The sequence below is a fragment of the Alosa pseudoharengus genome, unplaced genomic scaffold (assembly GCF_046254945.1).
Source record: "Alosa pseudoharengus isolate Yale_2024_CS ecotype anadromous, Long Island Sound unplaced genomic scaffold, YU_APseudo_1.1 YU_APseudo_1.1_scf_1, whole genome shotgun sequence".
NCBI classification, from domain to species: domain Eukaryota; kingdom Metazoa; phylum Chordata; class Actinopteri; order Clupeiformes; family Clupeidae; genus Alosa; species Alosa pseudoharengus.
This window is the reverse complement of record NW_027468564.1, coordinates 57,132,463-57,203,836: the sequence shown is the minus strand read 5'-3', so window position 1 is coordinate 57,203,836 and position 71,374 is coordinate 57,132,463. Positions and strand designations below refer to the sequence as shown.

Here is a 71,374-nt window from a genome sequence, read left to right as displayed (position 1 = left end):
TCAGTGGTCTGAACCAATTTCTTAAGTTCATCACTCTTGGCAAAAGTATCAACAATTTCCATCTGGGTAGGATCCGTTTGCAGATCTCATTTACTCTCTTTTTTAGCAAAACTCTTAACACAATCTCACTCATTAAAACACACTTTGCACTGTGAGGGACTATTGACGCGTAACAGTTGCCACAGGTAGCAGAAGTTAAACACAATCAGCACATAAATCATTGTGTATAACTCAAAACTGTTCACACTTGCAAATGATGGCATGACACCAATATAAGCCTGTTCAGAGTGTAGTTTTTTTCCCCCTCCTGAGGATTATGTTTATGTTTCCTGTTTTGTAAATAAATGTAACTATTTTGGATAAAAGCTTTGGTTGTGTGATGAAGTGCAGGAGACAGGAGAGGAGAATCTCCCCTTTTTTGCTTCCATTGCCTAACTAACCCCTTGGTTCTACCGGGTGACGTAAGAATAGGCAGCACAGGGAGAGTTGGGTGATGATGGATGGAAACAAATCTGAGAGGAGGAGGAGTGTGTGTAAGAGAAGGAAGAGCAGGAGAACAAGGAAGAGCAATAGCAAGAATTTCACATGAAATGTGAGCAATTGTGATCATGTTCTTGTTGTGGAATGACAGTCATGCATGCAGTGTTTTACAGTATGCAATGTCTAAATCGTTTTGAATATTCTTCCAATATATGCTTCCAAGAAATGCTTTAATCTCAAATTAAATACATACCTTGAGCACCATGTTTTCCAGTGTTTGATGTAGTAATGATTGATCTGAAATGTTTTTAATTTAGACTGTTGATAAAACACAATGTGAGCAGTTGCTTTCAAGAAAAGAGTTTCAGCCATTGCGAAAAACTGTTAAACTAGGTGGATTTCCTATATTCTCATCCATCTGATTGTGAATGCTGCCAGACTCCCTCAGGTCAGTACAGGAGCTGGACACAGAGACGAGCGCATGCACATCCTCTCTCTCGGAGTATCTGCATCCCCCCACCGGCTCCTGTCATTATTAGGGGCTGTCCCGTCTTGTCCCGTCCTGACTGAGCTTATACTCACCACGCGCAGCGAAAAGATGGATTGCGGCAGCCCGGTGAGGGGAAATTGACTAATGTCTGCAAAAGTGCTTGACTGAAATGTATCTGCTTTATTTTTTTCTAAATCGCCATTAGAATTCCTAACAACATTAAATAATAAAAAAAAAAAGAAAATCGGTGCTGCCTAATGATAATAAAAGGCTCCTGGGCATGATATTAAAAATCTGATCCGTTCCTGTTTGGGTGCTCCGCTCCCATCACCATACCGCGCTGACTGACCAGTGGGCTATTTTTGAACCAGGTTAATTTGATGACCAGCACAGGTCCGACATTAAGTGGTCCAGGTCATTTAAAAATGCGACCCACCTCAGGCCCTTTGCATTGACCTGAGGTGAGGCAGCAGGATGGCTAAGGCGCTCCAGCAGCCTGGGCCTTCATTGAGTGTTGCTGTGAGAGTGGCTTCAGTGAGCGCCGCTCTCCAGTGTCTGTTGAACATGATGGATGTCTTCATTTGCCCATGTCTGACTCACATCACAATTATTTATTAATAAACCAGGGTTATGGTCCCTTATAGTTATTAATAAACCAGGGTTGTGGTCTATACTGAACAAGACCAGATTGCAAACCATGGCCCCAGCTTGCGTCACGTTCATGACAAGGTCCATAGTTTCTTTGGACAATGTAGAACTGCCAATAGAGGTAAGTAATGAGCCTTTTGCACGATCAAAAGAAGGTTTAAAACATTATGTTGGGTCAGTAAGGTCCTGAAGCAAACCAGAGGTAGCCATTTTTTTGCATTAAACAGATGATTGTGAGTCAGCTGAGAAGTTTACATATATCCATATTCCAGGAAGGGCCTGGTGGGATCCAGATGGGAGGGAGACACTGAAACCAAGGACAGGCAGGAGCCTTGTGTGTAAGAGTGGTTTCCTCTAATCACTCAACAGCAGAGATGGGCTATGATATCTCTTTGAGGAAGCTAGAGGGGGGGAGAAAGCATGATGACAAAAATAACTCTTGTGTTTAGTGACTGTAAACTGTGTCACACACACACAAATATATGCACCTTTTGATACTTCAGCTGCGTGAGATACAAGGCAGACCATTTGGCCAGCTCCAAACAGAGAGCTAAAAATATAACCAACTGTGACATTATCACTCAGGGCCAAGGCATTTATGGATTTTTATTGGGATTGTTTATGTTGTTTACACTTTGCAAACATTCTGCCGAGCCTCTACCTCCCACTCACTCCGCCTCTCTCTCTTTCTCTCTCTCTCTCTTTCCTCCTTCTCTCCTATCGCTTTTTTTGTAAGGAAAGGGACCTACTGGAGTTCTGGCGCTCACATCACCTCTGACTCATGCGCAGATACTTGCACTCGTTCCCCCCACACATTCCTGTCAACTTATTAACTCCGCTTTTCCGACTTTCTTTCTAATGTCCGTCAGAAACAGAGCGTTTGTGGCCATTTTAAGATAGACTGTTAACCCAACAACGTATAATCTCATAAAGATTGTTCACTCCTGAAATACTGAAGCAGCCAAATGTAAATGTAAATCAGGTTTCTAGGCCAAGTATACTACAAATTGTAGGCTATGTGTTTAATTTAGGAAATAGGGCCTAATGATTTCCGACGATTTAAATAGACCCCGGTCAGCATTAGTGTTCTGACCGAAGATAGGGTCATGTCTCACCTGTCTCCTCTCCATTGTCCCTCTCAGCATTATGCTCGCGCTGAGGCAAGTGAGGACAGACCTGCCGAGGCTGAGTCTGACGCCACGAGCCTCTGTTATCTGCCCACAGCACTCATCGCCTGAGCTGCACTAGTGCGGCCAGCTCTATTTACTGCGGGAGAGTGTGGATGGCCGCCAGTGGCTCTCAGCAGACGATTAGGACAGGTTTATTTGTTGCCGCCTTCTTGAGAGGACATATAAAGAAACATTTTGCCAAGATGATCTCCTCATGCGTACAGGACCAGAGGGAGAGGGGAATGAAGGAATAGCAGGTGAACTGGTCAAAAAGCGAACTCTCTGTTCTGTTGTGTATCTGCCCTTTGGAACCCCATCGTCCCTCTCCTGCCTCACTAGACTCATATAGATAGATATCGTCTGTTGGATGTCCAGTCCTTCGTCTTCCCTCTCCTGTCTCACTAGACTCATATTCACGTCTGCTGGACGTCCAGTCCTCCAGCAGCATTCATAGGGCAATATGATTTGGGTCTCTTCCACAACTTGAGCCATTGCCAGGGAAAAGAACGAGCAAGGAATCTAGCCACTATGGGCTAATAACATGGAACACTGACAATGATCTATTAGGTTACAATTTCCAGATGTCTGGTAGATTAATTATTAATATATGGAGTGGTCTATCCATTTGTTCCACATGTACTACTCTGGAAGTCTGATTCATTTACAGATGGACTTATGGTAACTGCAGTCCTGATCTGAACATGAGATGTGCTGTTTTTTAAATGAAATCCACTTTGTGAAATTACTTCTTTTTATAAAGACATCTGCAGTCAACTATTATTATATTATTTGAACTACACTACTACTACTATTGTGGTGCATGCATATAGGCTACCGGTACTCTACTTTTAAACAAAGCAGATTAAATTAGACAAAATATCTCAATGTGATCATTTTACACCCTTGACTTTTTTCTCAGAGACAGGTGGGTGGGTGATTTTGGGCTCCACGCAAAGATATTTCACTTTCTTGGACTTGGGGAGCAGTGCCTCAGAGTGAGTTCAAAGCCACACCAGAAGAGAGCTCACTTCAAAGGGGCCGGACACCGCTGGCTTTGGCACCTCCGTCTGCCAAGACATTATCCTGCATCTGCTCAAGCTCCCCAGCTGTGTGATCCATACTGTAGCTAGCTGAGCGCCGCACCATCAGACCCACGCCGGCAGACTTCCATTAAAGCAGATCTTTGACTCAGGGGTCAGACGGACAATGTTTCCAGAACTTTCTCCGCCCATACAGCCAATAAAGCTTGCACCTATAACACCTTCCTTTCCCTCTAGCCTCTCACTCAAAACACCCACAACAAGGGGAGACCAGAGTTGTACTAATGGAAAAATCAGATCTGTGGCTGTCAAACTCTCGCTCTCTCTTTAGTCCCTGGCTCTGAATGAGATAGTGTTTTCATTCAATTAAGAGTGACTGACTAAGCAGCTCTGTGGATTACATTAAAAGCACCGTTGGCTGGGGTTGGGGACTCAAGTGAAATCTAATTTTCACTCGCAGTAATTTGACTTCATTCAGATCCCACAGTCTTGAAACTGATAACCATCAAAGCCTTGTTTCTTTTGATAAACCATAAGGGCCTATTCAGAGATTTTTTTTGCAGGCTCAGATAAAACAAATGACTAGGTTGCACTTTAGGCTTCACTCTAGCATATTTAACCCTTTTTATGCTTTCTATTCAAAAGGTTTCCTGAAACAATTTCGGTATTGCGCAAATCCAGAAATATGTTTTTTTTTTTTCGTTTGTCTGTTGCACGCACAGAACTGAGTGTTGAAATGGTTTCCATTACACTCTTTCACAGGAATGGCTGACGGTAAACAAATCCAATCCCTTGAGTGTTGGCGTGGAGACACAGTGCGAATGAGTACAGGATACAGCTGGAGAGGCCTGTCCCACCCGTCCGCCATAGATGTCACCGAGCGGGAGAAGATCAGTGTGTTGCAGGGACCGCCTCCCAGACGACGCCAGTGGGAGCTATAAGGATGAAGCTTCTTCTTATGATGTGAAATTCACACAGATGTTCCACTCCTTGTCTAGCCTGGGGTAACCCAGACCAATCTGTGAGCACATCTTCCTATTCAAGCCCAATTCAGACCAATCCTGACTGAGCACATCCTCCTATTCAGGCCCAATTCAGACCAATCCTGAGCACATCCTCCTATTCAGGCCCAATTCAGACCAATCCTGAGCACATCTTCCTATTCAAGCCCAATTCAGACCAATCTGTAAGCACATCTTCCTACTCAAGCCCATTTCCGAATCACCAAAAATAACAACAAACCAATGACGATGGATTATCCGGCATGGGGCGGGCTTTGATGACAGAGGAGTACAGTTAGCAATGCTGTTGAATATCAATGATGGCGTCAGTGTGTGATGTGTACTTGTGTGTACTTTGAACATCTGCATTTAAAATCTTTGTTTACAGAAAATATGTGTTTGCTGTCCTTTCAAAAGGATTTGAAAAAGAGTTAAATGTACCCAATTAAGTTTAATTTCACTACTGGTTATGGTCCTTGGAAATCGGAATTGAACAACGTCAGCTGAGATGAAAATTGGTCTGGTGTGCACCAGGCTCCTCCTCCTCCATACAATATCCATTTTTGGTTTGTCAATTCTAGACTTTGTGTCCTTCCCACACGCTGACTGTGTTTTGATCGCACACACACTCACTGAGGGCTACACTATTTTGCGGTCCTCTCCTTTGTTGATGTCAAAATATCACCCCTGTTTGACCTTATGGTCATTATGCAATACCTGCCCTCTGATCCAAAGGTCACCGAATACATAAAGAACGCTATGTCCAGTGCTGTCCTCCTGGTATAAGCTATCCAATTCTCCAACACCCTCTTCAGCTATTGAGGTGTTCAAGTGGCATTGAACGTCACCATTACGTAAGGCACCACTGGTCCATGGTGGAAAGTGCACTGTTTTATTCAGCACCTATTGTTTATACCTACCTCACTATCACTAACAATCGTATCTTCTGTTTATTCCACATAGATTTGCTCAGTACTTAATGAATGTGGCAGGCACGGCCACCTACCTCGAATCGTAAGCCATTTGTTATGCCAAGACTCCAGGAGAGGGAAGAATTTGTTGTGAGTCAGGGGAACGAAACAGATGTCTGATAGGGATTCGGTGCCATGTTTAGGCCTAACTTACTGATGCCCGTCCCGAACCACAGGGCACCTTCTGGGCAGTAAAAGTGCTTCTCTGGCTCAGTGACTGGTTTGACGTTGGTGCTAAAAGGTGTGGAGATGAAGTCTAGTGGGGTCTTGCTAGTGTTAAGAGGGCATAGTTAGGAAGGGTATGCCAGTCCTGATCTCTTCTGGTTCCATCAGAAATGTTCTCCAACTAGCCACTAAGCCACAACATCCCTGCTCAGATTCATCCCATTAAGAGCAAATAGGAAAGGCTTTACTTTAGCCCTTGATATGTATCAAAGAAATATGATTTTCTTTTTTATACCATCACTCAACCAGCATTTTTCAGCATAACCACTAATGATAGGTGATTTGTGTGTGTCATAAAATCACCAGGATCTAACCTTTGCCAGATATGCCACTGGCCCCAGTGGGCTTCCAAAACACTAAATACATAATGAAGATCTCTCGGAGGTACGGCCGAGGTCAGCTAACCACTGACTGAATAATGACCAATGAGTTATTGCATTTAGAGATTGAACATAACTGAAGTCTGAATGCTAATGACAAATACAGGATCATTGCTCCTGCCTTGAGAATAGGTTGCTATCACCCTTAAATGGGATTCACAGACCGGACCTTTCACAATCAAGTGTGTCATGCTAACTTCACACTATCAGAAAGATAAAAAAAGGGTAACACTTTACTTGGCAGTATGACATAAGAGTGACATGACACTGTCATGACACATGAACCCTAACCCTAATCCTAACCCTAATCCTAACCTTTAACCCTAACCCTAACCCTAACCCTAACCCTAACCCTAACTTGTTATGACAAAAACCGAATGACACTTGATTACAGACGCATTATGTCATAAACATTTATGACTTGTTTATGACACGTTCATGACAGTGTCATGTCACTCTTATGTCGACACTGTCAAGTAAAGTGTAATTAAAAAACATGTCCCTTCTGTTTTTTTATTGCCATAGAATCACCTATAGAGTCCAATGCATGGTCAGTCATCTAAAGCCAGGAATATGATGTGATTGAACACTGGACATTCACACTTTTGGAGGTCAACGACACCTCTTACTTCTTTCACTCCTGCAGTTGGATTTGTGGGGTCAGTGTTATTTATGGTTAGAAACTAAAACCAGGTGAATAAGGGAATATTCAGACACTCTAGTGTTTTTCTGTCTGTTTTGCAACAAAAAGCTTTAGAATTGAAAGTGCTGCACTCATTCCCAGTCTTTGCACAACGGTGCACAGTTAGAAATGATGTACTGGAATGGGCCGAGTTCTGTAGCTTTAACATGATGGAATGTATTCATTGGCAAGCCCTTATAGTTGTTCCAGAGTCCCCAGTTCCTCACCTGCGCTTGCTGCTCCGCTGCCTCAGTCTTGCTCTACTCTCTGCTCTGCATGCTGTGTGAGACTCCTGAGTGTGCAGCGTGTGCAGCTCCACTGTTTACGCCAGCTGGGGATTTTCCTCTTCTTCCAGCTCTTCATCACATACTTCTACTCCAGCCCTGCATTAATGAGACTCAGGTGGTCACTGAATGACTGTTAACTAGCTAGCACACACAGTAGGAATGAGGGGGGTTGGAGAGACACACCACAACAGCTAAGAGTATTGTGTTATTTAAGTAGTCACTGATGGTAAACTAAGAGTATTGTGTTATTCAAGTCACTATGGTTGATGATGGTAAACTAAGAGTATTGCGTTATGCATGTAGTCACTATGGTTGATAATGGTAAACTAAGAGTGTTGTGTTATGCAAGTAGTCACTATAGTTGATAATGGTAAACTAAGAGTGTTGTGTTATGCAAGTCACTATGGTTGATGATGGTAAACTAAGAATGTTATAGTAGTAGTTGTCACTATAGTTGATGATGCAAAACTAAGAGTGTTTTGTGTTATGCAAGTCACCATGGTTGATCTATTCTGTCTGTATACTATGCTGTTTGAATCATGTGGTTTATTTTTAGTTTGTTTGGGTACACTAGACCATGGTTCATACATTCTTAGGTAATGAAGCTTGGTATGTCACAGCTTTGAAACAGGTCTGTTGACGCAGGTCTTCCTCAGGTAAACTTGTCAGGTGATAGCAATCAGTGGGCTCTTCACTTGACATCTGGCCTTCTTTGGAAGTAAACACATACAAGTGGCATTTTTAAGCGGAACACAATATTGTCAGTCTGATTGCTAGAATTCTGTGACTCAGAATTTTAGAGACTTTTACTCATGTATTACAAGAGCCTTTGCGCTGCCAGGGTAAGATGACTGTTGAAGAAGGTGAAAGAACATCTTTGCAGGAGCTCACCCGGTGCTGATACCAACCCTGTACTCTGTGCAGAATCTCCATACAGTGAAGCGCCGCAGGCTTTATAAGGTATAGATAATGGCCGCGGCTTCATTTTTGGCTTCGTTCATGTCACTTTCCCCTCGTCCATGCAGTTGTGGCTAATTTTGGGAGTGATTCAGCATTCATGTACGCAAGGCTGGCTCTGTGTTGCAGAACGGGGGGTGATTTGTTTGACTGCCCTGAGGAGCAGACCTCATGGAGATTTGCTCACTTTTGGCTGAGAGGAGCCTGAGCCTGGCAGAGGCCCATTGCTGGTATGAAACCAAAAGTCACGTCCGTTTTGTTGCTTAGCATCCTGTGTCAGCTCTGTTTAATTATTAGTTTCGACAAATATATTATGCTGAAATGCCAGTAATGGCATCATGTGATTCCAACCTATATAATGGTCTGATATCAAATCATTTTGCATTTGATCTGTTCTGATTTGGTTGTTGATTTATTTATATATTCATAATTTTACCCTCAATGACACACAACTGTGAACAAACAAATTTAGTAAAGGACATTTAAATATGGCTTATTTTTCTTGCATTATAAACTCTATAAAATCACAGGTAGAAGATAAGATAAGATAAATCCTGGCTTAAAGCCATACAGATATGCAAAATGCTGGCCTGCATTGATATTGCAATCAGGTCATTTTGTTGGTGGGCACTAGCCTGGCGGGCCATCCTATATCATTGAAATGTATAGTCTGGAATCGAACCATTCACCTCGCTTAATCCAAGGGGTTTGTATGGCTTGTATGGATTTGTAGGCTAGGTGGGCACTACTGTGAACTATGAATGGTCAAACCCTTGCAGTTTCACAGGGCACAGTTGTAATGCAAACATCACCATATTGCTGCACATACAGCAGGGTGTGCTGAAATATATAGTGCTCCGTTTGTCCTCAGGCCTTGCTATGGGAATGGAAATCATTACATCACGGTCTGAGCAATGAGGCGTCGTTGTCTAGGTTACGGAGCAGAGAGGAAACAAGGCTGAAGGAGACCTGCATGCGTGAGCAGCATAGAAATTGAGTGCAAAAAACTCACCATCAGCACATCTGGGATTGGTCCCGTTTATTGCATCCCTGCCATTCATTGTTAATGGCTTGTGTGGCGCACACGGCTGGTAGCCCTGCTGTCATTTCTCCTGAGTGAGAGTCAGCTCACGGAGAAGAGGTGCCTACGGACTTTATCAAGCTTTGACAGTGTGTGTGTGTGTGTGTGTGTGCGTGTGTGTGTGTGTGTGTGTGTGTGTGTGTAAGAGAGACTGTGTGTGTGTGTTTGTGTGTGAGAGAGAGACTGTGTGTGTGTGTGTGTATGTATGTGTGTGTGTGTGTGTGCACTACTGCACATTAATTAAACCGCTGCTGACTTCACCAGAAGCCTCCATTCACAAATCTGACTCCCAGCAGTAGGCCTGCCTTCCTGGCTGCCGCGGACGCTTTGCTAGCCCACTGGGAGGAGGTTCATTTGTCACTCTAAAGTGTGCCAGTGCTGCTCTCGCACATGTCAGCAGCACTGCTCCTGGGTGGACGACTGGACGTCCACCGACTCCCTCCATAGGCAGAGCCATGCATTGAGCTCAGGTCTGTCAGACCAAATCTAAACCTTATTATTGTTATCTGTGCTGAGTTTGTATTTTATTAATGTTCTATAAATGCCTCTTTTATAGCTTGTTTCTCTCTCTTTTGCTCTCTCTTGTTTCTTTCTCTCTCTCTCTCACTCATTTATTCTCTCTCTCTATTTCAGTTAAACTGGAAACTGGCCTAAATCCTGACCAAGCACACATTATTCTTTCTCCCCAGCCTCCTTGTTGGCAGACAATTTGTATCCACACATATGAATAACTTGTAAGAGCAGGTCATCTGTGAAGTATTTGGAAACAGCCAATCAAACCTTGGACTGCCGAGAATGACTGGAAAATAACAGTGTTGGCATGGCTGTTCACGCCATCTTGCAAGGACAGTAAACAAAATCAAAGTCAACCAGAGTTCTCATTATGAGAGCAGGAGGGATGGTTTGTTTGTCTGGGCACTAGTGACTAGGGCTGCTGGTTTGGACAAGTCAATATTGAATCAACGTGAAGTGTGCCTACCAGACCTCGGCTGCATAGCTGCATTGTTTATGTTCATAAAAAAGTAGTCTTTTATTCTGATTCTGAATGGTAGTAAACTCTGAATGGTTAATGTTAAGAGACGGACCATGACCACCTCTTTGAAGGCTTAAATCTGACCAAGTCCTAATTTATGGCCCTTTAGGAAAAAGATACATTTTAAAATGAATTAAAATTGGACGATAATGTCTGGCACACTTTTTTAGTCAATGTTTTGTCCCAGAATTGGTAGCTTAAGGCCGCAACAAACGCCCCCTAATTTTCCTCTGGTCCAATGCCCCAGACATTGCTCTGTGCTTTAACAGGGGACAGATGGGCGAAAGAAAGCTACGGAGGCAATTTAATGTCAGCAGAATGCCTACTGACTGGATGTGTTTCTTGTTAACCTCCTTCGGTCAGTGCTGAATTGGGTCAGCGGGGGGCTCCTGCAGACTGCTGCTGATGACCTGTGATTTTGTTTACATTCCATTTCCTGTATCTGCTCCTGAGGTGAGACTGGCCTTATCAGAGGTGACGGGAGGGACAGAGCGGGCCAGGAAGTGACATCAGGCTATTTTCACCTCAGCACTGTTCTCCTTCATCTGTTTTACTTTGATATGTGTGTGAAAGAGAAAGGGTATGTGTGTGCTGTGTGTGTATGCCCAGTGGGGGGACTGACTTGAAGTAGGAGGGGCAGTGTAGGCATTCTCTGTCAGGGTAGGCAGGACAGGACCCAAGCGCAAGACTCTTTCAGACAGAAGTATGGACAAAGACAATTTATTGACTCTATAAACTATAAACTTACAAGACTTGTGATGAGACAAGAGAGACGAACCGACAAGAGACAAAGGAAGGAAAGGGAAAGGGGTGGAGACAGTCACATGACGGCAGACAGGTAAACACAGAGCACATGGAGAACAGCAAAAAGCAAACAAACAAACACAGGACAACATAAACACAGGACAACAAACAAAGTGGCTACTAGGGTGGCACACAGGAGGTCCAGGCCAGCTCTTATGATTCTTCCAGGCAGGAGCCTGACATTCTCAGTAAATGTAATAACATTTGACTATGTAGGGTGGGCAACAATAATGGATAGTCTCCAAACCTGCCCTAGCCTATAATATCAACTTCATCAGCAGCAAGATTGTGCTCATGCACATAATTTCATGCAATCAAACTGGTTTGCTAGCAATAGTATATGTGAAAAAAAAAGTTTTGATTGTTTTTATCAACTGGGTATATTTTGTCTTCTTTCGAATGCTGTTGAGGACCACGAGCCTTCAGTGATGACATAGCCTTTATGTGGCAAGAAAAAAACACATTGCAAAACATGTTTTACTTTTGTAAAAAAATAGCATTTATAATATGCTCATTATTCAAGCATTTGGAGACAAAAAAGGACCCCATGGTCAACCTACAGCAAAGATAATCTTGAAGCCACATTTCTTACATAACATAAGATAGGGCCAACCTAAAGAGTTACAATAATCAATATTATTTTCAAAGCAATGGCACAACCAATGACTTCAATCCTTGGCTATAAAAAAAATATATTTTGTCAACAAAACATTTGGGCAAACAGAACTTCCCCAGCAAAGTAAAGTACTTACCATGTCTATTGCTAGCATACTTACAGACAGTTACATCGATTCAGACAAATCCAGAGAAGGTTTTGGCAACAGATATCTTTGATATACAGATACCTTTTAAAAATAAGCTATAAACTATTTCGTTACTATGATATGTCTGACAGCCAAGTTAGATTTCCCATTAATTCACACTACGGAGGAGTTGGTGAAGAGTTTGGAGAGCAGAGGTCAGATTGATGCTTCACAGAGAATAAACCAAGACATGGTAATGCAATGCAAGACATGGTAAGATATTCCTCCATGCCCTCATTTTCTCACACATCTCATACTGTATTACCTGTTGGGGGCAGGCCAGTCCAACAACAATTAGGCCATTAGAATCTTTGTACAAACAGGCTCTGAAAGTATTTGACAAAAAGCCATTAAGGTATCATCATTGTGAAATACTACTCAAACACAATCTACTTACCTTTGAACATTTTAGAGTATTTTCAAATCTGTGCATAGCTTACAAAATTTTAAAAGGCTTGGCCCCTACCTGTCTGCGCCAATTTGTCTCCTACCATGCCGCTGACTCTGTAAGGTCAACTAGAATAGCTTCCATACACAATTGCACTGTACCCTTTCGTTCATCAGCCTTTGGACAGGCAGCTTTCTCTCTCAATGCCATTACCCAATGGAATACCATCCCAGACACTATAAAATGCTGTGGCTTGTTTAGTAGCTTTAAAACTAATCTAAAAAAAATACTTAAAAATCTCTCAACAGTGCACACACAATGTTAGTTAATCACTCCTCATACTTTTAGCTTCACTCTTCTCTCCAATGGGGTTGACAGGGTGTGTGTGTGTGTGTGTGTGTGTGTGTGTGTGTGTGTGTTTGTGTGCGTGTGTGTGTGAATGGGGGCTGTTAAATTGTGTGCGGCGCAAGCCGCTACACCCCTGATCATATATATACTGTACTGTATACATGTATACTGTGTACCTGTGGAACAAATGTAACTTATTGATATTTGCTACATGTTTTTTTTTTTACTTATTGAGCGATGTTTTGTTTTTAAAATGTTGTATTTGTATTTGTGCTTCCTGTGGGACTACAGATGTAAATTAGCCCAAGGCTAACTCTGGTGCAATGCATCAAATGTTTACATTTATGTTTTAATTGCACACTGTCCTTTACAAATAAATTGAAAAAAAAAAAATGGGATCAAATCTGTTCTCTCCACTCTGTTCCCAGTCTGTTTCAGGGGAGCAGGAAGTGATCGGAAGGGAGTTGGAAGGAGTAAGCGTGGATGCCCCCCTCATATCCAACACTCCTGCTTAGTTGTGCATGTGTGTGCATAATGTGGTAGGCACAAGCAGCTGGTATATATACAGTTAAGAACAAAATTATTCATACCACTGGCAAATATTGATTTAATTTTGATTTTCTCTTGACCAATATGTTTGTTCTGACTGAAAATGACACTGCCACATGCCAATAGGTTGTAAGACAATGTGGTAGAAACATGGAATAAAAAAATAAGCGTTTTTATCTTTTTTAACATTTTTATGAAAAATGGCGTGTCCACAATTCATACCCTTTTATAATAATCACTGGAAACATCTTTATTTGCAATCAAAGCTCTCAAAATGGTTCTTGTAATACGTACCAAGCCGCTCCATGTCCCCACAATAATTGTAGACCGCACCTTTTTAGCTGCAATCCTGAGTTTTGAGGCAGGAACGATTATTTGCCATCACTCTGGCCTTGTACTCACTTTTTTTGACGGATTGAGGTCTGGACTGGCTGGGCCACTCTAAAATATGACATTGTTCTCTGTTAACCATTTCTTGACTTGTTTGGCTGTATTTTTTGGATCATTGTATGGTTTAATGGTCCAATGATGCCTATTGGGGCAGAATTTGGTGAACTTCTAAAAGTAAACGGTACACTAAAACAAGGGGCAAATTTGAGAATTTTGGAGGAGAAGATCAGGCTGTCTGCCAAGAGACCTGCCCCCATAGGCTGCATTGGACCATTAAACCACACAATGATGCAAAACATATAGCTAAACAAGGCAAGAAATGGTTAACCGAGAACAATACCAACATTTTAGAGTGGCAGAACAAAATATTCATAAAGAGAAAATCAACATTGAATCAATATTTGCCAGGGGTATGAATAATTTTGTTCTTAACTGTGAATTCTTTTATCCCCAAAACTGATGACTGACATGATCCACGATGCAAAGGGAAAGTGATCAACACCTTTCCCAGCATTTACAATAATACATTATACAGCATGTGAGATCATTGAAGTATTGACTTCAAACCTGTTTTATCTGTCACTATACAATCCCACATGATATCTGAATTTACTTTTAATAATAACAAGAGAAATATAATGATGGAAATAAAATATTATGATTCGTTATTTCTAAATGACAACTTCGTCTTCACCTACCTACATCACACCTACAGTTTGACCAAGTATCTCATTTCAGACTCAATTCTGCAAAACTCAGATATGAGGACGTAGTGTTCATTTGTATCTTCCATGAGGGATGGCCAGATTCAGCTCTATTATGTTTCCACCAAGTGGTATGGCACTATATGTCTGGCATTAGTCCCAAACGTGACACTATAAAACTGTTTCTGTCATGGAATGCAAGCTTGCAAGCTATATCTTTCATGGTTTGGTGCTTCAAGCCTCTAAATCACTGGCCCCTGTTTCTCTGGCCGTCCAAACCACAGAACCACATTGGCTTTCAATCTGGACGAATAAGTTGTGGATGGAAGAGGGTTTTCAAAGCCCTGACATTTTTATGCGCCTGTGGTGAACCAGCCTTGGTTTCCGGGAGATGTATGGAGTGGAATTTTGGGGTGCTGGATGACTTGGGGTTTCTGTGCCCCTTCTTCCAGACTTGAGCCCATTTGGAATCAGAGGCCCACTTTGTGGTCAGACGCGAAAAAAGGTTAAACTCTGTGAATGTTCTAGGAGACCTCCAGGGTGAACATTTGACAGGTTGGGCTGATTTTTCAAAGAGGTCTGTAAATTATACTACAGGGTCGGCCGACAGCAAACGCTTTGAAGCCATTAGTGTTTGTGTAATAGACACCCTGTCCAATTAATCCTGATGGGGGAAATTATACGCTGATTGAACATGGACGATTTGAAGGCCTGAGCCTGATTGCTGTGAAATATGTATATTTAATCAAACATATACTGGAATTTAGTGTGTAGATTATCTACAGACTCTCCTTGAAGGATCATCTAAATTAAAGAAAAAAAATACTTCTACAGACTCAAACACTCATATTTGTTCAAAATCATGGCTGTCATACAGTGACAAATTAAATATAGTTTGTATATATTTTTCTCAACATTCCGAGAGGAACTTGTAAATATGGATTACTGGATTGTATTAAAAATACTTTTTTGTGACTTTTCCCTGTATTTATCAAGGGTATGGGAACTTGCTGGTGATCTGCTAACCAGAGTTACACAGTAAATCAACTATGTGCTGTGTTTATGTGTTAGATGTAGGATTTTTGCCAAAAAAGGCAGTAAAAAGGAAAACCGGCGTGTCAGGCATGTGTAGACAAACACTTGTGCTAAGAACACAAATCAGATCCATCAGATGTTCTAATGATGTTTACGACAGCCCCAGAAAGCACCAGAGCAACTCATGGCTTTCCTCAAAACACTGCAGCGCTGCCAGAAACTCTCATTGTTACACGCCATGGAGCTCTTGCTCATAAAAAGAAATGAAATGCTTTTTAAGAACCTCCACCCATCCCCCTCATAACCCACCAACGCACACATACACTCCTTTTGCTCTCGTATCACCTATTGTGTATATGAGACCAGTAAGACACAGAGATTGAGTGTATTTTCGTTGTCATTTAAATCAAAATATAAAACTACATCTTCACTTCAAGGATACTTTCTGGTGTGCATGAGAAGCTCCCTAATGTGAAAGTTTGTGTCATTGAATGGTCATTATTTATCTGTAACTTTAATATATTCAAGTACGTGCAACTGCACCCCTGACCTAAAGGCGAACCAGGCCGAGATATCCTTCTACTCAGAAATCAGTTTCTCCTCAGAATTCAGGCACATCTGGATCCGTACCTGTCTGTAAAAATGTTTGAAAGATTTATTATGTACTAACAATTTGAGGCAGATGTTAATACATTTTTGTTAGATATCATTCACAGTGCAATGCATGTGAGATTTTTCACCTTTTCAACAAATAATATCACTTGTATGAACTAGATATTACTTATACTTATTACTAGTACTTATACTGAACTCTTTCAGTACTTAAACTGAACTTATTGTAATGGTAGTTGATCTGGATGGAAAGGCTGGCTCTCCAAAGTGAAGACACAACCATGACAATTTTCTTGTATAACTGTTTTTCAGTTATTTCATTGATCATCACTAAAATACTACATTTGTCTAATTATTTATGCAGAGCAGTTTGTATCAAATGCATTTGACCACGGCATTGCACTGATAAAAAGTAAGGTAAAGAAGGTTTGTATCCCAAGGTCATCTTTGCTGGTCAGTTTCTACCACTAAGTGCGGTCCTTTCACCCCTCTCTATCCATGTTGACGTCTGGTGAGACGTAAGAGAGGCCAGCATAAACATGCAGTTTTGCATTCCCCAGGTTGGATTAGAACTATGTGAACATGGGTCGATTTAAAAATGCCTGGCCGGCAGTGAGCTATGTTCCTTGTCTGTGGTAAATCATAAGCTACTGTCTCTGGGTGGACAAGTTTAGGGCCAGGTCTCAGAATTCCAAAGAAAACAAGATTCACTCCAACTGTGAGTCATGTGTTTACAACTCTTATGCATATCTAATGCCGACATTCCAGCCTTCATTCAGACAAATGGCGTGTGTTTTTTCACTTGAAAATGTATTTTTCTGCTGTTATAGCAATCTGCCAATACAGAATTATTGTTTTGAAATTGGCGATTGAAGAAGCGTTTCCATATGGTTTGAAACTGAAATCTCAATTTGAGAAGGTGCAATATGTTGATGCCATGAGTTAATTACAAGTGATCACATATTATTTAATGGCTTTGCCATAGCCCAGTCACATATGTCCACTTCATTATTTGATGCAAGAGAGTTAGTGGAGTATGAATGAGTGAGTGGGTGAGAGGCGATTAAGGGAACAGACCATAAAGTAGGGTGAGACTAGGCTTTGGCTTGGACACTTTGCACGCAAATGATATTCTATAGCCAACTCGGTCTGGACCCTCCAGCCTTTCCATGGAGGTGCACGTCCAACTTTATCAGCAGAAGGATCAGAGTGGTAAACAGCGTGCTCTTTTCATGAGGGGTCTTAATTGTCCAGGTAGAGGCGCTTCAAAGCCCTGCAGGTTGACTTGAAGGATGGGGAAGCAGTCAGTGGTTTCTGCGATTGTTTTGTGGTTGCTGGGAGCAAAAGGAAGAATTTGGGGAACAGACTTGGTCTTGGAGGGTTGCGAGGTGACAGGGGCCAAATGGCAAAGGGAGAATGGGAGGATGGTTCCTCTTCAGAGCAACGGAGCGGGCGTCATCCCCTGGGGCCAAGGAGTGCTTGACTTCTGTTCTCCGCAGACGAACACCGCAACCGCTCGAAAAAAAGAATTGAAAGTGAGAGGGGAAAAAAAAGAATGTTCTGGTCTCTGTTCTGGTTTTCAGATCCAAGGTCAATACATTCAGCTGTGGGCTTCAGCTTCAGAAGGCTTTGTGTGAATCTAATGGGGAGGGCTAGAGCTCCTCCAACACTTCTTGGGTTTTTTCAAGTGGGTGCGGTTGTTAGGTGACTCTCCGCTATGTTATCAGGCACTGGACCCAAACACGGGCCCATGAAATGGAATCTGTGAGCTTTTAATTCAAACATGTTTGCTTCCTGTGTCTGGGACTGTGTTTTGGCTGTCAGATTTCATTAGGCGCCCAATAAATAGCCCATTGATACGCAAGGTTAAAATAGTTTGGTCTGCTTACCTTCCTCCGCCGCTTCAGATGTTCTTCCTCTGAAATGTTCACGGTGTACTGATGTGTTTTCATGGGCAGATTTATATGTGGCCTCTCATCCCACAAACTCCAACTGAAACATACCTGTACTGAGCTTGCACATAGGCACGTTGCCACTTGGTGTGTTTCCCTGCAGATAGGTTACCTTAAAGATACAATTTACAAATGGAACTACATGGCATGACTTTTATGACATGATGACAAACTAGTGCTACCAGTGCTGTGATTTTGTGAACCATTGGTCATGTTCAGAAAACCTGTTGAAATGGAAAAAGTAGTAAATGTGCATTTGATTGGCATACTCGCAGCTGACATACAGGTGTCAAAGAATTATGCAGCATTAAAACAATATCCCACACTATTCTTTGTGCAGTGCTCCACGCTTCTGTGTTTTGGTGTTCGGTTGAAATTCTGTGCCAGTGGGAATGTTGACTATTCAGCTTTTGTGACAGTGTTGGCCCTCTACCAATAGTGCCCCTATGTCTTTGCCTCTACTGAATGGCGAAGACCTAGCCACTCTAAAATGTTTCTCTTAGTCCACTTCCAGACCACAAGTCTCAGTTCGCTCGGGAGTTTGCCAAGGGGTGGTGGAGTTAAACAAACACATGCACCTGTCTTCAATACAGAAACACCAGCATTGGCTTAATGCTGATTACAGCAGCCCCTCACCTCCACAGTGGCACTGTCAGTCAAAGAGACGGGGGAATGTGTTTTTCAGCCAGAAAGAAAGGGTCATAGAATTGTAGTTACATACCACTTAAATTATAAGCAGTTCAGTGACATGCCGTTAAAATCCCAAGCAAGAGAAAGTTATCTTGAAGCATTTTTCTCAATCAGTGTTTTTTCGGCATCAGGATCTAGAGCAGGGCTATTCAATTAGTTTGTAATGGGGGCCAGTTCATGAAAAGCATCACAACTGAGGGGCCGGAGAAATGCGGCTTGAAATATGAGTAATCACATTAACAGCTGTATATACAATGAATTACAACAGCAGCAATATGGGTGTTCAAATGTTGTATTTTGTACATGCATAACAACATCATTGGCTGGTTGATGGTGGCTAATATGGAATGAAATCTGTGATAGCAGATAACACAAATGGAATCTGTGCTTTGCACAGTAGGCTACTGCTAGGTCCAAGATTTCCAGTGAGTACAAACAGGATTCAAACACTGTTCAGGTGAATTAAATGTGTAATCAGTCGCATATGTAGCTCTTCTGACTTATTCATGGATTTCATCATCCCTTTCCACAGGTGTATCAAAGCACCATGCAGCCTGCATTGATAATCAAGGTGCTTGATTTTATACACCTGTGGAAAGGGACCTGATGAAACCCATGAATAGGCCTACTTGTTACATTTGACGTTCCCACCATTTTTGAGATGACCGTGACCCCTAGATTTTTTTTAGCAGTGGGGGCAGGCCAGTCATAATAGCCTAATAATAATAACACGGGGGTCCGGGGGTGTGTCCCCCGGGATTTTTTTTATTTTCTGGTTGCTAATCACGCTATTTTAACATGTTTTGAGAGGGACAGGCCCATCTTTTTTCTGACGCACCTCACGTTACCCCATGCATTAAACCAAATGTCACTGCTTGAATAAATGAAACATAGCCTACTGAACATGGGCATCGTCACGATGACAATGAAAACGTTTAGCCTACTTGGTTTCTGACAGAAATTACGTTTTGTGCCAACATATTGTAGAAACACAACCACGGCCTTTATTTGGTGAACGGAGGTGCAAATCATCTCCTTTACTTTCTTTATTATAAAGTATACGATTCACTTTAACGTTTTGCCGTCGCCATTTACAAATATGCAATTTACCTTCGTTAGGCTATCATAGCCTACTTTTTGCTTCCAATCGCAATTGAGTGCGCATTTAATGGAACATGCCACATGATTTCCAAGAGGCTTTTAGACAGGCTCATTTCAGACTTCGCTAGTCTATAATTGCATTTGTTTATGTTAAGACGTGAAGAAATGAAGGACATCGGCAATAGCCAGGCTACTATATAGAAATACTTTGAAATTCCCTTTGAGTCGGATCTGCTCCACCTTTCCACCAAGTTTTGCAGAAATTGTGCCCGTGTTTTTTTGCGATATTGTTGACAGAAACTATTTGTGTGGTGCAACCTGTTAAATATTAGTAGATAAACTCCAACGTGCCAATTTAGGTTGAAACTAAACTATGGCACTTACGTTCAGCTTATAAATGTACAAATGTAATGACTTGTAATGTAGCCTAACTTGTGCAATGGGCTGAGGTGCAGTGGCTGCAGGACTAAAGCGAGTGAGAGATGCAAGAGTGGACAACAGCTCATGCGCTTGCTAGAGATTACATTTTTTTTAAAGGGCCAGTAGGCCTACAAATGACCTCGCGGGCCGCCAATTGAAGAGCCCTGATCTAGAGCAAGAAAGCAGAGAGCACATATCTGTACTGTTACAAAAAAGTGCAGGGGATTGGCAGATGAAGGACTCTTTGGGGTACAGGCAGTAGGAGCAAAAATGGTGCTGTACTGGTGTTAGTGTCACATGGCCCTCGCTACTGTCCAGCGGCACTCGCCTACTGTCCTGTGACACTGTCTCATGAAGAGTAGGCAAGTGGCACAGGACAGTAGGCATAGTGGCACAGGACAGTAGGTGGGTGACATGGGACAGTAGGCGAGTGACACGCACCATCAACAGTGCAGTTTTTGCTCCCATTGCTACTGCTTTGGGGCCGAGAGAACATCACTTATCTTTTATGATAGATGGAATCTAAGATATTCTTTTACACTGCAAATTGAGGGCGCAATTGTTACAGCTTATATCAAGTTTTGTTCATGTTTACTAAATATAAGTGTATATCACACCTGTGCAGTTCGGTAGCCTATAGAACAATTCCAATGAAACTAAAGAGAACAAAACGCTTTGATGCTTAAATCAAAAACATACATGTCAGGAAGACTCATTAATTTGTTTGAGTTCATTTACTGTTAAAACTTCCTCATCCTCTTCCAGCATTCAAAATGACTAGCCAATGGCTCATCAACATCTAGACTGTATTCATATACAACATGCAAATACACTGTCTACCCTGAGGACATTTCAAGTACTTTACATCAATGATGAACTGAAATCAACATTATTGTGTACAAACTGGTCAGGAGGTGCAGGTGAATCATTTGAAATATGGACTATCAATAAGTTAGATTCTGACTCAGAGAGCCGCCTAGAGGTTGTATTAAGTCACGCGTATATAAAACCCCAGAACACTTCATAAGGTAGTTTTAAGAAAGCGGCATGGAGCACATCTCCATGTGTCAATGCGGCAACACGATGACACACTAGTTAGCCCGTTAAGAAGAAGTTGGATTAAGTAACAAGAATTCTGAAATATTCGAAAATACCTGGTTTAAAGAACCGTTCAGTTGCGCAATTGCAGTGTCGAAGTTGTTTTTTAATTAGTGTTTCTCGACGTGCGCGTTCTCCTCTGGATTATTTTAAGTATTGGGAGCTGATCTACATTTGGAATCAACGACACTGAAGAAACGTTTGACTCTTCTATGTGGATTGTTTTCCTTTGGGATCCAAATAAATGATGGTGAGTTGAGCAACTCAATACCTGTAAATTAAGATTAGACTCGCCATTAGATGTCTTCACACAGACACAGACTTTTTTAGTCTGTATGGAGGTGTCCACGGAAATGCAGCGTTGTGAAACATTTCTGCAATGTTAAACGTTGCCTATTATTGGTATAGCTTGGTTAAGTTTAAATACACATTTCAAACTTAGTGGTAGGCCTACACATTTTAATTAACCACATTAAGAGAGAACATTCACCACTCTTCTCATATGTAATTATAAATTACTTTATTTTACTATATTTAACTGTAGCTGAGCCTCACCAGCATTTTTCTATTCTTACCAATTTTTTTAACTTCCATTTCTTTCACATATGTCATATATCATAATTGATGTTACTGTTTGCAAATACGCTTAAGGTTCAGCTCACCAGTTGTAGTCATACATGTATGCATTCCTTTTTTAGATTTAAAGGGTTCAGATGCAAAAGCCTCTAAATGCCACCTATGTCAAAAATGAGATAAAGATGGTAAGGGGATGCTCTCCACACATAGTATACGCTAATCAAATAATTTAACTTCAAAACCCACTAAATACCACTCTCTTCCTGGTCTGAAATATCGATTTATAGGCAAAAACCTGTAGGAGCCTGAATTTAAATGCTCATTTAAAAGAAAAGTGGTCAGACGGATTTAGAGGGTTTTGCATCTGAACTTTTCATTTGGTTGGTTATTATGGATAAGACAATATTTGCACCGAACCTGTCTTGAGTTTTATGTTTGTGCTGACATCGAATTTCTATTAATTCCTATTAAATAACTAATAAAAGATTAAAAGTGAAATGTGACGCTTTTTTACCCTCTTTTATTTGTCCTCAGCATCCCCCCTCAGTGAATGACGCCCCGAGTATAACAGGCCCATGATGTTATCTGTACAGCACTGCAACTCCTCCGGCTGTGCACCTCTCCATCCCCTCTCCAACCAAAGCCAGCAGGAGGAGGTGGTGGCCATGGCCTCCCTCGGCCATCACGGGAACCTCTCTCTGGACAAGCCGCCCGCCAGCGGCATCATAGTCGCTGGCCTCTCCATGACCCTTGGTGTCCTGTCCAACATCGTGGCCCTGATCATCCTCGCCAACGCCACCAAACACGTCCGCAGGCGCTCCAAAGCCACCTTCCTGCTGTTTGCCACCTCCCTGGTGGCCACGGACTTCGCCGGCCACATCATCCCTGGCGCCTTGGTCTTGAGACTCTACCTGTCCGAGGGGACGTCTCCGCAGGACTACGACTCGGCGGACCCTCTGTGCCAGTTCTTGGGCGGGAGCATGGTGTTCTTCGGCCTGTGCCCACTCTTCCTGGGTTGCGCCATGGCAGCCGAGCGCTGCCTGGGGGTCACCCAGCCGCTGCTGCATGCCTCTCTGGTCACCACCACGCGCACCAAGGTGTCCCTGTCAGTCATCTGGCTGGCGGCATTATGCGTGGCTCTGCTGCCCTGCTTCCAGCTGGGCTCTTACACCTATCAACACCCGGGAACCTGGTGCTTCATCAATGTGCTAGAGGACACTGAACAGGCCGATGTGGCATTTGTCATGCTCTTTTCAGGGCTCGGACTGGCGTCGCTGGCTGTTGCGTTTGTGTGCAACACCATCAGTGGGCTCACGTTGGTACGGGCCCGCATGAGGAGGAAGACCTACAAGCACCGCTCGGCCAAGTCGCACGACATTGAGATGGTGGTGCAACTGGTGGGGATCATGGTGACATCGTGTATCTGTTGGAGCCCTCTGCTGGTAGGTCTGAGAAGCATGCCTGAGAAATGACTTCATCTCTTGACCAAGTCTCTTGACAAGATAAATGCTAATAATAACATTAATCAGAAAAAATCATATACAGAAAAAATAACATTTACTGTGAGTCTCTAGATTATCCTGTTAATTTTTAAGAAATGTGACACTTTTGTCTATGGTTTCCTACATATAACATTAATGAGTTTTACAAATTGTAATCCAGCAGTCAACATCAAGTTTTGTATAATAAAGACTTGTATGTATCAATCAAAATGTGGGTCTCTGTAAAATCATGTGTAGCCTGACTCACTCTTGGCTACATTTTCCTTCACCAGATCTTAGGTCTCATCACGGTGACTCGGTCTTACGGCGATATGATCGGAGAAGACCTGTCCACCTACAGGACTTTAATGATCATGGGTGTCCGCCTGGCCTCCTGGAACCAGATCCTGGACCCCTGGGTGTACATCCTCCTCCGTCGGGCAGTCCTCAGGAAGATTTACATCATCACAAAGCGCCAGGCCGACCTGAAGGCCAGCACACTCCGCCGCTGGGAGATCGGCTCTTTCCCGAGCTCGGAGAAGAACGTTGTCAACAAGGTCTGAGACTGCTGGGAAAACATTTGCTCTGGTGCCTGGTGTCTCCGCGGGAATACACATGTGCTCCATGCATTTTGTGAGGAATAGTAAAATTTCAGAGCTGACTTGTTAAGAACTGACTAAAGTATAACAAAGTTAACGCTGCTCAAGCACAGTATCTGTTGTAGTTTACTATGTACAGAAATAATCTGAGTAAGGCATTTCTACATACTAAGCTTTTCGAGTCCTCCATTCTCCTCTGTACCACCTCCTTAACACGAGTAATCACTGGTTCATCATTCTAAATGACAGAGGGAGACTGACTGAACTGTGCAGTCCTTTATTTGTTTCATGCAGTTTTGCACAGTAATCAGAATCTGCAAGAATCTGTAATCAGTCAGTACAGGGATCATGCCATAGTAAGCATTACTGACACTTTTAGGACAGTGCATCTAGGGTGCAATTCACACATTGAATGGAAACTAGATTAGCTGTAGCACACAAGTTTTTGGACATCTGCCAGGACCTTGTCAGTAAAAGGATTTTGAATGTAGAGATGGATATGGTCTTCTCATGCTCCTGAGCCAAGTGTATGACAGGTTGTCCTGTCAGTCAACAGAAAGGTCAAAGGTCATGAGATTAGCATTATGTAATTGCACAGCATCCATTTTAAATGACTGGATAATCATCATCATCATAAAATTCAATTATGAATGTTGCTTCAAGTTTTTTTGGAGAGTAGACTTCAATGATAATGTCATTGAAATTATACATGTTTGTTAGCAGCTTGAGCTGTGTGTATTGTGAGCAGTATTTTATTAAGGACAATAGGGAACTGTTTTGTATTGTCTTTTGCTTATACATGTGTATAAGTTTCTGAATGTACATTAATATGTATGTAAGAATGTATGAACCCATTGCATATTTATTGCCTGTTTTATCTCCTCAATTCTCTGGGGAAATTGTATAATAAAGTAAAATATAAACTTCAACTAATTATGTCAGGTAGTCATGAGATTTCGGATGTAAGAAGTAATATTTTAGATGAGAATTCCTTCTGTGGATCATTCAGTCATTACACAGGCTAATATCAAATATGTGGCCTAGCATTACATTTCAGTGACAAAATGTTTGAACTAAATGAGTTCTGTTAGTTATTTAAAACAGATTTCGACTTCCACGATTCTAAGAAAAGTGTTGAGACCTGTGGCAGGTAAGCCTGAGGGGCTAAAACTAGCCTGACTGTAGGAAATAGAGACAAATCTATTTATACATCTATTTTTCACACATAGAGGACATCGCTCATGAGGATTGTTCTGATACAAGTCTAATAGAAGACAGAATGTTAAAGGCACAGTCAGAAATTGTATGATTTCAATCATCTCCTCACGACCATATAGCTGCTCATGAGTGCAGGCGCGTAGCAAGCGTGGGGGATGTGGGTGTTATAACGTACACACTTTTGCTGGAACACGATTCTATCCCCCACACTTTTTGTCATTAAAATTAAAGTAAAATATGGAAATAAACGCTCCCGTAAAGAGTTGGAACCGTATCTACCACAACGCGCACACAAAGAGACAATAGGTCTGTTGATTTGATTGAACGGTCATCCAGCCAATCACATATAGTTAGCCAGTAAAGAACCAGAGCCGCTCTGATCAAATTCAAAGTGTGCATCTTTCTGACTGACAGTTTTTGTCACACTGTATAAATGCAGAGAGTCAACGTGAATACGGGGGTGCGCGCACCAATGCACTTGTTTGTGCAGAAAGACCTTTGGCTACATGTTCTCAGAGCATTATGCTTTCTCTGTCTATGATCTGCAGCTTTTCTCAAACTATGGGCCTCCTCAACAATTAACCTAGGCTAAGTTATGCCCGGTGCTTCACACGTCTGATCTGATTTCACTGTCAATGTGTCTCGTAGTGCTACATCTACTGGATATCTTAATGTCTTACGATCGCGTTCCATTTAGAACATCTTATTTTGATCTTACAAACGGAGGCGTCAAGACACATTTGAGTTCTACATCTGAGAACTAAGATTTCCAGCATGTAGAACTCATATAGAGCGCTCATGCAATGTGTGTGTCCCTGCAGCAAGTGAAACTGTAACGTGGGCTAGAAGCAACAATAGTTTAAACAACAACGTGGCTTCCTGTAACTATTAATGGAAAAAGCATAGAAACTGCGAATCATAATCTTTAATGCTAATAGATGTTAGAATGTGTCACGATAGCCAAGTGAGCTGCGTTGGGCTGTCCTTAGGTAGGCTCTGACATTGACGTGTGGGGCTGATCAGAAATAATCGGATGCCCGCGGTAACGCTTTACAAAAATATTTCGATAAAATTCGGGTGAAAGCATATTAGGCACATATCTCCGGATGGCTCCAATAAAAGTAGGCTAATAGGGCCTAGGCCAGGCTACTTTATAAAAAACATAATTTGCTGACTGCGTGTGGTTCTTGCCATAGCAGCTGGTCAGGCAGAGGCAGGCTGCCTTGCCTGAGTTCTTTGTTACATTACTCCAGAACTGTTCATTGCAGCGAGATGAAACCTTAATTGCGTGACAGGGCAGAAGTGGGGCTTTCCAACGAGACTAAACTCTTGCCTGTGCGATCAAGTAGGCTATGAAAATAAATAAATACATTTATAGTTTACCTGCGCACCCAATACTCTCGTTTGAATTACTCGCGAACCCGTGATCGCATAGATATGGCAAGCATATCAGAAGAAAGAGGAGACACAGGGCTATCTATTGGTACCAAGTATATCGATTCTTCTGGGCTATAAAAACAGACAACGTGACTGCAAATAACATCATGTACAAAAACCAACTCTCGTTTGAATTAGGCTACTCACAAACCCGTGATCGGATATGCCACGCATGTCAGATGAAAGAGGAGATAGAGAGCTACCATTTGATACCAAGTACTGTACATCCTTCTGGGTTATAAAACAGACGAAATGACATCAAAATAATAACTTCATATAGCTCGACTTACCCCACGTTTTTGTGTGTTGTGGTGGCAAGGCATGTACATAATCCAACGCTATCATGTGTTTCTCTATGGCAAAGTTCATACGGTTTTGAGATCCCAGCAAATTCCTGCATGGCATCCAATTCGAGACACACATTGCATCTCAATTTATTCGACAAAGAAACACCTTTTTGCCTTCACTTTGTTCATGACAGTAAAGTTGTTTTAGAATCATCATGAGTGTACACACATAATAAGACTGATTAAGTAAGGTGCATTATCATAATGTACTTTTTTTTATAGCATTGGCCTATTTATGGAAAACGATTTGGAGTGGACAACAAACTGACCTGTGTATCAGTGTTGGCTTTACACAATTTATTGCCATTATTAAAATAGGCTATCCTAATCTTCAAAACTTTTTGAGTAGTTTTCAAATAGTAGTTTTGATTCCCAAGTGCCACCCCAATAAAAAGTCTGGACCCAGCTGGCCCCCCCTATAAAATAATCCTGGCTACGCCCCTGGTGTTTACGTTTATATTTAAATTTAGTAGACACCTTTGTCCAAAACAATGTGGCCTACATTATACTTTAACCAATGACCAAACGAAACACACCAGAGAGGTAGCTCACCCTTCCCATCAGTATTCCTAGATCAGTGTTTTTCAACCACTGTGCCGGGGCACACTAGTGTGCCGTGAGAGATCATCAGGTGTGCCGCAGAAAATGACCCAAATGTCACTCACTGGTCCAGAAAAGCAACTGTTGCATCCAAGAATTTATAACCACATGCTCTCATTGATTGTATGATTGCACTATTTGTGGCATGCAGGCATTGTACAACGGGGCCCCATATCCAATTTTCACAGAATCATCACATATCCAGTTCATAACAACAATTAAATTAGATATAGTCACCTACAAATGAAGCAGAGGACGCTTGTTTTAATGAGCAGGTCTTGCATAGAAGCCATAAGGCCATATCTGTGTATTATTTGAAATTTTAGGCTATGGTAGCCTATGTTTGTTGTTTCTTCACACAGGATGTTAGTGTGCCGTGGGACATTTTAAGTGTCAAAAGTGTGCCGTGGCACAAAAAAGGTTGACAAACACTGTCCTAGATCAGTGTTTCTCAAAGTGTGATCCAGGGACCTCTGGTGGTCCGCAAGCTATCCAAAGTGGTCCGCGAGCAGACGAGGTAAAGTACAATATAGATGAGTTGAGTTGTTTGCAATATTGAACCAACTTGTAAATCCAAATAGTTCTGCAACACTGACTATGTAAGCTATAGGCTAAATCATATGAATCCTCTGACACAATGAGCAAGGTGCAAAGACAATAAGCAGTGGTTCAGTGAGTAGGCCTAGTTGATTGTAGGTCTATTGTTTTTTTTAGCTAGGTGGTCCGTATTTTTTATTTTTTTTTGGTTAAAGCAACACCAAAGAACTTTCCCTCTGTCGCACGCGCGCAATTTGTTTATCCAGCACCGGCTTTATAACGATGTCCGCAGACAAGGTATAATATGTTGCACGATTTATGAAAGTAGGCTACGATGTATTGCGACATCAGATGCAAGTCAAATTTGTAGTTTATTATGTCTCATTCCATCGAACTACAGATCCGCTACCCGATCTGGAAAACATAGACAGGTTAGCCGATAGAGGGCCGTAAAGCGAATGCAGTGTTAGCCTAGCCTACAAGTTGATGAACCACTGAAACAATTTTGGAAACATTATTTTAAGGTACAAAAAACTCTTTGGTGTTGCTTTACGTGGTCCTTAGTCTGAAAAAGTTTGAGAAACAGATAACTCCACGTAGGGTTTCGTTTTTTGTTTGGGGGTCAGGCTGCCCCCAGTTTTCGGAACCTGGGCTGCCTACAGAGACCGGGTTCTTTTTTTACACTCATGCAGGGGCGTATCAATCTTTTTAAAAGTGTGGGGGTTGTGGGATAGGAAAATGAAACAATCTTGCCAAATTATAAATAACTCCCTACAGGGACGTTGTAAGTATTTTCTGAGAGGGGTGCGGACTATATTGGTGTCCGGCAGTTTCTACCCTGAAAAAAAATTGAAATTCTGATTGCTAAACACACCATTTTAGCAACGCCCCTCGTGTGGCTCATGTGACATGTAGGCCTACATGATCTACCTATCACTTCTATATTTGACACTACCAGACATATCTCATGTTATAAATCAAGAAATCATTTCAGAAATTATGTTTTGTGCATATGGGTTAGCAGGCTACAATAAATTGCCCTAACAGACAGCAGCCTAATTTCGAGGTATCACTAATACCTAAATAAATATAATAATAAAGAATACAGAACTATAAGCTCAAATTCAAAAACGTTTGAAGTCTAACCAAACATATGCAAAGGGAATATAAATAAATTGTGTTGCATATAGCCAGCTTAATTAATTTCAACTTAATGTTCCAACTCATCATCAACTCACCTGTTGTTACTGAGGTTAAGTAATAGGCTAGTCTACTAAGTAACAGATGACTTGAATTGTCCTACTGCTGCACTAGCCTACTTACGATTTGATCACAACCGTGGGCTAGATAGAGTGCAGTAATTGGTTCAGTCCCTGCTTTGCAAAGTGTTGGCAAAGTGCCGTCGAAAACGGCAGCAATTTTTTTTTTTTTACTTTTTACTGAACGGAGCTGGGGGGGCCAGCAGGGTGGCCAAGCTTTGACCAGTGGTGGCCGTGGTGGCCGTGCCCCCCCCCCCCCTGGCCACCACGTAGCTCCGCCCCTGGTAAACACTAACAAACGATTCCTGCGCAATCGCTGACTTTTAATCTGTTGAAATGTAGCCTTCAACAATGTCTAACACAGAGCCGTAACATGTATCACAGCGCCCCCTCCCTGTGATCGCGGAGAACTCTCACGTGTGCAGGAGCCAGAGGAGGCGGGCAGGCGCTACTAGGCTACTGAAAGAGCTGAGGTGAGTGTATAATTGCATGAGGACATCTTATGTAAGAATATAACAAAACTATCCTATTGTCTGTATGCACTTCAATCCATGTGAGTCGTAGGCTGTTTGGCTCGCGTAGGTCAAGAAATTGACCTAGGCTCAGATTTTACTCGGAGTAACGTTAGCGTTTCAAAGCCGAGGCTAATCTAAATGGCCGAATTAGCTTGCTAGCTAACGTTAGGATGCAGGTTGTCATGTTAGCTTGTAAAATAGCTAGCAACATGCAATTTAGGTACTAGTTAGATCTATCTCCAACCTGCAGTTTTCAGCTAGTCCCAAGACATTCGCCTCAAAATTCGTAACCGAGTGGGTGATTTGTAATTGTTTTGATAAACAGATCTGCCTGACATTATCATATCTGTAACGTTAAACGTTGACTTCACCTAGCACAGTTTGGCAAGATAACTAGCTAACGTTAACATGAAGTAAGTTATTGCTAACTGTTATTTGAGATGCATGAGACATTTAGACAAATATTACATCGCGGAGTTCATAAACTCCTTGTCGCAGGGATTGGAATCTTACAATGTGCGGCTGTCTTTCAAAGTAGCTGCTAACGTTAACGCTTAAGTTACGGCTGTGTTGTTAGCCTACGTTAACTAGCTCATATTATCAGGAACAACTTTCCAACCGTTAAGTTAACGTCACATAAAGCTTCAGCCGACAAATTTGTTTACTCCTACTTCCTCGTCTGATTTGACCTTGCACATTCTCCCTAATTTTAGAAGAGACCTTGGAGTTGCTTTGGCCGAAATAAGTAAAATATGCAGACCGAACCGTCGCTCATGTGGGATGAGCAGAAGGCCTATGAGGAACTCTTATACTGGGATAGTTTGATTCAAGATGGTCATCGACTACACCCTCATGATTTTGACAGGTAACTATGCTTTTGTTTTGGTGGGTACTCGTCCACTTAATTGTTCTGTGTAACAAACAATGCCCCTCTCCACCTCGAGTATACAGCCTATGGATATGGATATGTGTCCATAATGCACATGCCCACTTGAATGCAGTCTTTAAACTTCTGACCTGTGTAAAGGATAATTGGGCTGTTTTATTTCAGGCTGTATATGAAGACCATAATGATGCATTCACTGCAGTGTCATGCATGTGCTTATCTGTCCCAATGTCTTAAACTCTTGTCAGGTATGAGGACCTGCGTTACTGGTATGACTGCCTGTTCTATGAAGAGGAGCTTAGAAAGTACAATGAGTACATTGCAGCCCTTCATGAGCAAGAGAATCAGCATGTTTATGCCCCACAAGCGGTAAGCCCCCCCCCCCCACATGGAACACTGACTATGCTTACATATGTGAACATTATTGTGCTGAGCTGTGGTATGTCTTTGCCATGTACATTTCGAACATGACATTTTAAACGTCTTTATTTCCCCCCTCATCTCAAATGGTTTTCAGAGTTCTGTTTTGATAATGGCTTTTTCATTAATGGCAAGATGCAGTCGTACTGGAAGTCTGGAATCACATCTTGTCCGACAAGGCAGTTGAAAGAACTTTACCAGACAGATATTCAGCTGTGCCAGATATTTTCCAAACTAAATAAAAACTCTACAGCACATTCTCCAGGTGTATTCTGGAGATATTCATTTGTTCAGAAGAAGGAAACTAATATTTTTAGTAACATAATTGTAGAGATGCACCGATATGGAATTTTAGGGCCGATAACAATAACCGATATTTACTGGTTTGTTGTGGCCAATACCGATACGATAACCGATAATATTACTCTTGAAAAAAAATTGTGAAAAGTGATTTGGGGAAAGCATTTAATAAGCATAATTTTATTGCAGTAATTTTACCTACCACCAAATGATGGACAGAACTCATAATAGTCCTCAATAGTACGGCAGTCAACAACATAACAGTAGCCTAGCCCTACAGTATGTGTGGCTCCTTTAAGTGAACCTGACGTCAGTGAATTGCGAGTGAGTGGCTAGAGAGTTTGAATCGTTTTCATTTAGGACTAAACGCTCATAAACGGCTCAGCTTGGAATAAGCTACAGTATAGCGACCAAATCAGAGTTTGTGAGGGAAACGTAGGTTTAGTATCAACTGCGGGTAACTGAATAAAGCTGCAACTCCTCAGACTGTATCTTATGTCCGTCTACTCTGTTGCGCACAACCTGCTGCAGCAGAAATGAAAGGAGTTCGCCCCGAAGGTTTTAATAACTTATTATGATGACCTGTCTGGAACTAAAGCACGAATGGTTAGCATATTTCTAGGTAATAATACAAAACCCAAGCTAAAGTAATGCAAATATAATACTAAAACACAACTTAGAACTAGGCTTACTTATGTACTCGTCCCACTAACGAGTTTGTTTATTTGTTTCCCCGACCAGCGCGGTAAAGTGCAAACACACCAGCACAAGACGGCTCTAGATAGGGCTGAGCTCCGCTCTGTTAAGGTTAAATGGCGGATCATTCACGAGAGGATTTTGAGATGCACAGATTCCCAAATGAACGCATATCCACAGATTTTGTTAGAGTGGTGAAATACATTCACACCGCTGACATTATATTGAGGAAAAAGTATAGCCAACCAAGCTCAAGTGGCTCAGTGTAGCGGACCTTATGTAGGCCTAAATTAGGACTTTAAAAAATATCGGCGCAAATTATCGGCCAGAATTCTGTTATCGGACCGATAATAATATTTTCATTTTTTCACTTATCGGCTTATAATATATCGGCCGCCGATATATCGTGCATCCCTACATAATTGTGGAATTTTAATGTGTGAAATGAAACAACGTGGATGGCTCTTTCCCACTGTGCATTGCAGTGTCTGTCTACCTGACATGTTTAATGGCTGCTCACCTCTCCTCTCCCACAACCATCTCTTTTGACAGCCCCCCACACCACCCAACCGCCTGTTTGCCAGTGCAGACCGCCATGTGATGGTGAAACATAACGACGTCTACCCGTCGGCAGAGGACCTGGAGGCTGTGCAGACCATGGTGGGGCATGTCGAGTGCGGCCTGAAGGCCGTCTCTGACTGGATGAACGAGCAGGACATGCTGCGGTCTGCTGAGAGGTGAGCGTCAGTCAGGTTCAGGCTCAAGTTTACTTCTACTGACTTTGGTTGGGGCTGAGTGATATGGCTAAAAATAGCCCATCTCAATATGCTAGGGAGAAATGCCGATGTATGATACAATATAATAAAATCTTATAAATAACGTTTACATTTATGCATTACACGGCTCTTCAGAGTGCTGCAGAAAGTTCCATTCACATGAATGGGCCTTCCCAACGTTCGGGCCTATGTTAAATCTACATAAATCACCGGCAAAGCATTTAATCACCGCTGTCAATGGCAACGGGTTTTGTGCTTCTGATTAATGTCTTTCATATCACTACGCAAGGACTGGAACTTCATTCAAACGTGAAAGCAGACGGTTGATCAGCTGTGTTCTAAAGAATGTTTGATTCAAGTTCAGCAGCGTGTGTTGTTGCGAACTATTTGTTTCTCAGCAAATGCCACGATGAACGGTAACAAATAGGCTAGGTTATGTAGGCTAAAGTCATATCGTGGGGAGTTTATTATTTAGTTTTGGCAAGTAGCCGTATAATAAGCGGGATAATGTATAGAACGCCGGTCATTACTGTGAAAATAAGTCCCTTCAGGGCGGAACAAGACCCCTCCGCTGCGCGTCGGGGTCCGGTTCGCCCTGTCGGGACTTATTTTCCCAGTAATGACCGGCGTTCTATACATTATCCCTTACTTAACACATCATACTGACATAAAAGTTAATAGTTGTGTACAATTAAGAAAACCAGAGGAAATTGCACTCACAACTCATAAAAAATTAACGTGCACCGTTTTGCATATGGAGAAACCGGCAAATTGTTCACAAAACTATATGAAAAAATCACACAACAATATTCTCAGTATTGCATTACTGTATAGAAGAATGATCACGATATACAATACGATTTGGCACAGCCCTAACTTGGGTCTGATGATCAAGGAATCAAGATCTTAGCCTAATAGCTGGTTTGATTTGCATTGAGAGATGATCTTATGGAAAATCCAATCGTGAGATATGGTCAAGGGTACAGTATGTGATGATGTGGGGCTATTTTAATTCCAAAGGCCAAGGGAACTTTATCAGGATGCATAGTATCCTGGATCCATGAAATAACTGACCTTTAAAAATAAAAATCTGCCTGCCTCTATGGGAATTTGATATAGGGGTATGTATACTTATGAGCCCCTGTATTTTAAGAAAGAACATTTATTTATTTATGATACATTATTCATTCACAAAGAGAATTGGTGTCCTAAAATGTTTGGAGTTTTAGTAATTTTTTAAATGAAGGCATTAAGAACAATTTTCAAAAGATGATTTTTATTCCTCTATTTAGTCACGCTGTACATAAACATGCTAAAGTTATGTAAACTTATGAGCACAACTGTACTGTGAAGAAACAGCACAGTGTTGGATGTTGGAAGGGTGTTAAGTGCCTGTTTGTTGTCCCCTAAGTGAGCCTACGCGCACGCTGCGTGGGGTGTTCCGAGTGGGCCTGGTGGCTAAGGGCCTGCTGCTGAAGGGTGATCTGCAGGTGGAGCTGGTGCTGCTCTGCAAGGACGTCCCGACCAACTCACTGCTCATGATGGTGACGGGCAAACTCTCAATTCAGCTGAAGGTACCACCACCAATGCCACCACCACCATGCCATTGAAATGTTTCCATTGGGACAGTTTTCTGACACGTGCATGCATGAACATACAGTATGTAGAGATGTGAGTCCGGTTTGTCTTCGTCTGACAGGGCCTTGCTGGTGAGGAATACACAGTCACTCCAAACCCAAAGGAAGCGTGCATCACAATCAAGAGCACAGCAGAACCTGTGCTGACCCTCACGGTGCACGTGACCTCCCCAGAAGTCCGGCAGCAGGCGGCAAGTGAAGGTAACGTAGCCCCAGACCAGCCTCGCTCGTGATGTGTGCCTGGCCTCTAACGGTGCTACAGAGAGCCACAGCTCTGGTGCGTCTCTGTGTTGTTGATCACTGCTCTTGGAGTTTTTCTTTCCCTCCTGTAGCGTTGACTCAGGTGGTGGTGTACTCTTGTGTGAAGGGTTCCCATCCTCGTTGCCTTTTCAGTCAAATCTCGTTCGTTGCTGAATCCTAGCCTTTATAGGTAGGCTTTTCGAAACATAAATTTCAAGAGTGCGGATACACGTGTGTGCTTTACCTTATAGTTGTTCATGGTTTGTATTGCAGCAAATACATTTTCTTTTTATTTGTAGATATATTCAATGAGGTGGACTCACCAATTGGCTTAAAATTGATTAGGGCATTTTAAATGTTGCTTATTTCCTCTTTTAATTAAGTTCATTGTCTTTTTCAGTGTCGTGTAGTAAAATTTAGAGTTGGGACTCCCTGACTGATCCTGTCCAGTATCGGTATCGGGTGCTGATACAGATGTAATTCAATCATGGTATATCACACTGACACTGATGATCCAGATGTTACGAACCTTTGTCGGCAGCTAAGCTCATGGAAGTAGATGCCGTTTGAGGTTGAGGTTGCCCAGCTTCAGTCCCTAACCTAATGTGTCTGCAGGGCTGATGCAAACCTTTCTGCTTCTCCCTTGCAACTTCCATATCAGCCTGTGTAGCTATTGGGCTATTTTGGGAAAGCTAATTAAAACTTGAAGACGCTGTATGTGAAATGCGTTGTTCGCTCTGAATAAAATCAAGTAAACGTCAAAACAGTGTGCGGTAGAACTATCTCAATTTTTGCTAATTAAAACTTGCTTTACTCTACAGTTCCATCATAGCTGTGACTTGCTAATTTTGCTAACTTTGCCAATATAGTCTTCAAATTTTGGCTTTATTTTAAAATGTGTCAGAGCATTTATGCTTTTGACTGTTATTGGTCTAAACAAGAGTTTGGATCAGCCTAAAGGCCAATTTACACCAGAACCGTTTTTTAAGAGTTTATCAGTTGTCTGTCTGAGAATCCGTTAGAATCAATGTAGCAATTTACACCGGCAGTGCTTTACGCATGTATTGTGTCCGATCAGAGTGTCTTTTTACATTTCGCTTCTAATTTAGAGCATATGTGAAGCGTAGACATACAAAACACATTGTTACCTCACATCTGAGATGGATGCAGTCTAAATTATGTTTCAATCACGCCTGCGTCTAGTTTGCATTGTAAATTCCCAGTCAACAAGCCCCAACAACAGCAAAAAACCTCATTCATATTTTCTTACCTTTTCTGTGTTGTGTGGTTTGTTATAGTCTCATGTAAACAAAACAATAACAATAATGATGATGATGAAAAAAGAGGTTCGGTTTTGGATTCAGAAGAGAAAACAATCCTTAATGTCCCTTTGCGATAGTGAGCCCTGTGAGTCCACACATCAGTGTTGTTTTGCTGCAGTAAGGACCTGTTTGCTATTTAGTCGTTTTACATATTTGAATATTGTTGCCTGTGTTCAAAATCTGATTATTTCATCCAAACCTTCAAGTCTGTCCACTTTTAGGGATGCTGGACCTTTGACCAACTGGATGCTGTCTGTCTTGGAAGGGGGAAAAGCAGTTTACCCTAAAAAGAGGGAGAGGGGAGGGGCTCTGCCTGTAGCAGAATGCAGCGTCACGTCCAGTTTAATAGAATAATGACCAGAGGTGTGCCGCCTTTAAATAATTGGGGCTTCTCGGTACGCTTGCTAGTGTGTTTGGCACAGTAAGTTGCTTGTTAAACTAAATTAGAGTGAATGTGATCCGAGGGTGGGTGGGAACGTTAGAGGACGTTAGTACGGGGACCCCCCTCCTCTCGCTCTGGATGCTGTCGGCCTGGGAACACTGCCCTTTCCCCCCGGGACATGTAACAGAACCCCGCTTGGTCAAACTGTGCCTTATCTTCTCATTCCACTCGCCAATAGAAATGCAATCGGTCAGCCCTCCGCCGGACGCCCTGGACAGGCAGAAATGCCTGGATGCCTTGGCGTCTCTACGCCACACCAAGTGGTTTCAGGTTTGCACCCTGCCTTTATTGTCACGCTGTTTGATTAAATGACAGTACCTTCCACACCTGAGTCAGATGTGTATTTCATGAGTAGTTCACCCATCATTTCATATGCTGAAACCCTGTACATGTGTTAGGGGTGCCGTAACTATACATGAGTGGTGGTGGGGTTTGTGCAGACTATATTTCACAACAGTAGGTCAGCCATTATTCTGATACAGTTGCTTGTAAGTGATGATATTAACCTTGCTGTAATGTTACCCCAGTAGGGAGATTATGTTGCTTCACTCTGTGTCTGTCTCTGTGTGGTTGTGTGACTTTCTCACTGTCAGATTCATTTGAACATTAAGGCTTTTAGTTTTTGTTTACATGGTCAGTATTGGTAACACTCTTACTTTCCGTTGACATATTTAAGGGTGCGTTCACACTCGAGCTGCTGGTGTGGACTGGGGTCAGAATTGAAGTTCAGTTTCTGTAGTTCATTTTAAGGCTGTATTGGGTCATTCAGTGTCACATCAGAGAAAGTTGTTGCTGCACCGTCTCGGATTTTGTTCAACCTTGTCTAGATTATGAACGGGCCCCAAAACTAAGGCCTGTATTTCTGTCCATATCCTACATGTCTTCATATATTTTTCAGCCCTCGGTATTTAATTTGTTTTTGTTTTGTTTTTTGTGGTAAGCAATGATTGGACAATAATATTTAATAGACAATAGTATTTTTAATAGGCAGCCCAAGCTTTGTAGGGTGGAAGACAAACATGTTGTCAGTATGACTGAGGCATTAAACGTTTCTATAGCATGAACATTAAGTTTCTATAAGGCAAGATGGTAAGGTAAACATAAGGTAAATTGAAGAGACATTGAGGCTATTATGCACTTGTTTTTTTGTACCCATATGTTTTCAATCATCATTTTTTCCCCTTTAAATAATAATTTGAATGTTGTCAAAATATTTGAGTTCTCATACAATGAGCTTGAAGATATTCAGAATAAAACAAGGGAAGGTGACAATTTTCAGTATTTTTTTTTAAATTACTAAAAGACGCATGAAAGTTTATCTGGAAATAGCTGAATGTATGTATGTGTGTAGAAACTGCGTGTTTCTTACATGTTGAGAATATACATGGACTGTGGTTGGCAACTAAATGATGCAATGTGGCAAGCAACCAGTGGGAGGGGGAAATGTTCAGATCAGCAAAAAGTGTGAAAACAGCCTTAACAAATGAATCCTTGAAATGAGCATGTGAAGTGTGGGTGAACTACTCCCCTGAAGCATTGGAGATCGTTTTGAAATGTTCGTAACAGCATGTAAAATGTTATAAACAGAACCGTGCCTTCAAATGCAAAAAGCAACGTGGGTCTGAAAACGTTCGAAATACACATTTGACAACAGGTCTTTACTTGTTTGGCCTATAAAACAATCCCTACAATTCCCTGATTAAAGGCTTTAAGCTTATAAAAATACTAAGCACCACTTGCTTGCTTCGTGTTAGAGGATACTTGCAGTAGAGCATAGGACTGTAAGAAGCTAACTGATGACGTATTAACTGCCCAAAGCTGACCTGTGCTGTTACTTACGGTTTGGTTTCCAGGCCCGAGTGAATGAGCTGAAGTCCTGTGTGGTGGTCATCCGCATCATGAGGGATCTCTGCACCTGTGTTCCTTCCTGGCTTCCACTGAAGGGATGGGTGAGTGCAGGGGAGCCCTTACTAGCCAAGGCTGTTGATCTCTAAGGAAGACTAAAGATATAAAGATAGCTAGCCGCGTTCCCTATTGTCTGTAAAGCGTCTGTACTGCTGTATATGGGACCACACTATCTCGATGCCCAAGACAAATTTCTCTCTGTTAGAGACATTAAAGGCTCATCTTATCTTATGTTATCTTATACATACATGTGTTGAGGTTTTTACTAACATGCAGATTTCTTTGTTTTTAACACGCACAAGGCCCTGGAGCTACTATGTGAGAAGGCTATCAAGACATGCGAGAGACCTTTGGGAGTAGCTGAAGCCCTTCGCCGAGTCCTTGAATGTGTAGCATCTGGAATCTTGCTGGAAGGCAGGTGTTTGTGCTGTGCTTGTGAGAGACGTCTATTGAAGGATAAGAAATGCTTTCTAAACTAACCTGCCGTCTCCATTCTCAGACGGCCCAGGCATCTCCGACCCTTGTGAGTCAGAACCAACTGACGCCACCTGTAATATGACCCTTCAGGAGCGAGAGGAACTCACTGCAAGTGCCCAAGTGAGTGAAGAGTAGGGGGTTCTGGGACTACTCTTGATCTACCGGTACAGTGCTGGTGGAACAGGTCTCATTTTTGTACAATGTCTGTCCATAGCCATTAGTTGCCGTTAGCCATTTTTAGCACGAGATGTTGACTACTGCCTACAGCGCTGACGAGGGGCTATAATAGGTGACCAGCTGATGAAATCCCCAATAGAGAGGGTGTGGTGCTAAAATTGGAAATGCGTGTCCCGTGTGCTTAGATGTGGGTCAGTGGGTTAGTTCACTGGCCAGAGGAGTGGACTGCGAACAGAGTTTTCACCCCTGTGGAGAATTTAGTGTCACAGTCGTAAACAGCTCCTTACGGAGCCTGAAGAAGACCTACAGGTCTTACCTATAGTGCAGCTACAGGCTAACTGTGTCAGACCTACAGGGCTTACCTATAGTGCAGCTCCAGGCGAACTGTGTCAGACTGGGTTGTTGCACACACAGAGATTAGGGTATGTACCATTTGATTCAACTCTGGGGTAGACGGCAAGTAAACTAATTTCCCACAAAGTTGCCGTGTTCCTTTAAGCCCTGGACCTGACTGAGGCTAACTCCACTACAAAATACATGTCCATAGTCAGTAGGAGGTAACCTAGAGTTTGGCATTATACTCAGTGTGTGTGTTTTTGTCTTCTGCGCTCTCTCTCTCTCTCTCTCTCTCTCTCTCTCTCTCTCTCACCTTACAGAAAGCCTTGAGGCTGTTCGCCTTTGGACAGTATCACACAGTTCTGGGTATGGATCGACTTAACAATTACACGCCCAAGTCTAACCGAGGGAGATTCCCTGGTCCAGGAGGAGGTATGGACAGACCTAACTCCAGTCATAACTCAGAAATCACAGTAGTACCCATACACAAATGTAGCTGATGTGTGGGTAACTGTTTGGCACTATTTACACCTGGTTTGAATATGCTTCTTGGATGATCCAGTCAGAAGTGGACAGCTCTAAATACGGGTGTGTATGGCACTCAAGCCACATTGAGGTGCTGTAGGATGCACATGGCCACATTCTTTTCACCAATGTGTCCTGGGCCACATTGAGGGACTGCCTACTCAACTGATGTTTGCTGTGTCACTGGAATAGCATATCGGACTTGCAACGGGTGAAGGAACGGCTGAAGTGCCCTTGAGCAAGGCACCTAACCCCTCACTGCTCCTCGAGCGCCGCTTTAGCATGCAGCTCACTGCGTTGGGATTAGTGTGTGCTTCACCTCACTGTGTGTTCACTGTGTGTTGAGTGTGTTTCAGTAATTCATGAATTGGGATAAATGCAGAGACCAAATTACCCTCACAGGATCAAAAAAGTATTTATACTTATACTATACAAACATCTGCGGCGATTGCGCTACAGAATCAACCCAGTGTTTATTGGGTAACACTTTACTTGAAGGTATCTACATAAGTGTGACATGCCACTGTCAAAACCCTAACTTGTCATGACAAAAACCGAATGACACTTGACCGAAGCGTTATGCCATAAACGTTTATGACTCGTTTATAATGTTTGACACATTCATGACCACAACCATGCATTTGGTCTTTTCAAGTGGAAATGATGTCGGCTAGATGTTTATTTGCATAGTAGAGTTGAGAAGTGGGATCCGGTCACAAGAGGACACTTGTGGCATGGCGACACATTCTAATGCCAGATGTAAACTAAGTACACTAAGTGTGAGTTGTCCACTTGTGGTTACATTCGCTAAGCCACTTGGTATGCCAGGTATGAACTGTTTTTTTGACCTCAACAGAAAGGGGTAGGATAATGTAGCCCAAGAGATTTATTCATTAAGTCTGAATTTATTTATTCATTGTAGATTCCTAAAATCTACATGTACATTAACACATTGATAGGTTGCATGCAAAGATATATAAATATGCATTTGTCATCTGTGTCTGCTGTTTAGCTGTTAAACCAGTGGATGCACTGCCTGCTCCTCCATCTAAGAGACCCATGGAGGATGGAGCCAATAGCAGCGTCGCAAACAAGAAGAAGAAATTTCAGAAGCCACTGAAGAAACGTATGTAAATAGTAGGGGTGGGCGATATATATCGTCTGCGATAATATCGTGATTGTTGTTTTAACGATGTGCAAATTGACATTATCGAGTATTTAAATTACTTATGGGGAAAAACACCCAAAATCACGCATTGAAGACTCATACATTCCCAGGATGTATGCGGGAGAAGCCCCTGGCTGCAGCAGAGCAAGTGTCACGTGATCACTAGTGGATCACAACCTAAAACACATTCTCTGCTAAAACGTTGTCCCACGCACGCCTAATATTTATTTTGTGCAGCGAGAGTAGCCTACTTGGGATTTTATGCGGCTACTTCTGTTCAAGTAGCATTGATGAGACAGTCACGTTTTTTCCTACACGGTATTATATTCAGAGAAAACATTAGCCTTTGAGTCAGTTGTAAACAAAGAACTATTCTCATGTAACTCTTTTGTAAATGGACTGAAGTTCGCTCTAAATATCTACGTTTATCGATTATGCTAACCGTTAGCATCTCTATGGGATTTCTCATATACATTAGCCATAAGCTAACGCATTCGTTTCTATTCTGTAACTTGGAATGCTAGCCTACATGATTGCTCTTAAACAAAACATAGAAGGAAATAACTGAGATGTACTCTATTGGTCTGCTTAGTTTTACAGTGAATCCTATGTAAAGGTTTGAAAGGAACTTCCGCTTCAGACTTTCTCTTGGGAAACTGTTAGGCCTATTCATCTTCTCTAATGTAGCTGTCATTGCCACACACTCAAGTGGGGGCAGAATTGGAAATGTGTCAGAGTGACAATGCATTGGTTGATTTGGTTAAAAAGTCACAGGTTAGGTTATTGGTTATTATTGTAATGATGCTATTCATAAATAATGAGCTGTAAAGTAACTCAGACTTTAACAAAAAATATTTTTTAAAGGATATCGACTAATTATCGTTATCGTCAAAATCACAAAAAATATCGAGATATTATTTTTTGTCCATATCGCCCACCCCTAGTAAATAGCCAGATTCGGGCTTGGTTGTCCTCAAAGTTTCGTCGTCGTTGTTGTTACTGTTGTCATCCAGGTGTTTATGCTGATGATGCGTGCCTGTGTGATTCCCGTCTCCCAGCAGCCCCCTCGGAGCAGAGCGGCCTCCCCCAGAGCTCGGTGGTCATGCTGAAGCTGAACAAGATGCGTCCGGGTCTCCTGTACCGGCTGGTCTCGCAGACGGGCCCCGTGCACATGCCCATCTTCACCATGGCCGTGGACATCGACGGGGAGACGTACGAGGCCTCAGGGCCGTCCAAGCGCTTGGCCAAGCTGCAAGTGGCCCAAAAAGTGAGTTTGCGATTGCTTGAGACTGCACTGTACACTATACGCTACCTCACTGTTGGGTCTGAAAAGGAGCCCAGTCCAATATGGAGTTCATCAGTATGGAGGTCTCTCTCACTCTTGGGTGTCTGATGTTGGGGCTCTGTCCTCAGGCTCTTGAGGGCTTGGGTGTCCGTTTGAACCCAGAGAAGAGAGCGGCGGCGGTGCCGACGCCAGCAAACCCTGTGAAGAGTGAAGAGCAGGAGGAAGCAGCTGCCACGACCACGACAGCAACTCCAGTCTCAGTCTCAGTCGCAGAGCCAGAGGAGAACGCCGAGGTGAGGCGAGCAGAGAACCCCCCCACAGCTCAGTCATCATCTCCTCAATCACTATAGAGTGGAAATCAGTCAGTTTGAAACCCTTATATATAGATAAATAGTAGGGGTGTAACGGTACACAGAAGTCACAGTTCGGTTCATACCTCGGTTCGGACATCACGGTTCGGTACGAGTTTGGTACAATGGAGGGAAAAGCAAAACAAAAATGCAGAAAGCAATTTTTTTTTTATTGTGCATGTCTCAGGCTGTACCACCTAGCGTCCTACAGTCTCTTCCCTGAGCTATCTGCAACAGACTGAAGTGTGTAAAGATGTAGGCTAAACAATAAGTACCCAGACTCCACCTGTAACTTGTAAACAAAATAAGACAATCAGCTATAAAACTGAAAATAGGCCTACAGCATCTCTTATTTCTGAAAGTGCAAATTACATAGAATAATGATTTTTAAAAATCCACTTAAGCAAGACCGTCAACATCCGTGTTTAGTTGTATATGGAAGGGTCTACAATTTGCCTCAATATTTTTCAGTGTGTACAGTAATAATCTACTAACTGTCACACTATTTTGCCTTCTTTTAACAAAACGAAATTGCTCCTTTCATTTCATAAACAGACTACAACTAGAAGTCACTTGACTTTACCCTTCGACGTTAACTCACTGTAGCATGGTTTGTTTATTAGCCTGGTTAGCGTTGACACTTTCTTTTACTGTCTATGCACTTAACACTGCCAGCTCCTCATGTGAGAAGTTACAAGTTACCCCAACATTATTACCACGCGATTTACATAGCTTTCTGTCATTACGAAATCATTTAATTTAAGCCATAGGTTTTGGCCCTATTTGTATGTGTATCCAAAGGCTAGTGAAGCGCAGGGGAAGTTTTTTTTTTCTCGTTTCAGTGATTGGTAGCCTACATCATCTGGGTGATGGCTTTGAATATGTGTAGCATGTGCGATATATTTCCACTCACATTCCCAACAACTGCTGAACAACGCTGACACACAGTTTCGTCTTATCCACCACTCTCTCGCCTGTACTACTGTAACTGAAGTTCTCACACTTGCGATAAAGAGACCAGCGGGTCCTCTAACTCTTGTGGGTCGCCACCACTCGCTTAGTGCTGCTATCTCTGACTGACTGACTAGACCGACAACCTGACAAAAAAATAACATAGGCGCCAATCAGAGCTTCAGAGCTAAGGCGAGGCTACAGATTAGCGTTAGGTGTCGCTAAAGAACTCTCGTACTTAACAGTAATTCCGCATTACATGAATTAATCCGCACATGAGTTTTATGTAGTTTTATACCGTATATTCTTCGTGTAAATTCATGCACCGAACCGTGACGCCCGTACCGCTTCGGTTCAATACAAATACATGTACCGTTACACCCCTAATAGATAGATACTTTATTGATCCCCAAGGGGGATATGGCTTTTAACTATGACATAATAGAAACAATACACCTTTGTTCATTGTTGTTCTTCATTTCGCCCATACACCAGGCGCAGTCTGCCTTCCAGGCGGGTCCCATCCTCACCAAACACGGAAAGAACCCCGTGATGGAGCTCAACGAGCTGCGCCGAGGCCTGAAGTATGACCTGGTGTCTGAGACCGGCAGCAGTCACATCAAGAGTTTTGTTATCGAGGTCAGTCGACGTACCAACTCCAGTGCTTTAACCATGCCTGTGACAATTCATTAACACACGCAGCAGTTGGACATCTAGAGCGTTAGGATGCGGTTCTCTTTCAAGTAGGCAATAGTTTGAAGAAATACTACCCAATAATTATATGAAGGAATACGTGAGGACTGCTGAGTTTGTTGTAGTTTTTGTTGTTTTTTGTTTTTTTTGATGACTTCCACACTTTCCGATTCATGGTGCACCAACAGTTTGTACTCTTGTCTGTCTGCCCTCTCAGGTGGAGGTTGATGGGCAGAAGTTCCAGGGCACTGGGTCCAGTAAGAAACTGGCCAAAGCCAACGCAGCCATGGCCGCCCTAGAGAAGGTCATGCAGGCCAGCGTGCCGTTCAAGAAGAAGAAGCCCGCAGTAAGCAGCCCGGGCTTTAGGACTCTGAGCGCTCACATGTCTGTTGCATGGTTGTAAACTCAGGCCTTTGCTGTAAAAGAGCTTAATGCTCAGTCAGTCTTTTCTAAATAAACAACGGTGTATCATGATGATGATGTACCACTAAAACCATATTTTGCCTTAAAATATCTATGAGATATCCCACTCTGTTTTGGTGGTGTCACACCTGAAGGTTGGGTTTGAACGTGGCCCCTAACATGAGTGTGTTGTCCGTGTGCCCCACCAGTACGGCTTGGGATACATTGCTCCAGCAGGCGCTGCTCGTGGCAGAGGCCGGGGGCGAGGACGAGGCCTGAACCACAACACCAGCAGCTACACAGGTGAGACCGTACACAGCACTCCTGTCTGACTGAGACCATACACAGCACTCCTGTCTGACTGAGGCCATACACAGCACTCCTGTCTGGCTGAGACCATAGACCAGTGTTTCCCAAAGTCTGGGTCGCGACCCACGGGTGGGTCGGAGGAGATTTTGTTTGGGTCGCCAGCACAATTTATGTTGTGTTATAGGCCTAACTGATACCATTTGTCATTTGATACCAGGAAAGCTAAGTTTTCTATTAGGATGTAGATTGTTAACTACCACAGTCACGGTTTTGTCATAAAAGCTCATGAAACTGGCGCATGAAACTGGGAGACGAACGCATCGCAGAGGGGGTGCCAGAGCATGGATATCTACCTCTCAAAATGAAACCGTTCTGTGGGGCGCCTGCCATGTACCTCGCAGTTGCAAACTACAAGGGACATGAATCCGCCTATTTGCACGAACATTAATAGATACCAGCTCCTCAACTTTACCGATTAAAATCTAGTGACCGCGCTGTCAACTAAAGCAGACATCCATAGACCGGACATAAGGCCATTCAATTTGCATACAGTTTCGATTGCAGATGCAATCTTTAAAGTTAATAGCAACCTCCTCACATTCTTATTTCTGATTTAAAATGGACAACAGTGCATTATATTAGTCTACAATTTAAATGGGCATTTTAAACACTATTCCTCTCGTTTTCTACCTCGCTAACTCCAAAGTAAAGGCGAATTCTTCCGGCTATTGTGCAAACGCCTCTTGTTCTGATATAACGACTATAAAATATCATATAATACAACAATACAATATACCGACTTGAGTTATTTGCTGTTTACATTGGAATTGACGTCCACAGTGTTATGGACCCATTTGTCTGCAACGCAACGTAGCCTACAACATTTCTTTTTAGAAATACAGGAACAGCTTACTATGCTGACGAATGACGACTGCACAACATGCGAGAATTTCCCCTACTCTCGGATGCGCATTAAAACGTATCTTTTCAGTAGTCATTTCCAACTTTTCACGCTGATGGTGCTCAAAATGCAACACAACCGTGCTCAAAGCAGAGATCCTATAGCAATGTATGGTTGGGGGAGGCATAGAAAAGTTGGAGAACCTGTGGCCTAAAACAATATTGGTGGTTGCAGGGTAGATTTGAAGTGAAATGGGTCGCGATGGTCTGTCATTTTTAAAAAGTGGGTCGCCAGAAAAAAAGTTTGGGAAACACTGCCATAGACAGCACTCCTGTCTGGTTGAGACCAAAACAGCACAGCACTCCTGTCTGACTGGCGTCGAGAAGAGGCCACTCGTCTCTTCATGCCTTCTCACATGAGTGTGACGTATAAAAGCCTGTTAGCGTATGTGTGGTGTTAACTTGATGGTCTGTTTCAGCTGGTGGCATGGGAACGTATGGCTACGGCAGCACCTCCACGTCCTTCTACAGCGGCTCTTATGGTAGGTCCCCTTCCTGTCGTGCTCCAATCATTTGTTTTGATAGCATTTGAGTCTTTTATTTATTTGGCTAACGTGGCTCCGTTGTGCCACCTCTTCACCAGAAACCTCCTCCCCCAGCGCTGGAGCGCCGCCCGGGGTCCCCGAGAGCAAAGCGCCCCCCTCCACCCCCGCCGCCGCCTCCAGTGTGCCCCCCTACGTGGCCCCCTACGGCAGCTACCCCAGCAGCACAGCTGCCCCTGCTGCCCCTGGCCCCAAGACCACCGCCCCTGCTGCTGCTGCCGCCGCCACCCCCACCACCACCTACCCAGTGTCTTACAGCCAGGGCTACACCCCCTACAAGAAGCCCCCGCCCAGCCAGACTCCACTAGTGGGCCCTGACTACGGGTACGGTTACGCCAGGCACACCCCTGAAGCCACCGCCACCACAGACTACAGCTATGGGGGTGAGTGCTGCACTGCACACGTAGTAAAGGGCTTTCTGACAATGATGCTGCCAGCTTATGTTGGAGTCAGTGGAAGAATTGTAAATTAAGTTAGTAGTACCAGACCATACTTAGCTCACGGACAAGAGATGCTTACGGACTTTATCAAGCTGTGCGTGTGTGTGTGTGTGTCTGTGTGTGTGTGTAAACACGTAGACTTTGTATATCCACTAATGTAGACATGACTGAAATGTGCAGCCTTTTAATTCCTTGTGTCGTTCTCCTGTGTCATTTCCACCTACAGCCTATGCCAGCCAGATGTCCTATGGCATGCCAGGAGCTCAGGGCTACAGCTACACCCAGTCAGCCTATCCTAACATAGGAGGCTACTCCTCTGGAGCTACCTACCCCACCTACAAATAGATCCACTTCAGCCATGATCCAGCCTCACTCTGCTTGTCTGTGGGGGAGCTTGCTTGCATCAACTGAAATGCACAGCATCTCAAAATCAAGCATGGCTTTCTCTTTCTTTCTCTCTCTCTCTGTTTTTTAGTTTTTGTTTGTTTGTTTAGGTTTGGTCAAGGCCCATGCGTTGTTTGTTTTTGGCAGTGTTTTGATGCGCTGTCTCAGTGACGCTTGACTGCAGGTCTGTCTTGGGTTTTTATTTCCAGCTGTTCCATATCCCCGTCACCTGTTGATATTTATAATATGTGTGATTGGAAACTAATTGTAACGTGTGACTGGTCAGGAATCTGTTCCTACCTGGGAAGAGGAAGTCGGCATGTGTCATGATCTTAATTCTTTTTTTTAGCATGGAAAAAAAGGTGTGTCAGCCATGTTCCTCCTTCTTTTTTGATCAGTGTGTTGGTAGACAGGAAACTGAAGCTGTTGTACATAAGAAGGTGTAGCGGTTTGAACCACTGCTGCTAACTTTATTTTTTATCAATCAGAGTACCGTAATGTTCTCTCATTATCAGTTTGAGTTTTGTGAATGTAGCCGAGCGGCGATATCTTTCCAAACAAAAAGTACTGAATGATCAGATTTTTCTTAATAAAATGGATAGGTTGCTCTTGTTTTCCAACTTAATGAAACCTGTTTCTAATGAATAAAAAATTTTGTATTTTCATTTTGTCTTTAACATCATGTTTTCTCATTTACGAAATAAAAAAGTGGCCCTCCTCACAGGGCTGTGATCCAGTCAGCAGTGGATGACCAGGTTTAAACTTTACGGTTTTAAATTTCTGAACTTGGTTAAACTTTAAATTTGCACTTATTTGCTAAAATGCTGCAGCTGTCACATTGAGATGAAGATTACTCATGCAGAGATGGGTGCAGAAATACCTGGGATTCTCCTCACGCGTTTGTTATTACTGTATTCATTAGTCATTAGAAACGAGGTTGAAGCAATGACCAAAAAAACATTCAGTTGAAGGCATCAGTTCAAACACTGTTGGAGGGCACATTTTAGAGGGTACAGTTAGGCACATTGTGTTGACAAGAAACATTCTCTTGTCTTTTTGTTCTTCCTCCAACTGGTGAATTTGTTTTGGACCAATCAGTTGAAAAGCTTCTCATACTGATCTGTATTGCTCATGGATCCAGTAACCAGGGTTCACATTTCCTGGCATGGATACCGGCCATTATTGGCTGTCATTTTGCATCATATCCCATAGAGACGTCCAGTGAAGACATGTCCAGAGGGAAAGGCGGCCATGCTTTCCCTATATGCATGTTTGTTATCCATAGCTCTGATTTGAGCGTTCTAGAATTTGCATTTCTGCAGTTGTATCACTAAATAATTGTGTGTGTGTGTGTATATATATATATATATATATATATATATATATTATTTTACTCTACATTCCTAAACTATAACAATAATAATTCCTAAGGAACATATATGGACTTAACAATTAAGTAGAACTGGGTCTTTTGCTTTGTGTGTTCTCTAATCATCATTATCATATTGACCACCCTTTTAAGGTATCTAGTTCCAGTCCAGGGTTGACCCAGAGAGGGAGATGGATATCCCCCTGTGACACAAAAAAAAAGTAGCACCAGAGTGAACCGATCTCCCTCTTCCCTCCAGCCGCTTGCTGGTGGCATTGTCACATGTATCTGGAGTGACGCGTCGAGACAAGACACTGAGTCAGTGTGAACACGCTTTGCCCGCATGGCATTCTCATGTCCAGAAGGAGCGCACACACACCCACACACACACACCCTTTGACGGAGGCTTATATAAGTGCTGCTGGAGAGGAAGCGCTCAGTAGGAGTTTGTTGGAGAGTGACCACTATAAAGACCTCAGCCTCCTCTGAGGACTACCACTGGGGACCTCAATCACTCAATGTGAGTCAAACTGTAAACTGCTATGTTCAGGAAATTACTTTGAACATGTTTAGTCATATAAGTATGTCCATTTCAGTTGTAGATACAGATGCAGTTGTAGATACTAAATGTCCTTCTTCTGTATGTACTCTGTGCATTTTGGCCATGTGCATTTATTTTTTCTTTATTCTCAATTGCAAAATGAATTGACACTTAAAATTGAATGGTGGCTCATGTGTCAAAATAATTATGCTGATATGTAGCCTATTGATGCCTGCAATCATGCACATCTGCCTTTAACATTTTTTCTGGTACTGCTCAACTGAATAAGCTCTGCTGTTGTGTTTTGGTTTACCTCTGTGGTATGTGTATTTGTCAGTAGGATGCTGCTACCTGTCTGTTTTATCTGACAGGGTTGTTGCGTGTCTGGAATGTAAAGCATTACCACAGTGACCCCTCATATAGACAGTGTTCCACTCTGATTAGTTATGGCCTCCACATCCTTACACCAAACAACTTTGACAAGATTTGGGAAAGATTCTTGAAAGATTGTAGTCTTTTGAGTAAAACTTTAATGGGTGGCATTAGTTAAAAGACTCCAATCTTTCAAGAAGTTGTTTGGTGTAAGAAGGCCATTAGTTTCACATATTGTTTTCTCTCACTTCTGATCAATTTCCTCTCGCCAAATGTCCCTGTGATTACTTCCTGCCCACTCCTCTTTGCCTCAGTTCAATTATCCTGATGATAAATCAGTGTTAACCAATAGGCACTCAGCTTGTGTGTTGTAGACTCAGGTGTTGCTGATTAGCAGGTAGCTAGGATGCTTTAAAGGGCATGCTGGCCCTTGTCAGGTAGAGAGTGGTGGAGATAGGATTTGGCAGAAGTTAGCAGTGTGGACTTGCTGAGTGCTTGTGTTACTTGAAGTTCACTTTCTTTTGAACAGATGGCTGCACCACTAGTAACTGTCCTGCTCGCTCTTCTACCAGTGATCCTTTGCTACCCAACCTCATTTGTTGACCTTGAAGGCCAAGGCAGTAAGTACCATTTTACTTTTTTTTTTTTTTTTTTTTTTCTTCACCAAGCATCATTAGTTAAGTTGGTGCTATTGCTGTTGATTCTTCACTAACTTTACTGACATCACTTTAGGTTGCTTAATGAATACATGTAAATGTAACTGGAGAAGTCCTGTTGTATAGATGCCAATAGCTTAAGCTACCTTGCCATTGCCAGCATATATATATATATATATATATATATATATATATATATATATATATATATATATATATATATATATATATATATATATATAAAAATGTTACATGCACACTTTTCTGTTGGAAAGTAACTTGTGGATTTCTAGCACTAAATCTTCTTTTTTGCATTCAGGTAACAGGTCATCTATCTGCTTCTTGGCAATTGGAGACTGGGGTGGACTCCCCTATCCTCCTTACATCACCCCCATTGAGAAGGCTACTGCCGTTGAGATGGGCCGAATTGCTGAGCAGATGGGAACTGATTTTATCCTGGCCCTGGGAGACAACTTTTATTACAAAGGGGTGACTGATGTTAATGACCCCAGGTTTGAGGTTTGTGCATGTTGCTTTGCTAAATCTGTCCCTGTTTTGTCATTGCAACGTTTGCCATGGTGTGGATTTACTTTTGATTTTGGGCCCTTCAGGAGACCTTTGAGCGGGTGTATACTGCCAAGTCTCTGAATGTCCCATGGTATGTTGTTGCTGGCAACCACGACCATGCAGGAAATGTCATGGCTCAAATTGAGTACTCAAAGGTGTCCAAGAGATGGTGAGCCCTTTATCTTGTCTAATTCTCGTATGTTTAATTTGGAGTGAGGACTGCTCATATTTGTCTGATGCTGACTTTCACTCCCATCCTCAGGCAATACCCATACTACTACTACGAGCTGAACTTGCGCATCCCCCAGACGGACAGCACTGTGACCATCCTGATGCTGGACACTGTTCTGTTGTGTGGGAAGACCGACGACTTCCTGAACCAGAAACCCCACAGCCCCCACAGCGTCCATGCCAACCGACAGCTGGTCTGGCTGCAGGAGCGCATGGCCCGCTCTAAGGCTGATTTCCTCCTGGTCGCTGGCCACTACCCTGTGTGGTCCATCTCTGAGCATGGCCCCACTGACTGCCTACTGAAGAAGCTGCGCCCTCTACTGGTCAAGTATAAGGCTACAGCTTACCTCTGTGGCCATGACCACAACCTACAGGTTGGTGGGGTTTTTTCCTCTCAAAATATATTGATTTCCTTATATTTTGCATAATGGCTATTTTATTTTGAGGTACTTAATGGTGTGTACTGAACTTGGTTTTTATGTGACCCTCTCTGCTTGTTTAGTATCTCAAGGAGTCTGGAGTGGGTTACGTTGTCAGTGGAGCTGGGAACTTTGTGGATCCAGACACTCGCCATCGCAAGCATGTTCCCCACAACTCCCTCAAGTTCTTCACTGGCAAGGCCTCTACCCTGGGTGGCTTTACACACATTGAGATTGACAAGAAGAAAATGACCATCACCTTTATACAAGCGAGGGGCACGTCTTTGTATCGGGCTGTCCTTTCTAAACGGGATCTGAACTTTGATAGCATGCCTGATTCTGAGTAGCAGCAATATTTTGGAAGGATCTTTAATGTAATTATCAAGTTTTTAATGATTTGTAGACAAATCCACAGGATAATGCCTAATCTGTGTTTAAATATTTTAGAACATTTGTAATACATTGATTTAATTTTTTATAAATATTTTAAGAGGCTATTAAAATGTCAAACTTAAACTTTGTGTCTTGACCTTTTCTTCCTATTGGTTGTCTTGTGCTTGTCTTTTTTGGCCACAGGATGGCAATCATGAAGTATTCCATCTTTGCCGATTCAAGAGAAAGTGTGCAGGATTAATTGTGGTGAATATCAAAATGGCTTTAAAAGTTAACTCTACATTCAAATGTATTAATGTTAAACAAGCTTTTTTTTTCTCTCCTTGTGTCCACTGGTGGCTGGCTATACGCTATTTGAGGCATGCTGACTGCGCGGTTACTCGTCAGTCACATGGCTCCGGTATTAGACTAGGTGAGCCGATTTCCCATGTCTCAGCAGCCTCTGTTTGCCCTTGACTTGACACTTGCTGAATGACCTTTTTTCAGCTGTATAAGTTCATTTCTATTTGTATAATACTCTGCCAAATGCACTAAAGACTTGTGATCAGCTCCTTGCTTTGAGGCAAGTTGGTATTTGCCAATGAAATATCTGGCCATGCGTCACTCAGAAAGCACATGGATATCCCAGTGTATGTTCTCTGGGCTAGAGAGCCTTGTCCTCTCGGTCAGGGTGAGATGAGGGCATCTCAGGCTGCCACGGTTTAGTACCGGCTGCCAGATGGCTGCAGTCACGCACCATTTCAATGGATGTGCTGGAGCGCTCATGAGGTCACACTGCTGTCTAGACGGGCAAATCTACCATTTATGTTTGAGACAATGTGTGCGTCATGTCATTTCCTTGTTAATGTAGAACATTGTAATGTAGAACTTTGAATGTTCCACTGTGATTAACTACCTTTCTTCCTGCACCATTTTCATTCACTGTTCTCTATGACTGTCCCTTCTGTGTCCTGCATTCTTTCTGACAAAATGTCTATGTGCATGATGGTATTTTATGCAAACCTGACAAATGATTATGTGCATGATATTTTATGCAAACCTGGCTCTCCTCAAATTGCCCCTGACTGCATTTCCGAGCCCTAATCCAGCCTTCACATGTGCCTCAATTTAGGATTATCCAAAATCATCCTCAGTGCTGTGCCAGTTAGCAGCCTTTTGATTTCAAGGGTAATGGAGTGACACTGTCATTGGTGGTTGGTTTTCAGTTTCAGGCAATGAAGCATGTCAAACAGAGTTAAGGTCTGTGCATCAAACAATCAGCCATATAATCTTTTTGATTTAAGGGAAAAAGCTCATGCTGATTACTCCGAGGTTACGGTCAAGTGCAAATTTCAGAGTGCACAGCTATTGATAGGAGTTAGCACTGTGCTTACGTACTTCAACATTTTGTCAGTATTTAACATTTTTTGCAACATTGTTTTGCAGGTATAATTACTCCTGTACTCCTAAACATGAGACCATTGGGTAAGGATGTGTATATTATCATGTACATTACAGTAAATTGTTACTGTGAGGAGCAGGGGCCTTATCCTGCTCAGAATGGTGTCTCTTGTGTCTGTAAGAATCATCCAAAAGCAATGCAAATGTGAGGCTGAGTGAACAGGCTTGTGATCTGGAGGAATGGTTGCAAATGTGAAGCTGAGGGAACAGGCTTGTGATCTGGAGGAATGGTTGCAAGCTGTAATCCAATTGAAAATAAAGGAAACAAAGAAGCTAATCTGTGATTCCCATCTGACCCAGAGGAAGAGGGGACAGGAGCGTCAGGAGTGGCTAAGTTGATTACATCACACCGCCCACAACATATCCTTGACTCTTTAGGTCAATCCTCTAAATCGAAAAGTTAATTGGTTACAGAATGAAATGTGCACATTCAGCAGATATTTCAAATATCAACATTCACATCCCCCCCTAAAGCATGCAATGTTTCAGAAGACAACATTCTTGTCTTGTGTATTGATTGTGGATGCAACATTCCCATTAATGATTTTTGATGTGGATTTGGCCTGCAGTTTAAGAAGCAGACAGTCCACTGTGAGACATATCACCCATTCAGAAATGATGATTAGGATGCAGCAGCATTGGGATAAGCTGCATGCACTGTAATCCACTCCACCCCCTTAATCTCTGCATGCACAGGAAGAATTTGAGTCTCAAAGATCATCTGACCCTGGATCAAAGGATATAGAAAATGCCATTTAAGACATCAGATTATATCCCTTCTTCTGTGTGTGTGTGTGTGTGGGTGGGTGAATGCAGGTATTAGCATGTAAACTTACAGCTGAACTTACATTCCAAAGCAATTGACATTACTTGTTCTCTCAAATCCAGGATTTACCAACAGTGTGTGACATCAGGCCTACAAGGCTACCCTAAACCCTGTGGTTGTGTAACAGCACAATCGAATATTACCACTAATATGCTGTAATTCCACTCAGACACAAGGGAGCCATGGTCAGCTATAAGAGAACGCCATCTTTTTGAGCATTTATCCAAATCTGACGACAACAAACCTTTTTGTCAATCTGTGAAGGGGGACCATGCCAGTCATGGAGTAGGCTAATCAACTTACATTATTTTAAGTACTGAAGTGTAAATTAATATTTACTATCAAATGGCTTTTGGGTGGCTAATTTGGAGCCACAGCAGCACACCTTAGCCACATGTCACCCTAAGTAAGTCTGTTAACTCAACCCTACAACATCCCCTACCACTTAAGCCAATCGGCTAGTGCCTGAAATACCCTCAATGTCAGATTGTGATTCTGTATAGCACAGATGACGCTGGGAACCAAAATCAGACCACAAAGAAAGGATTATTCTTTTTTATTTACACTCACAGAGGCTACGGAGGCCTGGAGAGTGTCAAAGACAGAGTTAGGACAGCTGTGTGGAGCTCTATCAACGTTCACATTCAGCCCAAAGTGTTCTCTTGTCCTATAGAAAAGAAGCCTTGTTGCCACAGAGCTCTTAACTTTACTTAACTGAGAAACTCTTCAGACAATCCAAGATGAAGTCTTGCTGCTTTAGGAGATTATGCCATGATATTTACAAACATTACTTTGACAAAAAAGAATTCAGTTCTTGCTGGAGCATGTTGAAACCAAACAGATGACAAGGGGTTCTCGTCATGTTCATTCAAGTCCCATGCCTGGTTTGGCTGTTCATCAGGGTATGGTTAAGGACAAGGTATTTCCGCACATGTAGGCAGTCCTCTTACTGGGGTCCTTTAATAGTCAGTGGCACGTACTTGGATGCCTTTGATGATGTATCTGTTGAACAATGTCCACACATTTTGATTATGATTCTTTACAAAATGTTGTGACCCATGTCATTCAAATAAACGGTTCCAGTGGTTAAACTCAGGGTTACGCTTATATGAAACAAAGACTCCAAGAAACCTACAGATCTTCAATGCAGGGCATTATCAACATTAAGGAAATGGATTTCTCAGTAAATTCCAAAAAGCATGTCAAAAAACCTGCCATGTTTGTCCCAATCCTTCATTCTGGATACAATGCTGAACAATTCATATGCAATCATTCCACAGTGAGCATCCATGAGTGTGTCTGGAAATCTCATTATGACAGCATTCTTCTCGGCGTAACAGGATGTGTTGGTCACGGGTAGGCATAGACTGCCTCCCTTGGGGTAAGGGCATCTCCTGGTAGCGACTGCGACTGGGGAAATGCTGGGCTGTTGGTGTGAGAGGCGTGGGGGAAGAAATGAGAGATGTAAGGGACCACTCCTAGCAGCGGACTGGCCTGGGGACTAAAATCAGGGGAGAGGGGAATGACCACATCATCCTGGTCCCAGACGTGGAAAGCGTTGGGGTGTGAATGGGTGAGGATGGGGGGCATGTGAGCTGGACTGGAGCTGGGGTCATCACCTCCCTTGGTGTCATCATCGATAGGGCCCAGAAGACAGTCTGGAGAGGGACAGACAGGCAAATAAAGTGAGGGCAAAGTCAAGATGCTTTTGGGGTTTTGCTTAAAAGAATATACAGTTTGGTACCATATACAATATTTTCCTATAGGCTAGATACTCATTTCCTAGGCTAGGCCTAGTTACTGTTTGTTTAAACATCTTTAAATAATATGCTTATTGCTTAATTACTAAACTGGTGTTTTCAATGCAAAAGAATTGAACGTTGAAAATGGTATTGATTTTAAATGATCATAGCCCTGTCTTAGATACTACCTAAAATGTCAAGCAATAGATCCTTGATTAGATGACCAACTATAGCATAAGCGACGGCGGCGACCACCAAAGCAGCCATCACTAAGTACAACACTGCTTTAGGAAGTTGGATGAGGTCCCTCGGGGGCGGCTTGTACTCCTTGTAGACTGGTGTTTCGTATGCACCATACTGGTAAGAATGTACGCCATCGTAAGAGCGGTTGAAACTACCAATCACAGCAGGGTCCATTGCTGCACAAAATTGAAGAAAACAATCAATAAAATAAAATACGTGAGGTTGAAAAAATCCAAATGTCAAATAATCCACAGGTTAGTCGTCCAGTTGCTTCGTCATACTGACTTTGACCTCCTCCATGTGACAGCGTTTGCTACAAAGAGATTTATAATAAATAATAAAAAAAAACATTGCATATTTTAAAAAAATATTTAAAAGACTGTTCAATTTATGTCAACTAGATTCTACTGCACTTTTACACTGCCTACAATATGATATAGCCAATAACCATTTATCATAAAGAATCGAGAAAAGTATAAAACAGCAGAAATATATACTAGGCCTACCTGGTATGATAAATACTGTTTTTCTTACTTGTTGAAATTCATTTTGCAGCACATTTAAGTTTCTTTGCATTGTCTGAAACCAACACTTTTCCGCTCTGGTGTGGTGCGCTGCGAGAGACACTTGCGTTGGCAGGGATTTCTACCCCAGCAATCGTCATTATCCTAAGCACAGGGATTGGTCGGATGTTACAGCATGGGCCCTGGTCCAACCTGATTTAGAGGACTCATAGTCATGCTCATTGCACTTGCACCTAGGGCCGTTATCAAGTCAAACCAATGTGAAATAAATGTCATTTAGTCTACTAAAATAATAAATCCTACATTTAGAACATGTTATCTGAATCGGTTCAATTAGGCTATAAGCTTAACTTGACATTAAACTATTTCTCATGTAATTTAACATTGTCCTGAGACTGAAAAAAAAATGCTGCTTTGGAGACAAAAAATACTTAGTTTGATAGATTCTTACATAATGCATGGACAATGAATCCAATCAGCTTTAGAGCTCAGCTTTCATAACAGTCTGCCACACAGAAGGAGGCATGCAGTCCCATCACCTGCCTTGCATGCATGTGTGTTGCTGAATAATCTAGTTTAGCCTACCTGTGGCTGAACCATCCTCCTATTTTCAAGATTTTCTGATAACGTAACAATATTATAAAATATTCACGCCCCTTCATCCAAATCCTGCAAGACCTATTTAATCCATAGGCAACCTGTCTATTTGGACACCCTACAGACTGCCAGGCCAACAGTGATACTTTGTTTTCGCCACTGCATACTGAGGGTTACTTTGTTGCAAGCATTTGTGTCTCTAGGTCTTGGCTCGTGCACGTCACTTTCTAAATCTTGCACTTGTGTGCACCTGCTGCCTTTGTCTAGTTTGTTGTTACTGCAAGGAAAGGTTAGCTTCAATTATTTTGCTCTAGGACCTAGGTAAGTTAGATAGCTAATGTTAGCTAATCTAAATGTAATACAATACAAGGTATCTGGTCAGTATATGACTATTAAGAGTTAACATGTGAGATTGAAGATAAATAACCGTCAACTGTTACTAAGAACATTTAACAAGACGAAGGTTAGCTAATTTCGGCTATGCTAACTAGCAATGGTCTTGAAATCGGCTAACGTGCGGATTAGCAACTAACATTATGTCTTTTATGGTGTTGTAAGTAATACAAAGCTGAACGTAAATTCGTATCAACATAACTATTTAATCTTACCACAGCTAATGATGTTGATGGGTTTTAAGTTAACGTTACTACTACTATATTGTCAACTTGACATTGAGGCTAGGTTAGGCTAACAACCAACATAACAAAAGTTGTTAATTGATATGTTGTTAATTGATATGGTAAACTAATGTTATCTGGTTGGTTTTGATTTTGCCTGGACTCAGGCTTGTGATCCCTTGTTTATCCTGTTTCAGGTCAACCAAATGGAGGACTATTTCTTTGAGAGTCTGCCTTCATCTTTACAGTCATCCCCCAAATCCAGATGCCACAACCCACATCAACTGGAGGTATTCTTGGCTCTCAGTGTAGGCTACAGGGTAGCCAATACATTTTCAATACTTCCAGAAACCTTCTATATGGTTTGTATGGAAATAACTGTATTTGTCTGCTGAACCTGTAGGATGCAGATGAAGGATTAGATACAGACCATGAAACCACAGCTGAAAAGTCTGCATTGGCTGCCAGTCTGGATGACTGTCCTGATCAAAAGATAAGGTGTGAGAATGAATGTAAATATAATCTTTCTGCTCTCCTTCAGAGACTTTTCCTAAGGAGTAAGTGGAAATTGATAAGAAGCAGGTTGTGAGTTGCAATATGCTACCACAGCTGCAAGTCCATTATCCCCTGTATGTCAAATGCAGTGGCAGCACAAAAACAAAGAAAAAGAAAAACTAAGTGTTAATTGAAGTTGTAACCTATTGATTTAGGCTTTAACATGTTTATTTCATTATTGTATTGAAGAAGAATGTGTGTTTTATTTTCGTTTATGTCATTCTCAGCTCAAGGATCGATGAACTGGAGAAAAGGGTCCAGGGCGTGTTAGGCCAGATCAATGAGAACCGTTCCAATGATCAAGAAATGATGATTAACTTTCAGGAAAAACTTTCAAGCGAGGTACTCTTTTCCACGTTTTGTAGCAGTTCTTTGTGTCATGCAATATTGCGTTTTATGTCATGGTATAGTGATGAATCTGGTGATCCCTCAGGCGATCGTGGGTTGCCAACACATGAAGTGCAATATTGTGATGTATGTTGCGGTATAGTGAGTAAAATAGAGTTGGTTTACAGAACACTAGGAAGGCCTGCTGGTTCATAGAGTTGGTTTACAGAACACTAGGAAGGAAGGCCTGCTGGTTCTGAAGTCTGTTGGCCCTCATCTCTCTCTATGTGGTGATCTTCCAGGTGAGCGTGGTCTGCCAGCAAATGAAGGACCACATGTTCACTGTGTACGAGGAGAACAGTCAGGCCATGGAGGCCAGGCTTACAGAACTCTCACAGGTGCTGCAGAACTGCAGTCGGCTGCTGGCTGAGCTGCAGGGAGTCAGCCAAGACCTGTCAGCCCTCAACACAGGTTTACGTCAGGCAGAGGACTGAGCCAGCTGGAGTCCTCAATACATATTTGACCCAAGAGCACCTGGCATAAGACAGCACTACTTAATGAAATCATAGTTATTTTTACTTTCAACTGTGTAGTCATATATGCAGAGGCATCTGCTGTGTTCTTCAGGTACATAGTTCAGAGAATACACCGGTGTTGTTGTGACAGTGTGTAACATACTTATTAAAATATTATACTTAGACATCATAAGCACTTACTTTGTCCCATTATATCCTATAGTATTTGTTTAAAGACATTTCACTCTGTGAAACAGAGTAGGTTGTGAAACCAGACAACTTGATTCTGTAATGTGCCTTCTGGGTCTTTCATCTGGTGATGATTGGCTGCAGTGAGCAGATTACTGTGGGGATTATTATTCCCGCTCATGTTTTCTTTGGTATATGGGTTCTCTGTGATTGAAGGCACATAAGGTCAAGTAATGCTACAACAGTCGAACAACGAAAGCATAGCCCTAACAGACATTCGTAAGACAGTTTATTAACAGAGCATAACACATAAATAAGTCTGACCTTAAAGCTATGAAGCCTATCATAACCGTAAAACATACGGGGAGTTTTGAAACCATGACACTAGGTTTATCACGTTATAATATATTTACTTTTCTGTTTCAGCAACAGTTCTCAGCTTTTATCTCACAAATGATATTAGAGATAACAGTCATGCTAAATATCTTTAGAAGTGTCTTTCTGACAACGATACTATTATCAAAACATCCGATTTCAACTTTTAATAATTCCATAGAAGACTAAAACAATGCAAACTCTTTAAAGACATTTCTTATGCACATGTAAACTCAACCCATTGTGTCTGTTGACACAAAAATAAAACAATATTTACATTCAACTTCAAGTTGAGATACCCATCTCAAAGCTTGGACCCAGTTTTCCTTAAAACATGAATAGGCATTTAATGTGAAATACATAACATACAAAGACACTTCAAAGAAATGGAGTTCATTTGTTACTGAGGTTCTGTTGTAACTTTAGGAGAAAGAAGACTTGATGCTTTAGTTCACTTTTCAACAGTGAATGACTGCAGTCCGGTGATGGCTCTTCCCAGAATTAAGGCATGGATATCATGGGTACCTAAAGAGAACAGACGCGCGTGACACTGATTAACAGGGCCCAATTATTTCGTTAGTGATACTGAAGAGAGCAGACAGGTAACCACAGGCATCTGAGGCCACTAAATTGCACAGCTTAAGCTGTACTATACTGCCCCCTACTGGTGTATTGCACAAGATGCCATGTGTATTACCCCTAGTTTCTCTGTCTGATCACTTTGTTAGTAATTTCCTCACCCTCATATGTGTTGACAGCCTCCAGATTCATGACATGACGGATGATGTGGTACTCATCAGCAATCCCGTTGCCTCCCAGCATATCTCTAGCTTGCCGAGCAATGTCCAGTGCTTTGCCACAACTGTTCCGCTTCAGCATGGAGATCATATCCGGTGCTGCCCTGCAGTTCACAAAGGAAGGAGTGCATCAAACTCCACTCACGACCTGTCTGATAATTGCTCTATAATGTCAATTTCTCTTTAATTATTAATCGATAATACAGTCAAATCAATAGGCAAGCAAACATGGAAATGTAACTTGGTGAGTCTTACTTCTTTCCATCAATGAGTCGGCCCAGGGTGAGACAGGACTGTAGCCCAATGGTGATTTCTGTCAACATGTCTGCCATCTTCTTTTGCATCAGCTGGTTTCTGGCCAGTGGTACACCAAACTGGATTCTGTTCGCAAGAAAACAAGAAAAACTGTTTAATGTGTAAATGTTTTCATTTAGTAATTGTTTTTTGGCCAGAAGAACGTATAAGAGTGGTTATATGAAAAAGTGCCATAAATGTTCTTTACCTGTCCAAGGTGTACTGGCGGGCAGCATGGAAACAGAACTCTGCAGCTCCCAGTGCTCCCCAGGCAATGCCATAGCGGGCGTTGTTTAGGCAGCCAAAAGGACCCTTAGAAGCACATCGTACATAGTCAACACAAGTAGTCAGCACAACACTAATTTATTATTAGTTCAAATAATTGAATAATTCTATATATAATGTATAATTTTCTATGTGTGTATGTCAGTCTCTACTCTAGTGCATACTATATTTCGGGGTAAATGGCCATAAATACTCACCCCCAGGCCAGAGACGTTGGGCAGCAGGTTCTCCTCGGGCACCTCCACCTCGTCCATCAGGATCATGCCTGTGGCGGAGGCCCGCAGCGAGAACTTACCCTCTATCTTGGGGGTGGCCAAGCCCTTCATTCCACGCTCCAGGATGAAGCCCCGCACCTTCCCATCCTCACACTTGGCCCACACAACGCAGATGTCAGCCACCGGGGAGTTAGTGATCCTGGAATGACAAGGACCGGATGTTCAGATCAGAGACAGATAGACATGGTGCAAAAGCCTTTGGGAGTTCACACCTAACAGCATATCCTAACTGCATCTAGGTGAGACTGTCGTGTAGCATTGAATGCTCTCTGTTAAATACGCCCTTCTATTGCATCATCTTTCTTATTCAAAACCACCTGAATGACAGGAAGAAAATAGAGTCTGACAAAAGCTCTGCTCAAAACCTCGCGCTGCGCAGCACTGTGAAAACAATGTCATTAAAAAGATTTTATTTCTACTGCTTGCTAGCATACCGTGCAGTTAGGATATGGTGTGAAAGGACAGTTTGCTTGCCAACAATTACTTGGAATTAAATGAATGTAAAGGAAAGTGAGAATGATATGCCTCTCGCTTAAATTACATAATAAACACTAAAATATCAGAGCTGCTTGTATTCTCGGTGAGGTGTGCACTACAGTGAAATGTTCAGGGCTCAATTTTTCTAATATTTAAGAGCGAGAGGCTTCCATTTCAAGTCAGGTCTGTCAGGTTCGTAACCACCACACAACGTGATCCTTTCCAGTTTCACTGGTTAAGACCTTGTGACTAGTCTCCGAACGTAACTCAGGCACATGGCAGAGAGTGTTGATGGTAGAGGCAGGCATGGGTGTGCAGTTGCAATGTCTATATATGGGGGCATGGTGTGGACCTCAGATGCCATTTCTTACATAAGTAGTCTGTCCTATAGCTAACCTTGACGTTGGCTGTCTGGTTACACAAATATTGTGCAATGTTCAGACGCACTTGCCCATATCCAGTGTCCTACTTAGGAACTACAGTGTCATCCAAGACGCTGAGATCTTTGACTTTGTGTACAATATGTATCAGTTCAACTAGTCATTCATTCATTTTCATTTCCTATGCTATGACAAAGACAGGCAGTGAAAGCCGGACTCACCATGTCTTGGCTCCACTGATGGTGAAAGTGCCGCTGGAAGGGTTGTATTTGGCCCTGGTCTCCATGCTGCTGGGATCGCTGCCATGGTTGGGCTCTGTCAGGCCAAAGCAGCCCAGTATCTCTCCTCGAGCTGAGCAAGATGACAAAGCACAGCAAAGCCATCACATTTTATATACATTCTGGAGCACAGCAAAGCCATCACATTTTATATACATTCTGGAGCACAGCAAAGCCATCACATTTTATATACATTCTGGAGCACAGCAAAGCCATCACATTTTATATTTTTATTCTGGCTCGCTAACTCATTGATAAGATGCTCTCATGTGTTTTCATCCTTACACGTGAACATACTTGTTTTTCAACTTGCACTTTGGTGTATTTATCTCAAATCACAAAAAACAACATCAGATACAACATTGGCAGAAGTAGGAAATTCAGGGATTCATTGAGTACTTACCGAGTCGTGGTAGGTACTTCTCCTTCTGTGCCTCTGTGCCATAGGCATTGATTGGGTGCATGACCAGGGACGACTGTACGCTCATGACAGAACGGTATCCACTGTCTACACGCTCCACTTCTCTAGCAATGAGACCGTAGGCCACATAGCTAGTCCCAGCACAGCCATATCCTGAAACCAACAGTAACAGAAGAAGATAGTCTCAATGTTCCCTGTGAAATATATAGGTGTAAATACAGTCTTAGCAAAAAGGCAGGAATCATACATTAATCACAACGTGTACAGTACAAAACCATTTGTTCAAGTAATGTTGTTAAAGTAACCATTTGTAGAAGTAATTATCTTGTTCATCAATGTGGTTACTTGATTATTAATTTATTTATCAGGAGAACTTTGCAGTCTTGTTTCTGCTGAAAAAAAATGTATTCCATGAATTGTTAACAAATATGAGCGTACCTTTAATAGTGGGGCCCAGGACACCAAGCTCTCCCATCTCACTCACAATCTCTCTGTGGAAATCTGTTCACACACATCACACATACAAAGGTGATCAGTTTCACTGTGTGGGAGGACAAGTGTTTCTCATGGTTATGAATGATGGTTGTTCATGTTACTGTAAGGGAGGACATTTGTTTGATGATGGCTTCTGATGGCCAAAAGCAAACCCTTACGCTCATGTCTGTTGGCCATCAGGATGCGGGGCATGAGCTTGTCCTGGCAGTAGTCACGAAACGAGTCCCGAATCATCACCTCCTCCTCTGTAAGCTGGCCTTCCAGGTCCAAGGCATCCCGCCAGTTAAACTGCACCTTGGCTGAAGTGGAGAGGAACACACAATCAGTATGAAAAGACATAGCATTCAAAAACAATGGCTGAAATAGTGCATGGTGTTGAGGTGGCTTTGAATGGAGACTTACGGGCCTTTGCAGGTTTCTGGGCCTTGACCGTCTCTAAAAATTGGAAAGTTCAAAATGAATGCTTCAGAATTCAGACAGTGACGTAGCAAAGTACAAGTAGGCTTGCATACCTGTACAACAATGGGATGCATTTTAAGAAATACTGTACAACGCATCCACAACAGTCTACCACAGTTAAGGTCTTTTTGTGATTTTGTGATTATGAACTAGATGCATACCCTCCTGGGTTGCAACCACTGTCCCTTGAGCTCTGGATGCAGTGGCAAGAGCACATCTTTGAGAACCAATGAAGAGACGGGAGGCAGCTGTTCTTAGAGCCATGGTGCAGGGGGTCTGAACATAATTATGAAAAAACATGTATGAATTGTCAAGAAGAATATTGTTCACTTAATAAAGGAACATTTTATTTATGTTTCACTTAGAAGATATAGACATCATTCAGTGTCATTTAAACATTCTGAAACAATAAAGACTGCTTTTTAAAATAATGTAGAGTGTAGGGTAAATTAGACTGATATTAGGCTCAAACTATCTTAACCAACCAATGAGACTTCAACCTAGTACAACATGTAGTCATGAGAGAAATGTTGCCATATATTTTTTCCCCTTGAAATAGCATGTTACAGATATGTTTCACTTAGAAGACATGGACATCATTCAGTGTCATTTAAACATTCTGAAACAATAAAGCCTGCTTTTTAAAATAATGTTTAAAATGAGTGTAAATTAGACTGATATTAGGCTCAAACTATCTTAACCAACGAATGAGACCTCAACCTAGAACGTTGCCATAGGCTTATATTTTTTCCCCTTGAGATAGCATGCAAGAGATTACAAAATTGTAATGAAATATTGGCTTACCAGTAGTTCAGAGTTATGATTTCGTTGCGTTCACATGCGCGTTTGCAACCCTTCTTTATAGTCTACCCTTCACCGCACGAAAGTTTTGTAACTCTAGTGACATCACCATTACAGCAAATGGACGATGAGCACGGCCATATTTTGTGTGGCATGTGTTTGGGTCATTGCGTTACAAAATCGATACGGAACGGAAGTCAATCTGTAACAATGGTCAGTTGATGGGACTTTTGATTGTTATTGTTTCTCTATAGACTTGGTGCAAATAGCCTACGTTTATTTGGTCTAGCCTATTCAAATTCCATTGAACTTCAGGGTGACACATTCTAAAGAGCAGGGGGGGTCAAACTTTCTTGCTGTAGGAGGAACCCTATGGGAGGAACCGATCCACAGTTGGATCCCTGGTGGGGGCGTATGTTATGACAGCGAGGTTTGTACAGTGAGGTGCATGCTAATGAAAACGTGGCAGCAGTGGAATGTCAATAGGCTACATAAGATGCACGTTATTATGATAGGCTTGACGATGGTGCCACAATGTTGATCGCTAATAGGCTATTGAATTATAATGGCCTATAATTTATTTGTTTTCAGAATAGAATACATTATACATTAATACATTTTTTCAGCCACCCAAACCTTGGAAAAAATAGAACTCGGTCATTCAACTATCTAATTTTCTATTTGTGAAAACACTAGTCCTAGATATTGCAGAAATTTCAAATTCAGTGTTGCTTTATTACCATGTACAGTGTTGCTGCTAATAACACATTCATTTGTGAAGTAGCCTAACAAGAATGCAAATCAAATGTAGGCTCAGGGTTGGGTAGTAACTGATTACAAGTCATCTGGATTACGTAATCAGATTACAAAAAAACAAGTAACTATAATCAGACCAGATTACATAAGAAAAATGTGTAATCAGGTTAAAGTTACATTGGCAAAGATTACTTGAGTTGATAACATTTTGTTTAAGTGTTCCAATACATACAGGGATGGGCAAAGATACATCAGGACGTAGCCTATTTTAAAATAAAATACCAAAAACCCTCTTTTTAAATGTATCAAAATAAACTACAAAATACTGTAGCCATAATGTATCAAAATAAAATACTGTATTTTTGTATTTTGAAAATACTCAAAATACTTTTTTCAATTGAACATCAGCTTTTATATCCCAAACATTTAGTCTATTAAAACTCGAATAAGACTACATATGGAATATCACACACCAGGAATTCCAAAACGGTTCAAAAGTTCTAAACAGGCAAACTTATGAGCAGGGATGGATTACTGAATGGGCCTAATGGACCAGGCCCAGGGGCCCAAGTGTTCAGGGATCCCTGAAGCCCAAACCTCTGTGTGAAGTCACTACTATGTTCTCCAGACCTGATATCGTAATAGAGCCCCTCAGTCATACATAGGTTATGTTATGTGATATGTCTTCACAGGGCCCCTCAATCATATAACATATGTTATATTATTCACCCTGATATCTAAATGGGGCCCCTCATTTAAATAACACGGATCACGCTACTGTATATGTGATAATCGTGCTTTGCAATTGGCATCTTTTTTCACAGCAAGATGCCTTAAATGTGTTGATGGTTATATTTTAAGTCTCAATCTGTCATTTATTTGCACAAAACTTACCAGAAGTCATTTGGTTAAGGGGTTATTGCCTTTTAGCACACCCAACTGCGACCTAGCTAGAGAATAAAATGGCCGCTTATTTTTTCCACTTCATGTGAGTGGTTCTGTGCAGAAATACAAGACCAGTTGATAGTCATAATTTGTGTTTAAAAGGGGAAGTATAAGGCTACATCTGTGCTATAATGTAGCAGAACTAGAGTGACCACCAACCAGACTCTGAAAAGGAGGACAAGTTACCTATAAAGTGAGGACAAATTGGCCAAAATGAGGACACCCCCAAATGTCTGCTCATAGGCCTATTCCAGTTGAGTAACTGTAGCTATAGCTGGTACATATCTGTGTAGTGTGTATGCTGTGTGAACTTCCTTCCCAACACCTTAAGAGTTGTGCTAGTAAGAGAGCCAGGAGAAGGGGCTTTTAGCTCGATTGTTAGCATGCTTGACTCCCGAATCCAAGGTGCTGCTGTTTGTGGGTTCGAGTTTGGGCGAGTGCAGGGCTAAGCCGTGCAAATCAGCACAAGCATAGTGCCATGACCCAGATCAGCAGTGAGGTTTAGACATGAACACGCAATTTGTGTTGAAAAGGGCAGGTGGGGGCTATTATGTGTACCATAAAGTAGCAGAAATAGCATCACCACAACACAAATCTTTGGGCCATTCGCTCAACCTTGCTATCTGTAAGCCCCCCTTATCTGCGACCGCAGAGAATATGCTCTTTTTTTTTATCATCGATCACTACTTATAAGCCTCATTTGCTGTGGAGCACTTGTGGAACACACAAGGTCCGCATAGAGGGCTTATGATTGATAGGCCTATATGGTCTTTTGGGCCCCCACCGTCGACTTCAAGGCAGCGCTGCCTGGAAGGCACTAAGGCTAGGCAAGGGTTAGGTTTAGGTATAGGATTACAATTAGGGTTAGGTATAGCGCTGCCTGGGGGCCCAAAAGTCCATTAAGCTGTAAAAGTCCATAAAGCTGTACGAATGGTCATCCTAGACAAACAATGGCATTAGCTAAATGCTATCATTGTGGCTAACTACTTTAGCTACTGTCAGCAGCTAACATTATTTTACTGTTGGGTGTAATGTTAAGTTGGAAAGACAATACTGGAAATTTAAATGAAGGATCAACATTTGCCTTTTTATTTTACTTAATTTTAAAATAATTAGCGGACTATTTAATGCAGATACTGATAGATCGGCAAATAGCTAATATCAGCAGATAATATCAGCACAGCAATTCCTCGGTCCGGCTCTTGTTGTGAGCCTGCTCAAACTACAACAATTTGGACAGACTTGATTCAAAAGTTTGTCGGATTCTGGACTAAAATCAGGTCAACATCACAGTGTCAGCACCAGTTAGCTTTCATGCATCTTTCTGAGCTTTAATGACATCATGATGTCTCATAGATTACTTTGCAGTATTTTTAAAATATAAAAGTACAATAGTATTTTGATACAAAATAGTCATTTTCTTCAACCCAATAAAATACAATGATAAAATAGCCTAGTATTTTTATATTTGAAATACATATTTGAAATACATGTATCAGAAATACTGCACATCCATGAACTATAACATAGCTTTAAATCATGCAGTCAATATACAGAAAATTAAGATAGACCCAATTTGGACACAGAATGTAGAAGACACAATGCCAATATTTTACCTATTAAATAGGCCAATTTGCGCCCCCTAGGGGAGACCGGGGCTGGTTGGAACAGGGGCAGGTTGAAACACTGTTCCAGGCTACTAGAGCATGGGTTCCCAAAGTGGGGGTCGGGACCCCCCGGGGGGTCGCAGGACGCCGAGGGGTGGGTCGCGAAATGATTTCCATAAATCAAATAAATTTGGGAAAAATAAAAGAGCTGTCACTTGACCGCACTTTAAAGACAGATTTTAATTCCAAGACGCTTGCTGAGTTCTGGATTTCAGTCGAGAGGGAATATCCACAGCTATTCAAGGCCGCGATGGACGTACTGACGCCGTTTGGCTCCACATACCTGTGCGAAAAGACTTTCTCTGCACTGACATATAAAAACAAATACAGATCGCGTCTAAATGTGGAGGATCATCTCTGTGTGGCCAAGAAGACTTGCTGTGTTCCGCGCATAGCGCGCATCCATCTTATTAGATGAGATTAACGCTGAAATATAGTTGGCAAAATGTAAATTTGCGCAGCAACAATGTACATATGTTTGTGGATATTACCCTGACTGAGTTATTCTGTTAAAATGGAAATTAAAGTCTAGCCAAAGTTAAGTTTGCACAACAGCAATAATGTGCACTCATGTTACATGGATATTATTTTTTGACTAAGGTATTCTGCTTTTATCATATAGTAAATTTCTGTATGTAAAATCATAACAGGCTGCTCTGTTCTTTTGTGTTGTCGTTAAGCCCGTGTTTGGATAAGCCTAGTGCGTATGGCGCGCACATTTTATTTTATTTTTTGAGTCACATCCAGGGATAGTGGGGGTCGCCAGTCTCTGGCACGGTTATTTTGGGGGTCGCGGGTTGAAAAGTTTGGGAACCCCTGTACTAGAGGGAGCTGCAACAAAATTCCAACACTAAACTGACGGCCTTTTTGAGTAGAGTAAACTCACGTATGTAACTGGTCTCCAGGTCATTAACCCATTAGGTGAGAACAACATTTTAATTTTGTAGTGTCAAAACTTAGAATATGCACCTCCCAATACATCCTAGAAGGGTAATAGTTAGGGATATATAAAAAATATTCATTATAATTGATTGCTAGGGGACTCATCTATATCTTAAAATGAAGTTTGAAAACCTGATGAGGTGACTGATATTAGCAGGCTAACAGCATTTTGTGCAAAAAAGTTTGACCTAATGTGGGCGGGGCAGGTTGGCACACTGATTTTGGGGTTGGTTGGCACATACATTCCCTATGGCTATTTTGTGACAAATCTAAAACTTTGTATTTTACACATAAAAACATCATCAATCTTTATTTTAGCATTGTTATTGTAATTACTGAACATAGTTTTACATTTGGAAGCATTTCAGACATTTTTAAACATTTAAAGTAAAAAAAAATCGGTAGGGACCAAATTGGTCTTCTTGACGGTGGGCCCTACTGAAGAAAAACACACAGGAAAGACATCAGCAAAGCCCTACAGGCAGGGATATAGATGAGCACTTCAAACAAAAGCAAAAGGGGTACTGCAAAGGACTATAACATAGGTGTTCCAAACCTGCGTGAAGCTGGCCCCCCATGTTACTCAAAAATGTTTAAAAACACTGCTATTCGTTTGTGCTACGTTTGTGCCGTAAAAATTATCGTTTGTGCTGTTAAGGGTTTTAAGTAATTAAACTTTACATTTTTCTATCCAGTGACGTCACTCAGCCCCCCATACTTGTCCAAATTTCCCCAAAATAGTCTCAATCGTTTGTGCTACGTTTGTGCTCATTTGTGCCGTTAAAAGTAACATTTGTGCTATTTGTTACACGTGTGACGTCACTCAGCCCCCCATCAATGTCGAAATCTTTCCAAAATGGTCTCAATCGTTTGTGCTATGTTTGTGCTGATTTGTGCCGTTAAAAATAAAATTTGTGTAGCTATGTTTTTAAAGTTATCACGCTTTGTTACAGGTGTGACGTCATCCAGCCCCTTATCAGTGTCCAAATCTCCTCAAAATAGTTGTGATGGCTTTGGCTACGTGCGTGCTGATTTGTGCCATTTAAAGAAACGTGTGTACTATGCAGAAGTTGCTCAGCAGTTGTAGCGTATGCTAGACATCACCCAGCAGCACCCCCCCCCCCCCCTTCATCAATGCCCAATCGTAGGCTAGTCCTAATCGTTTGTGCTGATTGTGCTGATAAAAAAAGAAACAAAAGGAAAAAAGAAACGTGTGTTGTTTACAAAGCTATATCGTGCTGACCTTAACCGAGAAAAGAAGACGTGCTACTATTTACGTGGCTGTTTGTGCTGCCAAAGGTTCTATAGTAGCCTACACCAGCTGCTTGTGCATAACGTCAGAATTACTGCAACCACTACCAGAATAAACCTGCAGGGCATTACTCAGCTGTGGAGAAACACCACTCCATTCTCCGGCCAGTAGCGTCTACAGGTGTGCACAGTGTGCGTAGGCTACTATCACGCAGCTACGGAGTGGGCTAGAGACTTACGAGAGATAATTTCCCCTGTGTGTGTATTCACTCCAAGTTGGCCTACCATAACTCATCACTGCACTGTAGCCTATATTCTCTAAGATAAACAAATGTATTCTTCAATAATTGTATGCATCAGAATTACAGTGGATTGTGCACACAAGCAGCACTTAGGCTTTGTTGCTGACCCAAGTCTCCAAGGCCACCGTGGATATATGAAACTTTGCAAACAGCAAAAACAGAAAGGAAGGAGGCAGCAAAGCTAGGAGTTATTTTAGATGGACAAGAAGGTAGGCTAAATGGGTATGTTTGTCAAAATAATGTTTAAACATTAAAGTCATACGACAGTAGGCTATACTAAAACTAAAGGTACATTTGTAGCCTTTTTAGCACTTTATAAAGTTGACTGAATTATTAGGCTACTCTTTAGCTATAAACCTAAGAAACAGCTTCCTTGCACTTGTGTTTTCTGCTCAGATCAGGAGAAACATTTGGTAGGCTACAGTTTGGGACGATTTGGCCAGTGTGTGTGAGACTGATGTCATGCGCATAGCAGATAGAACTAGGCTAATGTTAAAATATAGTTACAGAAAACACATTGA

At 42.1% G+C, this 71,374-nt stretch overlaps 4 protein-coding genes across 5 annotated transcripts; 3 read left to right on the top strand and 1 right to left on the bottom strand.

Moving 5' to 3' along the window:
• The first annotated feature begins 21,298 nt into the window (after nucleotides 1-21,298).
• ptger1a (prostaglandin E receptor 1a (subtype EP1)) lies at nucleotides 21,299-24,860 on the top strand. The gene is made up of 3 exons (XM_076277344.1): nucleotides 21,299-21,588; nucleotides 22,449-23,356; nucleotides 23,689-24,860. Exons 2-3 carry the CDS (start codon nucleotides 22,490-22,492, stop codon nucleotides 23,956-23,958), a joined length of 1,137 nt encoding a protein of 378 aa, XP_076133459.1. The 5' UTR covers nucleotides 21,299-21,588; nucleotides 22,449-22,489; the 3' UTR covers nucleotides 23,959-24,860.
• A 4,935-nt stretch (nucleotides 24,861-29,795) lies between these two features.
• On the top strand, nucleotides 29,796-48,195 carry ilf3a (interleukin enhancer binding factor 3a). 2 transcript variants are annotated; one of them, XM_076294735.1, is made up of 20 exons: nucleotides 29,796-29,865; nucleotides 30,621-30,772; nucleotides 31,042-31,162; nucleotides 32,762-32,946; nucleotides 34,397-34,559; nucleotides 34,685-34,823; nucleotides 36,805-36,896; nucleotides 38,480-38,575; nucleotides 38,834-38,945; nucleotides 39,031-39,128; nucleotides 39,842-39,953; nucleotides 41,059-41,172; nucleotides 42,276-42,481; nucleotides 42,628-42,792; nucleotides 44,296-44,439; nucleotides 44,711-44,839; nucleotides 45,105-45,198; nucleotides 46,584-46,646; nucleotides 46,748-47,089; nucleotides 47,373-48,195. In XM_076294735.1, exons 2-20 carry the CDS (start codon nucleotides 30,660-30,662, stop codon nucleotides 47,489-47,491), a joined length of 2,607 nt encoding a protein of 868 aa, XP_076150850.1. In that variant the 5' UTR covers nucleotides 29,796-29,865; nucleotides 30,621-30,659; the 3' UTR covers nucleotides 47,492-48,195. The 2 variants fall into 2 exon arrangements, with proteins under 2 accessions (XP_076150850.1, XP_076150843.1); XM_076294728.1 differs by having other exon boundaries at nucleotides 42,273-42,481.
• A 1,114-nt stretch (nucleotides 48,196-49,309) lies between these two features.
• acp5a (acid phosphatase 5a, tartrate resistant) lies at nucleotides 49,310-52,166 on the top strand. Its single transcript, XM_076277240.1, has 6 exons — nucleotides 49,310-49,419; nucleotides 50,342-50,432; nucleotides 50,788-50,987; nucleotides 51,080-51,204; nucleotides 51,298-51,640; nucleotides 51,769-52,166. Exons 2-6 carry the CDS (start codon nucleotides 50,342-50,344, stop codon nucleotides 52,030-52,032), a joined length of 1,023 nt encoding a protein of 340 aa, XP_076133355.1. The 5' UTR covers nucleotides 49,310-49,419; the 3' UTR covers nucleotides 52,033-52,166.
• A 7,771-nt stretch (nucleotides 52,167-59,937) lies between these two features.
• gcdha (glutaryl-CoA dehydrogenase a) lies at nucleotides 59,938-65,132 on the bottom strand. Its single transcript, XM_076277123.1, has 12 exons — nucleotides 64,994-65,132; nucleotides 64,351-64,465; nucleotides 64,133-64,165; nucleotides 63,889-64,029; nucleotides 63,674-63,736; nucleotides 63,218-63,388; nucleotides 62,758-62,887; nucleotides 61,602-61,818; nucleotides 61,328-61,431; nucleotides 61,081-61,206; nucleotides 60,769-60,929; nucleotides 59,938-60,553 (listed from the first exon to the last, which is right to left on the bottom strand). Exons 2-12 carry the CDS (start codon nucleotides 64,451-64,453, stop codon nucleotides 60,480-60,482), a joined length of 1,323 nt encoding a protein of 440 aa, XP_076133238.1. The 5' UTR covers nucleotides 64,454-64,465; nucleotides 64,994-65,132; the 3' UTR covers nucleotides 59,938-60,479.
• Nucleotides 65,133-71,374: the final 6,242 nt, after the last annotated feature.

Bases quoted from the DNA above. Each gene is read 5' to 3' on its own strand.
- ptger1a (XM_076277344.1), top strand. From the start codon at position 22,490: ATGATGTTATCTGTACAGCACTGCAACTCCTCCGGCTGTGCACCTCTC. The intron at 23,357-23,688 runs GTAGGTCTGAGA...TTCCTTCACCAG, and splicing joins TCTGTTGGAGCCCTCTGCTG to ATCTTAGGTCTCATCACGGT.
- acp5a (XM_076277240.1), top strand. From the start codon at position 50,342: ATGGCTGCACCACTAGTAACTGTCCTGCTCGCTCTTCTACCAGTGATC. The intron at 50,433-50,787 runs GTAAGTACCATT...TTTTGCATTCAG, and splicing joins TGACCTTGAAGGCCAAGGCA to GTAACAGGTCATCTATCTGC. The intron at 51,641-51,768 runs GTTGGTGGGGTT...CTGCTTGTTTAG, and splicing joins GCCATGACCACAACCTACAG to TATCTCAAGGAGTCTGGAGT.
- ilf3a (XM_076294728.1), top strand. From the start codon at position 30,660: ATGCAGACCGAACCGTCGCTCATGTGGGATGAGCAGAAGGCCTATGAG. The intron at 42,793-44,295 runs GTGAGGCGAGCA...CCCATACACCAG, and splicing joins AGCCAGAGGAGAACGCCGAG to GCGCAGTCTGCCTTCCAGGC. The intron at 45,199-46,583 runs GTGAGACCGTAC...GGTCTGTTTCAG, and splicing joins CAACACCAGCAGCTACACAG to CTGGTGGCATGGGAACGTAT.
- gcdha (XM_076277123.1), bottom strand. From the start codon at position 64,453: ATGGCTCTAAGAACAGCTGCCTCCCGTCTCTTCATTGGTTCTCAAAGA. The intron at 63,737-63,888 runs GTAAGGGTTTGC...GTGTGTGAACAG, and splicing joins GATGGCCAACAGACATGAGC to ATTTCCACAGAGAGATTGTG. The intron at 62,888-63,217 runs GTAAGTACTCAA...CATCTTGCTCAG, and splicing joins GAAGTACCTACCACGACTCG to CTCGAGGAGAGATACTGGGC.